The sequence below is a fragment of the Trachypithecus francoisi genome, unplaced genomic scaffold (assembly GCF_009764315.1).
Source record: "Trachypithecus francoisi isolate TF-2019V2 unplaced genomic scaffold, Tfra_2.0 Lachesis_group5, whole genome shotgun sequence".
NCBI classification, from domain to species: domain Eukaryota; kingdom Metazoa; phylum Chordata; class Mammalia; order Primates; family Cercopithecidae; genus Trachypithecus; species Trachypithecus francoisi.
Window position 1 is genome coordinate 62,635,092 of NW_022681470.1, and position 72,089 is coordinate 62,707,180.

General features: G+C 41.5%; 2 protein-coding genes, 1 long non-coding RNA gene and 1 other non-coding gene across 11 annotated transcripts in view; 1 reads left to right on the forward strand and 3 right to left on the reverse strand.

Annotated features, from left to right (window-relative positions):
- Positions 1-12,963: 12,963 nt before the first annotated feature.
- Positions 12,964-16,683, forward strand: LOC117076147. The gene is made up of 2 exons (XR_004434256.1): positions 12,964-13,328; positions 13,643-16,683. It is a non-coding gene; the product is annotated as an uncharacterized LOC117076147 (long non-coding RNA).
- On the reverse strand, positions 15,830-50,011 carry NUCKS1 (nuclear casein kinase and cyclin dependent kinase substrate 1). 2 transcript variants are annotated; one of them, XM_033199276.1, is made up of 7 exons: positions 49,698-50,011; positions 29,061-29,110; positions 27,215-27,320; positions 22,856-22,911; positions 19,331-19,483; positions 18,064-18,213; positions 15,830-17,028 (listed from the first exon to the last, which is right to left on the reverse strand). In XM_033199276.1, the coding sequence occupies exons 1-7, from the start codon at positions 49,712-49,714 to the stop codon at positions 16,829-16,831; spliced, it is 732 nt and encodes a 243-aa protein (XP_033055167.1). In that variant the 5' UTR covers positions 49,715-50,011; the 3' UTR covers positions 15,830-16,828. The 2 variants fall into 2 exon arrangements, with proteins under 2 accessions (XP_033055167.1, XP_033055168.1); XM_033199277.1 differs by having other exon boundaries at positions 16,067-17,028; positions 18,064-18,210.
- LOC117077027 lies at positions 30,711-30,842 on the reverse strand. The gene has a single exon (XR_004434621.1). It is a non-coding gene; the product is annotated as a small nucleolar RNA SNORA72 (small nucleolar RNA).
- An 18,986-nt stretch (positions 50,012-68,997) lies between the features above and the next one.
- RAB29 (RAB29, member RAS oncogene family) overlaps positions 68,998-72,089 on the reverse strand; it is a 7,792-nt gene continuing 4,700 nt past the window's right edge. For all 7 annotated transcript variants that reach the window (XM_033199943.1, XM_033199946.1, XM_033199944.1 and 4 more), the window contains 2 exons: positions 71,729-71,850; positions 68,998-71,446 (listed from right to left, as the gene is read on the reverse strand). In XM_033199943.1, the coding sequence (XP_033055834.1) occupies positions 71,335-71,446; positions 71,729-71,850 (234 nt within the window). In that variant the 3' untranslated portion in view covers positions 68,998-71,334. The remainder of the gene's footprint in view (positions 71,447-71,728; positions 71,851-72,089) is intronic.

A 72,089-nucleotide genomic window follows, 5' to 3' on the forward strand; every position in this document is an offset into this window, starting at 1 on the left:
TTGTGCGGTTCTAGAGGTGCTGTGCCTCCTTGTGATCCTTTTCTCTCTGCTTCTAGTCCAGGTCTGGGTTGCCAGATGGATTACAGTGGTCAAAGTGAAAAAGCAGAGCTTTCTTGGGGCTCCCTAAGCCAGGTAGGGCAAGTGGGGCCAAGGGTTGGGCTTTTTCCCCTGAAGCCAGCTTTGATCCTTGCTCTTTGATAAGACCCATAGAATGAAAAACTCAAGACCAAATCACTAGGGAAAAAATTGTAGGAAACATTTAGATCAGTAGTTCTCAGTTGGAGGCAATTTTGTTCCCCAGCGGACATGTGGCAGTGTCTGAACACTTTTCTTTTTATTTTTTTAATAACGACTAGGGAGGCCGGGTGCGATGGCTCACGGCTGTAATCCCAGCACTTTGGGAGGTCAAGGCAGGCGGATCACGAGGTCAGGAGTTTGAGACGAGCCTGGCCAACATGGTGAAACCCCATCTCTACTAAAATTACAAAAATTAGTGGGGTGTGGTGGCATGCGCCTGTAATCTCAGCTACTCCAGAGGCTGAGGCAGGAGAATTGCTTGAAACCAGAAGGCAGAGGTTGCAGTGAGCCTAGATCATGCCACTGCACTCCAGCCTGGGCAAAAGAGTGAGACTCCATCTCAAAAAACAAACAAAAAAATGACTAGGGAAGAGAATGCTATTGGCATCTGACAGGTAGAGGCCAGGGTTGCTGCTAAACATCCTATAATGCACAGGACAGCTCCCCCAAACAAAGACTTATCTGTCAATTTGTGCTAAGGTTAGGAAATCCTGATTTAGGTTAGGGGTGGTGGCTCACTCCATTGCACTCCAGCCTTGGTGACAAGAGTGAAATTCTGTCTCAAAAAAAAAAAAAAGAAAAAGAAATCCTGATTTAGATAATCCAACATTTCTCTGACTCCTTAGGATAAAAATGTCTCCTTCCTCCCCATCCCACAGGAAAAAAAAAAAAAAAAAAAACCCACAAAACTGTCCACTTAACAAGGTATCACTTCCTGATCACTTCAGGTCGATTTTTCTTCTCTCAAGAAAAAAAAAAAAAAAAAAATGAAAGCAAAGCTCCCCACTAACAAAAAATTTGTCCTCCATTTAGCTGGCAGATCAGCTTTCATCCCCTTCCACAGTGGCACATTTATAAAAAAAAAGAAAAAAAAGGAGAAACACAGCCAAATAATAAAACAATATCTCCGTAAGTAAAGAGTACAGCCTTGTTTACCTAGTCGCCACTGTTTATTCTGAAAGCCTACACTAAGCAAATAGTGAGCCTGACAGCTAGGTTGGAGGGAAGAGGTCTCTAGGCCATGAAGGTGCAAAGCCCTCTTTCAGATCACAGCCTCCACCATTTCCCTTCAGAATGCTGGGGGCAAGACCACCCCCAGCCATGGGCAACTTGAGTTCCTAGAGGGAGGTGTCCTTTTCTTCATGCTTCACACTTCTTGTTCACCTTCTATTCATCATCAGCTGTTCTCTACCTCCCAGCAAGACCAAGAGCCCGTAGTTCTAAAAAGCTGACAATGAGAGTCTATCCACCTATGTGTGGATGTGAATTCCAGGCCTCTCCACTACACTCTGACTCTGCTAAGCCCCTGTAGGGAGGCAGAGGCGAGCCAAAAGCTGACTGATGGGAAATACCCAGTGTGGCCTGTCTTCCTCTCTCCAAGGCTCAAATAAACTCAAGTCATGTGCACCAAGGGAGCAAGGGAAAAGGAACAAGAGAGCTGTGTGGGGTTATTCTGCATCTCAACAGCCCACCACTGGCCCCTCCCTCCTTTTTAGGAATCCACTGCAGCATTAGAGAGAGAGGCAAGAGCGAGCTCACAGTACTCCCAACCCACCCCACTGCCCAGCTCTTATTATTATGGTCCCATTTCCTAGGGTGGAGCTTTCACATTCAGTGTCTCACAGAGGGTACTAGTTACCTATCATTTCCATCATGCCTTCCACCCATCACCTAACCAGGGAGATCTGACCAGCCAAGAGAATGTTATGAGGCCAGCCTGGTTGGTGCCCTTCTGAAAGTTAGGGCATTCCAACAGAGACCTCTGTCTGGCTCCATCCGCAAGTATCAGAATGTACATAAGAAGCATGTTGTTTGCCAGATAGTTCACAGAACAAGTATAAATAAACAGATAGCGTCTGCAGCAAGGCAGCCAGGGAGGCACAGAGGGAGTCAGGAGCGCTGAGACATGGTGGACCGTAGGATTCCAACCCGCCCTCCCTTCCCCTTATTTACCCAGTTTGCACCATCATCCCATCCTTGAGAGAAAACATGGAAAAAGGGAACTTCCCTTGGCAGCAAGAATGAAAGGTACTGTGGCTCAGCAACCAAGGCTCCTCCTTGTTTCTGCTACTGATGTCCATTTAACTTCTTATCTCCCAGGGTGAAGATATTACAGCAAGGCCTTTTGCCAAGCAGTTTCATGTTTGATCCTTATGACAACCCTGAAAAGTAGATGTTACTGACCTGGTTAACAGTCTCAGAAACTGAGACTCAGAGAGATTGTGTTCCCAAAGACCTAGCTGGTTAGTGGAGAGCCAGAACTCAGACCTAGGTCCTTAACTTTCTGTCTAGAGTTTTTCCCACTCTATCTCTCTTTTCATCTATTTTTGGTCAATTCACTGCTCCCAGATGCTTCTGCTGGAGGCTCGATATTCTGGGAAGCAAGTGAAGGGAAGCAAAATACAGCTGATCAGTGCTGACCTTAGTCAACAAAAAGCTTGCAGAGAGTTGTGCTTGTCAGGCTTTGCTGCTTACCTATCTCTAGACCTCTGTTTCTTCCTCTGTAGATTGAGGACAGTAATATTACCTGTAACTCATGGGTCAGTGGTAAAGATTCAATGATAAAAGGCAGGATAAGTGCTCAAGATGATGCCTTGAACATAGTAAGCCCTCAATAAAGGGGAGCTGCGGTTATTACTAAGACAATGTTGGAGAAAGTACAAGAGCCACAGTTTCTCCAGGGTAAGACGTAGATTATTAAAGGCTGATACTGTATATGCTCTCTTGGCTCCTCTCTTGAACATGAACATCTGTGGTTTCTCAAAGACATTTTCAGGATCCAGTTTTCTTTTCAAAAAGAGGAAGGAAAAAAACCCCAAGGCCTGAATCTATAGGAAGTCCAAATACACCCAGGATTCTTTTTTTTTTTTTTTTTTGAGACAGAGTCTCGCCCTGTCGCCCAGGCTGGAGTGCAGTGGCCGGATCTCAGCTCACTGCAAGCTCCGCCTTCTGGGTTTACGCCATTCTCCTGCCTCAGCCTCCCGAGTAGCTGGGACCACAGGCGCCCGCCACCTCGCCCGGCTAGTTTTTTGTATTTTTTAGTAGAGACGGGGTTTCACCGTGTTAGCCAGGATGGTCTCGATCTCCTGACCTCGTGATCCGCCCGTCTCGGCCTCCCAAAGTGCTGGGATTACAGGCTTGCGCCACCGCGCCCGGTGCACCCAGGATTCTTAAGTCACAAGATAAAAAGTGGAGATGCTTGAAGAGGCATCTGACAGTGGAATTCATCGAAGAGGAAAAGGTCAGCTCTCTCTCTGGTGACTCCAACAGAGGAATGAAATCATCCAAGAATGAAGAAAATTATTTCCAGGAATGGCAAATGAGGATGGAACCATAGGATTTAGTTATTGTTGTTAAACCAAACCCAGAGGGTGCAATAATGGGTCTGTCTCAATAACATCACTCCGGCCAAGTTGCTTTTTCCAAGAAGGAAAGAATAAGGATTTAGTCCAGCTGATCCTTCGGCATGATTTAAACCAGCAGTGGTTGTCAAACCTTAGTGTGCCTCAGAACCAACTGGAGGGCTTGTTAAATCCAACTGCGAAGTCTCATCCCGAGTTTCTGATTTAATGGATTGCGGGTGGGACCCAGGATTTTGCATTTTGAACAAGCTAGCAGCTGATGCGGAGGCTGCTGGTCCATCCAGGGACCACATTTCGAGAACCACTGATTTAAAGCACATTTCTATGGGCAATCAAATAATATCAAATCGCAGAAATCTTTTTTTTTTTTTCTGAGACAGAGTCTGGCTCTGTCACCCAGGCTGGAGTGCAGTGGTGAGATCTCGGCTGTGTGCTAGCTCCACCTCCTGGGTTCACGCTATTTTCCCGCCTCAGCCTTCCGAGTAACTGGGACTACAGGCGCCCACCACCACGCCTGGCTAATTTTGTTTTTGTGTTTTTAGTAGAGACGGGGTTTCACTGTGTTAGCCAGGATGGTCTCGATCTCCTGACCTCATGATCTGCCCACCTCAGCCTCCCAAAGTGCTAGGATTACAGACGTGAGCCACTGCGCCCAGCCTCAAATTGTAGAATTCTTAATACCTTGATACTCAATATGTATAACAGTTGCATTTACTTATTAGCCTCTCTCCTCTCTTCATTCACATTGATTTGAAAATGATTATGTGTGTTCTTAATTAAGAATCTTATGGTAAAACAGGAAAAATCAAGAGCAAAAAACCCAAAACAAGAAACTTCCTTTGCAAGTCCGATTGACATAACAAGAACTAACTTGGCTTGTCAAGTAGGTAGACACGGGGGCTCCAGAAGCAGAGCTGCTTATTTCTCACTCTACTCCTTCACCACTGAGCGCCTTCAGACTGAGAATTGGCCTTGCGTATGTTTATCTCCAACTAAGTTAGTATTCTGACTCCACAAGAATGTTGTGAAAGCGAAGCCTCGGGAAAAAATGCTATCCCAGTTTTCAGTGAAGTTTTCTTAATACCATACTCTTAAGAGGGAACAAAATCCAGTTCTCACGACCTTAAATGCTGACACTTGTCCAAAAGACCTAATGAGGGGGAAGCATGCGTCATGCACATTAACAGAATTCAGTGATAGAAATTGTGTTAAGACAAGTGAAAATTTTACCAAAGCTAAATGACTAGTTCTATCTCCTTCAGCAAGATAACAAGACAAGAGGAACTTCAGACTTGTGAAAGTTATCTTATCTATCCAAGAAGCACACATGATGATCTTAGCAATCTGGAGGAAGTGGGTATTACAAGATAACAGGCTCCTGACCAAAATTTCAGTATTTATACAGTCTCTTACTCAACTTACATAAATCAAACATTTAAAAAAGGCCTCCTCACTATGTTGAAATTAGGTCTTCCCCAGAGATTGAAGAGAATTTGCAGGGGATGAGGGCGGTGTCTATCTTATAGCTTGTCCCTGGGGTTCCATTGCCAAAATGTTATCAGTCTATGTAAGGGTGTCATGATAGGGGCCATCCACAAAAAACATTCTAGTGAGGCTTCAGTATTGTGAGAACACAGGATGTCACATTTCATCAGTAAAACAGCCCAGCTGAGCCCCAGGGTTCTGTCCCCCAATCGTGGCTCCTATAAGTTTTGTGGCTTCCTTTCTGGTATTGAACTTGAAAGATCAAGGACACAAAAATAGGATGATTTCGTAGACTGAAAATATGCTATTGACAAGTATTTCTAATCAGGTTTCCAGTCCAAAATGAATGTTCTCTCACTTGTAATATATATCCCATAACTAGAAATACAGTTTGAAACCATTGGATAAAATGCTTTTTTTCCTATGAGAAGCTAAAGAAGCATTCAAGATCCAATCAATAATTCTGTGTATGCACACTGGGAAGAAACAAAACAAAACAAAACTTTTACTAGTGCAGGTGACTTGGAAGTTCCTGTCACTCTTCCCTCCCCTCTAAAACCATCCTATACTGTGAGTTGGTTCAAGTTTACCTTTCTGCAAGAGTGTTCTTACTAATAAATAACTCATTTATACTTCACAGACAAAGCTAAAAGGATTTCAGTTCTGTAGGAATGAGGTTTTCAGCCCCCATAAACCTTGCCTGGAGGTATATCGCTGCTTTTGTTTGAGGCTAGTTGGTCTACAATGCCAACAGCAACACATGTGCATAGACAGCCTGTGTTCCAGGCAGTGAGTACCTATGGCCTTACTCATTCTCATAATGTCCCTTTGTTTTTCTTTCTTTCTTTCTTTTTTTTTTTTAGACGGAGTCTTGCTCTGTCACCCAGGCTGGAGTGCAATGGCTCAATCTTGGCTCACTGCAAATTCCACCTCCTAGGTTCAAGCAATTCTCATGCCTCGGCCTCCCGAGTAGTTGGGATTACAGGCGCCTGCCATCATGCCCAGCTTTTTTGTATTTTTAGTAGAGACAGGGTTTCACCATCTTGGCCAGGCTGGTCTCGAACTCCTGATCTCAGGTGGTCTGCCCACCTTACTCTCCCAAAGTGCTGCAATTACAGGCATGAGCCACAGTGCCTGGCCCCATAATGTCCCTTTGAAGCAGAGGAGAATCAGTCCCTTATAATCCTCATTATATAAAAAGAAGCAGCGAGCAGAGTGGGAGGTAGGCGGGTAAGTTGACTTGCCCAAGATCACCCTGTCGACTGATCTGACTTCATCTGCAGCCAGCCACATAGCTTCTCCAAAGCAGGTCATCAGTTCAGATAAAACAAATGACTACTCATGCTATAGTTAGCACTATGTGCTGTTCTGCACTCTGTTGTGGAACACCTGTTGTACTTTTCATACTATTCACATGCATTACCTGGAATACTCCAGTGTTCAACATTGCCTGCTTCAGTTCCTTAAACCTTAGAAATATCCAGACATGCCAATATTATGAGACCAAACTATATCTTAAACTGTTTTTCCTGTTGAGGAGTATGAAAGAACTCTTCACTGTAGCACAGGTCCCAGTTTTTGGTTGGAATATAGTCACCATCATTTTCATTGCCAATAAATACTGCTGGCTAATTCAGAGGTGACCTGTGGACGCAACACGTGCTCTAAGAACTCCTGTTTCCACTGTCTGGCATTATTAGTGTGTCCTTACTTAGACTTAGCTCTTCCAGAGAGAGAGCCATCTGCTTCTCAGTGACTGCGCAATGGTGTTGACTTCTAGAGAAGAGTAGCCCAAGAGCCAAATATTAGAAGTCTTACTGCTTCCCTTAAGTGCATGGCAAGAGAAAGAGGGAAAGCAAGGTGATAAAAGGACTGACTTGCTTTGCCAATGGCCCAGCACTGGTCCATTTTATAAAGTCTAGCACAAAAACCACTCTTTTGAATTAGATACTGTGTATATCCTGTGTACTTCAAGTCATACCAGCATTCCCTACAATAGAGCTTAGGAATGCTATTTATCTTGTACTCAAGCCAACTGTGTGGCTGTCTACCAAACAGCTGGTTCCCCATCCACCTCTAGGGCTACCTAGTTCATGTATAAACAATATTTTTGCATCAACAACACTAACCCCATGGAAACTAATTGTTCATCTACACGCACACACACGTGCGCACGCACGCGCGCACGCACACATACACACACTCAAGAAGGAAAAGAAAGATGGGGAAAATTAGGTCAGAGGCAGGAGGAAAAGACAAAACAGGGGGAGCTTGGGGTTTGTAACTGAGATGTGGCATGCATTAGATTTGAAGTCAGGTTACTGGAGCCCCAGGTTATGTTCCTAGGTCTAAACAGAACGTCCTTTGAGTCTTTGGTTCCTAAAGACATTTAATGCCTTATAAAAGAGCTTTGCTATATCATTATTCCTAACTACCTCAGAAGTAAAACGATTATTTTTAAAGTGTGTAGTATTTGTATACCTCTAGGCTGAATTAGTAAACTACAAGAGACCCAATTTATAGCCACAAAATGAGGATCTAGTGTGGGTCACCGTCTACACACTTTTTAGTAAACACCAGTGTTTCACAATCTATTTTTTCTTAATTATTATTTTGTTAATCTTTTAAGAGACAGGGTCTCATTCTGTCACCCAGGCTGGAGTGCAGTGGTGCGATCATAGCTCACTGCAGCCTTGAGCTCCTGGGTTCAGGTGATTCTTCCTCCTAAGCCTCCCCAGTAGCTGGGATTACAGGTGCATGCCACTATACCCAGCTAATTTGTTTATTTTGTTTTTGTAGAGATGGGATCTCACTGTTTTCCAGGCTGGTCTGAACTCCTGGCCTCAAGCGATCCTCCTGCCTCAGCTTCTGAAAATGTTGGGATTACAGGTGTGAGCCATTGCACCTTATTTTTGGTTAATTATATTACTACATATGTTCAGTTCATTATAGATGAGACACTTCTTACCGGATATCTAACCACGTAGGGTTACCAAATTGGTAGTTATCATATCCTCAAATTTAGGCCATCATTTTTCTTGGATCAGTGACTTTCTATCTCCTTCAGAGCCTTACTTTACCCATCTACCCAATCTCTTATAATCAGGAGAGCTCTGACTACATATAGACTATGTATTTGTGTTTCTACCCAAGATGGAAAAAGTGTAACTATTAGACACATTGCATTGTACATCAGCCAAGGAGGTAGTCTTACACATTCTAATAAAAGGTTTGTGTATTCAACTTAATAGCTAAAACATTACCAATAATAATATATATGTGTACTCTTCCTTGATCAACCTATTCCTTAACGTTAGATTTTTAAACAAATCCCTTCTGGGTGCCAGCTTACTGCTAAATCAAGGCAAACAATTATTTCCAACATTTTGTTATCATATTTTAAAGTAATTATTTGCTTTATTAGGATGGGAACTCTGGCTGTACCCTCTTACTCCCTGACCCCAGAATTAACACAGCATTTATTTCACAATATTTGTGCAGGGCTTTATTGAACCAGCAGACACACCCATGAGTAACACTGATTTCTCGTGGTGGCGACCCAGCCGGAGCATGTCAAAATGAGTACCTATCTATTCTATTAAGATAATGGAGGAAAAGAGAAGCATGCCATCAAGATAAAGGAACACAAACTACCACATTACCTTGAAAACAAATCTGAGTATTTGTTGTGTGTGAACACATATCAGTGCTGCTTGTGCAAGAAACAAGGCTTTTGAGCTGATAGGCAATTTCAAAAGACAACACCTGTTTCAAAATAGGGCAAAGAGTTCACAGCTGCATTTTGAAATTTCAGTGTGCACTTTTATTTTGGGATGTTATCCACATAGGCTTAGGAGATGTAAAGACGGAAGAACACAAGAGGACAGATGTGCGTGAATCAAGAAATTCTATTTCCTATTTAAAATTCAGAAAAGATTGCTGCTACATACACTAGGTTGTTAACTGGGTACACTGATCACAGAGCTTCGATAACCCAAGTAAGTGGCAAGGTGTTGATACACTTGCAGAGTATCAACTGAGCCTAGCCAACAGTATCTAAAAATGTCCTAAGCCTAGCCCATAGTACCTAAAAATGAGATGGGAAGAGCAAGCATTCCACTATCTATGGAGGACAAACACTGCCCTCTACTGGCAGACTGTAACTGCTATATAGTCAATATGATGAACATTTTCCTCAAGTCACTATCATGAGACATAATCAGAAAACAAAAGCTTTTAAATAATTTGAGGTTTTGTATCTAGGGGTTACCAGGATTTTCAAGCAAACTGAAATATTCAATGAGAAATCTCCTTACTCAATGGTTTCCGATTTTTCCCATTAAATCTTTGATGGAACTCATTGCACTGGTTCAAGTATCACTGTTACTGGGAGATGTGAGAGAACAGCAAAATGCTCAAAAGCTCAATACCAGGAAGAAGGTTTAACGGACCCATTTATACCAAATGGAGCTGGCTTTAGAACGAACAACTGTGATAACTTAAAGCACACAGAACTGATTCAAACCCTTGTTGTACGACATTACTAGCTACATGAGGTGCCACATCAAACCTCAAACCGAACCAGATTATTTTTTACAATATTGGAAGAACAAACACTTGCTGATCTCACACTGTTGGAAAAATTAAATGTAATATGTGTTGCACAACTACACTGTAGTACTCTATACCAGTGTTCGTGGACAGGAGTCTAGGTAGCTCCAAGTTGTGTTTTACCTCTCTTTATCTGTTTATCCACTTGTTGATTTTTGAAATCCTTTAAATCAGACTGCATTTCTTCAGCACTGTCCTGAAACATAAAATTGTCTATGTCATCCATAAAATACCTAAGGATTATGAGGAAAAGTAGATGGTTAATGTTCATCCAAAGTCAACTTTAACCTCAGACAACTCATTATATTAAGAAATAAATGTATGTGGGTAGGGTGCTTGCACCTGTAATCTCAGCTACTCATAATCTGAGCTACTAGGGAAGCTGAAGCAGGAGGATACCTTGAGCCCAGGAATTTGAGACCAGCCCAGACAACATAGCAAGACTCTCATATCTCTAAAAAAGAAAAAAATGACTGGGAGGGGTGGCTAACGCCTATAATCCTAGAACTTTGGGAGGCCGAGGTGGGCAGATCACTTGAGGTCAGGAGTTCGAGAGCAGCCTGGCGAACATAGTGAAACCCCGTCTCTACTAAAAGTACAAAAATTAGCCAGGTGTGGTGGTATATGCCTGTAATCCCAGCTACTTGGGAGGCTGAGGCAGGAAAATTGCTTGAACCTGGGAGGTGGAGTTTGCAGTGAGCTGAGATTGCGCCATTGCACTCTAGCCTGGGTGACAGAGAGAGACTCCATTTCAAAAAAATATAAAAAATGAAAAATAAGGCCAGGTGCAGTGGCTCACATCTGCAATCCCAGCACTTTGGGAGGCCAGGAATTAGAGACCAGCCTGGCCAACATGGTGAAATCCCATCTCTACTAAAAATACAAGAATTAGCCGGGTGTGGTGGTGGGCGCCTGTAATCTCAGATACTCGGGAGGCTGAGGCAGAAGAATCGTTTGAACCTGGGAGGCGGAGGTTGCAGTGAGCTGAGATCATGCCATTGCACTCCAGCCTGGGCGACAAGAACAAGACTCCGTCTCAAAAAAAAAAAAAAAAAAAAGTAAAGTTAGCTAGTCACTGATGGATAACAGGATGCAAAAAGCATTTAATTTCAAAGCCAAATTTGCATTTAAATTATAGCATTTAGCTGACAAGGCAAGTATGTAAACAAGAGGAAAAGTTGAAAAGAAAAAAGCCCTAATAGCTACAGTATCAGCCCAGTTCTAAAGAGGGATCTTGTACCACATTCTCCACCTAAGGAGTAATCTTTAATTCAAAATTCAGTGTAGTTCTTATGGGTATTTGGAATTGAATCCAAGTGTGTTTTTGAGTATAAACATTATCTTTTATTATATATGATTGTTAAACTTCGCTTTCCACAACACTTCATAACCTTGAATGTAAACATAAGAAAAAACGCTAATTAAGAATCCTTATGCACCCAGTCCAGTGCTCCCTTAATCAATCAGAAACTGGTAAGTCCACTGCTTCTTGATTCCATCCTGAGGTATTGACTTTTGAACCAAGACATGCTTATCTTTTACCAACAACAGGGATGGTCACTGTTAAAGTTTCTAAATAATTTATTAGGGAAATAAGTTCCCCCAAAGTCAGGCTGGACTGGGAGCTGATTATCAAAGCTGTGTAAGTTAGTGTGTTTACTTTAAAGTATTACAAGAAGTACACAGAGCACACATCTGGGTTATAAAAGCCCTTTTATAAAGCCATTTTTAAACAAAACAAAAAAAAAGTTTACAAAAGAAAAGATACAGAAAAAGAATAACTTGCTTCATATGTCCCAAAAAGAGAAAAAAAAAAGGGGACTATGCCAACATGCTCAACAATAAAGGGTTCTTTTTCTTATTTTTTTAATACAAAATACAAGCAAAGGATACACATACTTAAAACAGAGCTCAGGAGCAGACACGCAGTCCTGGAAACCCTTCAATAAAAGCAAAGCAGGAGTTTGTTTTTTCTTTGTCTATGCAGATACATACAGAGACTGGGATATGTAAAAATTAAGGATCACAAAAGACCATCACACGATTCTACCAATGCATGTTGCATCTATAATTCACGAACATGGTCAACAAAATCATGTTCACTTCAACCTCATTTCATTTAAATTAAAGAAAAAAACCCTTTAAATAAAGTGGTTACATTCAAACTTTAACTTCCTTAGTACCATGCTGCAGATTTCAGCACTGTTAAGGTATTGCAAGAATGCCCAACCCTCTGGTATCTGATCATGTATCCAGCAACATTGCAGTATGAAGAAAAGAGATGCCCCGGTCTCAGCCCATGGACTAGTTAATACAGTGAAGCAGGTTCCTGTCTTTTACCCTTCCTGCTCAGAACATAAAAGATTAAGGACTAAAATCAAGCAACTGGGAGTTTTAGAGCTGGCAAAATGAAGTCTAAAAGATAAATCAAGGCAAACAATTACTGAGAACTTGGCTGTTGCTTAACCTGGCAAGTCTAAAAGTCTTTCTTTAACCTTGTAGGAATTAGATGCATAAGGTTTGCTGCAACATGTTCATGGTAAACAAACTAAGTAGAGCTCTTATTTACAAATCTTGTAACAAATACTTCTGGAGGAAAAAGAGAAAAGAATTCACTAAGTTCCAGAAGACAAAGCTTTAATTGCCAGACGTATACAAACACACACTCACACATACACACCCACACAATACTTCAGGAGTTTTTATACATGTTATTTTAGGGCATAAGCTGAGTACTATACCCCCACACCCCATCAAAAAAGGAACAACAAAAAATCCCAATTTTACCCTCCCCCAATAATCTAGAAAACCCTCCCTTCACCCCTGATGTACAAAGTGTATGCACAACGGTGGCATTCTACCAGCCACACAAAGCATGCTCAAACAGATGTCACCAGTTCAGTCACTCCATTGGCATGGCAACAGGCAGGTTTACGGGATTTTTCCCAATAGTGGTTATTACACAGTCAGCACCACTGTGAATTCTGTGAATTTGAAAAAAAAAAAAAAAAAAAGAAAAGTATAATTTACAAATTCAGGATTCAAAAAGAATAATTTGTATCGAATTTATCTCAAAGGGAAAACTGGTTGCAACTGAAACTTGGCTATAGTAAACCAACTCTCCATTTTCAAGTAAATCCAGCTTCATCCACAGAGAAAAAGACAATTTTCTAACCTCAAGAGCAACCAGCTTGTTACATTTTCCCTATCCTGTGGCAGGAAATGCATATTACTTCTGTTCTGTTTAAGTATCTCAGTCTAAATGCCATGAAGACCAGAGCCCAGGTTTCTTCCCTTTCAAATTCTTAAGGTGAAAGTTTTTTCTTTTCAGTGCAGCTACCAATGATGCAGGCAAAGATCTGTTCAACACTCATTCTTCAAAGCTGCAACAATGGCCACCATGATCTTTTATAAAGCTTTCCCTGTTGCTCCTGATATTTATTTCTGCTTTTGCCTAACACTCAAAGCATCTCGTAAAAGTTTAAAGAAAAGCACGATTCCCTTCCCCAACCAGTACTTGAAAATCCACTTATTTGAATGTTCACAGATAAAAACACCATTAAAAAAAAAAAAGTCGGCCGGGCGCGGTGGCTCAAGCCTGTAATCCCAGCACTTTGGGAGGCCGAGACGGGCGGATCACGAGGTCAGGAGATCGAGACCATCCTGGCTAACATGGTGAAACCCCGTCTCTACTAAAAATACAAAAAACTAGCCGGGCGAGGTGGCGGGCGCCTGTAGTCCCAGCTACTTGGGAGGCTGAGGCAGGAGAATGGCGTGAACCCGGGAGGCGGAGCTTGCAGTGAGCCAAGATTGCGCCACTGCACTCCAGTCTGGGCGACAGAGCGAGACTCCGCCTCAAAAAAAAAAAAAAAAAAAAAAAAAAAAAGTCAAGTTTAGTCTAGCTGACCATATTCACAAGTGTTAAAAACTTTACTGGTGTATAACCTCAAATTTCACTCTTGATTTGTTATCTATAAGAAAATGCTATTTGAGCCAGTACCAAATTAAGTATTAAACTGAGGATTGAACTGGGGCAAACAGGTTATTGTGAAAACAGTATGTAAGTTCCTTCAAGGGAAATCAACTACTATTCCTCAAGATTAAAAGATGTCCACACTCATTACATTACCTCCCTACAGGAGGAAACACCCTTTAATTTTCCCTTATGGAATCAACATGGAGTGAAAATATGAAATGGGGAGATGTTTTAGAAAGCAGGACAAATCTACCTACCATTACTGGAATTAAAATGTATCCTCTGGGCCCACTCTATTGATTCCGATCTGAGGTGAGGAGGACGAAAAGCAGCAGCAGGTTACAGAAGATTGAATAAGGTGTAAGCATGCTACGTATGTCTAGCTGGGGAAGGGGGGATCTGGAAAAAAAATCTTAAGAACTAGAATGTAGTGTCAGTCAGCATAGCTGCTGAAATCTATGTTGTAGAGGTAAACCTAGCAGAGCTAATACAAACAAGCACCTTCAAAGTTAACGTCCCACTTCCTGAGCACTGCAAAATACGACAGTGAATGCTATTGCCATTTCACCATAGGCACACTAGAGAAAAAGAGGAAGGTTAGTCAAGGGTGGTGCCAATGGCCAGTCAGTATCCGCTTACAGCTTGTAATGCATTCTGACATCACTATCAAGCCTGACTATTGAGCACCTGTATCCAGTTGAGTCACCACCACTGTCCTCCTATTTGCATGCATGATTTGAGGGGAAGACTTTTAAAGTGTTTCAAATCATCAATAAAAAGTGGAGAAAACAAAGGTTATTCAGAGCCTGTCTCACTTGGGGACACAGATCCTTCTGTCCAGTCTATCAGAAATATAGAGTACATTTTTCAATCTAATGAATTAATTTTAAAAGGGACTCTAAACAAGAAGCACAATCAAATGCACACAAGTAACCTAGAAGACATGATTACCTCTAAAATATGTGCATATATCACAGAGATGTTAGTGCAGATTAATATATTAAACAGACTGTTACACAAACAATTGAGGCTGAAGTTTTCAAAGCGCCCTCCCCCCGAATCTTCACGAAACATAACCTAAGAAAAGCCCACATGTTACTAGGAATGTAAGACTTAAAATTATAAACTCCTAAAAAATAGAAGTGCATGGTGGAAACACTGATCGGTCTTTTACTATATGAACACAAACCTCTTTGTTAAAAATGGATACCTGAACAAACCCATTTAGGCAAATAGATTAATCTTTAACACCCTCATTACAAAGTTCACAACTCTGAATTTAACCATCATGAAAGAGAATGATCCAACTGCTATTTATGTTCAAGTCCTGTATTTTTGGCCATGTACTGAAAACTCCTTATTCATTCTTTAACACACAGTGCAACAGCAAAATGACTCTGCCACTGTGTGTTTTTTAAAAAAAAATCAGAGTAAGCATGTTCCTAGTAAACCACAAAGCAGGATATTGAGGAAGCAAATCTAGATTAAAAGGCAGGAAAAAAAAGGCAGAAGTTAAATTTCACTAATTTTTCAATTTATTAGCATACCAGGACCCTTTAAACCTTGTTCCCATTAGCGCCTGGTATGAGATGTGAAGGATCAAACCTATGGAGCTATCTCCTGACTGCTTTTATAAGGCATGCAAAAAGTCTGTTATCAACTGCACACAGGCCTGCTAAAATGCCTGGTTTCTCTAGACCCTCCGCTTTAAGCAGCATAAGCAGTAAAGCAGGGGTTGGACCAACTAAAAAGACAAGAGCTAACTGAATTGTATGGGAGCAGCATTTAACATATTCCTAGTCAAGGACAGGATGGGAAGTAAGTGAAGAATAGGGCCAGGAAAATAGTGTCCTATAGCAGAGGTGGTTGGCACTCAGGGCACAGTGTGCAGTGGTGCCCTACGAAGCAGCAAGATCACAGGGATGTACTTCTTATCACATTTCTATGAAGAAATGGGAAGATCGGGGTATGAAAAAGAAAATGTTCTAGCCCCAAATAAAAGCAGAACATGGTTAATGGGACCTGAATGCACATTTATAGCATAAAAGAATGTCAATTCTATCTCATAAAGGAAAAATCTCAACTCTTTGTGACTGAGTTTCACATTAACTGGAACTTTATTTGCTTAAAACCCATTGTCAGTTTGAAAAGAAATCCACTGTGACGTGTAGACTGATCTTGTCGATTAAATTCTAGAGTATTTTTTTTTTTTTTTTGCTTCTTGGTAAAATTTTATCCAAAAAACAGGATACATATATATTTAGAGAAGGAAATATGAAATCAAGAGTGATTTCAGTTTTGGCGGCCCTTGCTTATTTATTTATTTATTTATTTAGCTCCCTAAAGACTGTAGCAGGATAAAAGGATCACTGGCTCCAAGTCTCTTTGAGATAACAAGTGATGAAATAAAAAAGAAAGCCCACACCCTCAAATAAAGTCAGGTAACCCCATTGCCCACCCTCCCCACAAGGTAAAAAAATGAGTACTTTTAGTAACAGTTCAGAATTCATCTTTATCTCCTACCTGCCTCATCAGTGGAAGTTTAAGGTCATGATTTTTTATAGATATTGATACCTGTGTCTATAGACAAATAAACTCTATTAGATGACAATTGATTTTTTAAAAGTCCAGGTAGAGAAAGGAGCAATCATTTTGAACTAAAATCTATGTTTTTTGATTACTATTCAACTTGCTATTTTTTAGCAAAAAGCAAAGTTTCAATAATGTTCATCTCAAATCTTATTGCTTTACAACTGTGGTACACCTTTCATTCAAAACAAAAAGATGAAGCAGTCAATCCAGTGATTAATTTGACATGGCTTTCATTGGGAAAGGGGAGGGCTGGCAAAGAGACCAATAGACAAAAAGGTGACTTAAACACTTAAACATACAATGGTTTGCTTTAAAAAAAAAAAAAAAAGAGAGAGAGAGAGAAATGTTACTTTCAACAAATGGAAAAAAGCACTGAAAGCCCATGAGTCAAGCCATAGCCAAAACCATGTTCTATCTTAAGTAGGTTCTTTTTTTTTCCTCCCTCTTTTTTCTTTTTTTTTTTTCTTTTTTTTTAATAAAATCTCTCCCCAGACCATCATCACTTCTAATCCTCCCCAGACGGGGCTTCATCTTCAGACCCTTCATCCCCAGATTTCTCGGGTGGGGGGCTTGTAGATGTTTTCTTTTCTGGCGGGCTTTCTGGTTCCTCATCTTCTTCTTTGGGAGAAGGAGTCTTTTCCTTTGATGCCTTTGAAGCTGTGGGGCGACCCACTTTCCCTTTGCCTTTCACTGGACTTGGCGTCACTGAAAATAAAAAAATAATTTGGGGAAGGGAAGAGAAAAAAATGTCTTTAATACAAGTCAGCTACAAAATAAAACAATCTGTAAGAATAAAATCTATAAAGACAATACACAACTTACTAAAAATCAAGGTGGGCACAAGGGAGCGCATATATCCCTAAGTAAATCTAGCTCAATTTCTAAACTGTTCATAAGTTACTATACTATGTTGCAGTATTTCCCATCAGTTTTTACCAACACTCTATGATGTTAACAGTAATACCTGTAATGAAGAAGCACGTGCACAACATCCTTAATTCCTTGGTAAACTAACAGTTGTTTATGCTAAAAGTTGTTTATAAAAAGCAGGTCAAAAAGAGGGAAGGAAAATATTAATCTGATCAGAAACTAAAGCTATCAAATAACGCTTGATAGTTCCATCATTCTTAACAGTAGGAAGTGATAAACAGAAGTTTAACAATGACTAGTTCTACCTAACAGAATAAAACCACCTACACAAAAAGCAAATTGATTTCTGATTTAGTTAACAAATTAGTTCCAACTAGGAGAACCCATTAGGGCGCAGAAAAAAATTAACTCATGTTATCAAGTGTGGTTTTATTCTGATAGCACAGAGGATGGGGTAGAGTTCAGAACATGGAACTTAAATGTATTACTCTAGGTTTGTGCATTTTCATAATTAAGTCTTTGCTGGCTGCTGAGACTGTGATACCAGTGAGGAAAAAAGAGCAGTAACAGGTATGATGATATAGCATTTCTACAACTGTGTCTGAAACAAATAGATTATTCTCTGAAATCTCGCTCAAGTACTGGCAATAGTTGAAGAACATGGCTAAGCCCACTAGACTCTTAAACAGGCTAGTGTCTTTATTAATAAGAGATACTTCCAGTTGCAGAATACAAGACCCTTTTAGATTTCTTGTATTCCTGCTAAACATCAGGTCAATGCCAAATCCTAATGAAGAATTTCTGTGTTGAAAATAATGTTTCTCAAAATTTTTAAAGCAGTTCATTTAATTTCACTTCTGCAGAACTTACCTGTAGCCTTTAGCCTGGGTTTGGGCATTTTCTTTTCTTTTCTTTCAGGTTTGGACTTCTTAACCATCTTTTTGTTTTTCTTTTTTGAACTGCCATAGTCACTATCATCATCATCTTCCATTAGGAAATCTTCATCGCTGCCGGAATCTTCTGAGAAGAAAGAAGAATTTCAACGTCTAACTTAATGTACGTATCCTTCCAAGTGAAAAACGAAGAGAGTACTAAGAATGACTAGAGGATGGGATGGGAGTCAAACACCCTTGGATTCTATTTGGAGCTGTAGCACCAATTTGACTGGAGTCATCACTGGCCTCAGTTGTCAAATGGATTTTGCATGCACCTTACATGAGAGAGTTACATGAGTGATGTGTTTGAAAAGTAGACTGAAAACAGGAAGAGTAAGAGCTAATCTGAATCAAAACTGAAACTATCAAATAACTTTTGGTAGTTCCATCACTTTCATGTAGTACTGGTTGAGACCAGGGAAACAAAACTGAACCAACAGGGCCTTTTTGGTCCAATTATGAATAAGTGAAACAAGAAAACCAAACATGAAACAAAAATACACAGAATTAACTAATCTGGGCTGGGCGCCGTGGCTCACGCCTGTAGTCCAAGCACTTTGGGAGGCCGAGGCGGGCGGATCATGAGGTCAGGAGACCACAATGAAATCCCTCTCTACTAAAAATACAAAAAAATTAGCCAGCGTGGTGGCGGGCACCTGTAGTCCCAGCTACTCGGGAGGCTGAAGCAGGAGAATGGTGTGAACCTGGGAGGCGGAGCTTGCAGTGAGCCAAGATAGCACCACTGCACTCCAGCCTGGGCGACAGAGCGAGACTCTGTCTCAAAAGAAAAAAAAAAAAAAAGAATGAACTAATATGACTAACCTGTGAAACACCTAACTTTTGTTATGAACATTTTTTTTTCTGTGAAAAGAGGTCTACAACCTCCTTCACCAGGGCAAAATACAAATCTCTATCACAGTGCCTAATGTGACTGTTACTTAAGCAACTGTTCATTCAGTGTTTGAACACAAACATCATTAAATAAAGAGTGCAACCATTACAAATGGTGGGCAATCGTGAGAATCTCTGAACCTTTAAAATATTAACAGGAACCAACACAGTCATCTCTTTTAACAGGGAGTATCTATCCAATTTAAGGGACTGGTTATAACATTTAGCATCCTAGAAAATGCCAAAGTAACCAAGGTCACAAACTACAATTATGACCAAATGACCAAAGTACACAAAACAACTTCACATACTCTCTTGGAACGGTGCCTCATCCTCCTCTTCTTGTTCTTCCTCACTGCCCACATCTTCCATGAGCATCTCCCTCTGTTTAGAAGCTGCTTTAGACGCTGCCTGCCGTTGCTGGCGCACATTTTTATGATCTTCTTTTTCGTCTTCACTATCCTCTGCAATATCAGAATTACCATGACATAATGATTAAAGAATTTTGTATTTGACAAGATCGTGCAAAAGATTAATAATTGACGAAAATGTAACTGACTGAAAAAGCCAACATAGTGGCCAATATAGGATATAATCTGCAGCTTTATTTCATTGTAAAAGGGAAAATTCTATCCTTCAACATTTCTGCAAAATGATGGAATCAACTCAAATGCCCATCAATGATAGACCAGATAAATAAAATGTGGTACATACACACCATGGAATACTATGCAGTCATAAAAAGGGAAGGAGATCATGTCCTTTGCAGGGACATGGATGGAGCTGGAGGCCATCATCCTCAGCAAACTAATGCAGGCACAAAAGACCAAACACTGCATGTTCTCACTTATAAGTGAGAGCTGAACAATGAGAACACATGGACACAGGGAGGGGAACAACACACACTGGAGCCTGTGGCGAGGGAGGGGGCAGGGTAGGGGGATGGAGAGGGAGAGCACTAAAAAATAGCTACTGCATGCTGGGCTTAATACCTAGGTGATGGGTTGATGGGTGCAGCAAATCACCATTGATGGGTTGATGGGTGCAGCAAATCACCATTGCACACATTTACCTATGTAACAAACCTGCACATCCTGCACATGTATCCCAGAACATAAAATAAAAATTAAAAAAAAATTCTACAAAATGTATAAAGGAGGACCTAAATTCACAAAGAATGAGCTTGGACAAGACTATGTACCCACTATTACATATAAAGTAACAAAGACATGTAATTTTAAGCAGTAGCTAAGCTGAATTAAAGCGTGAACACATAACTCCTATACTTTAAAGTTACATCATTGCTTTGCTCTAAAATTCTCAATTACATTCAAATCTATGTTCACTGTTTTTAAAAGCTAAAGTTAGAAAAATATCTTAACATAGTATGAGAGGGAAAGAATGTCTTCCAATAATCTTTATTCTAAGACATAAAACATGAAAACCCTAAAATAATGTCAAACTGTTATCCTTTATAATGAATGGCTTGTGACCATTTCAGTTTAGAGGGGACTGAGGAAAATCTTCTTTTTTTTTGAGACAGAGTTTTGCTCTTGTTACCCGGGCTGGAGTGCAATGGCGCAATCTCGCCTCACCGCAATCTCCACCTCCTGAGTTCAAGCGATTCTACTGCCTCAGCCTTCCGAGTAACTGGGATTACAGGTGCGTGCCACCATGCTCGGCTGATTTTGTATTTTTAGTAGAGACGGGGTTTCACCATGTTGGTCAGGCTGGTCTCAAACTCCTGACCTCAGGTAATCCACGCTCCTTGGCCTCCCAAAGAGCTAGGATTACAGGCGTGAGCTACTGTGCCTGGCTGGAAAATCTTTAAAATACATATTTAGATCAATTAGTGAAAGATGTTTGGAGAAGCCTATAAAAAATTTACTTTCACATATTCTTAGAGTCTATTAATTAAAAATATATATATTTTTAAATTTGGAGTCTCACTCTGTCGCCCAGATTGGAGTGCAGTGGCACAATCTTGGCTCACTGCAGCCTGTGCCTCCTGGGTTCAAGCTATTCTCCTGTCTCAGCCTCCCGAGTAGCTGGGACTACAGGCACTTGCTGCCATGCCTGGCTAATTTCTTGCTGTTATTGTTGTTTGTTTGTTTGTTTTTTAAGATGGAGTTTCACTCTTCTTGCTTAGGCTGGAGTACAATGGCGGGATCTTGGCTCACTGTAACCTCTGCCTCCCAGGTTCAAGTGATTCCCCTGCCTCAGCCTCCTGAGTAACTGGGATTACAGGCACCCGCCACCACGCCTGGCTAATTTTTAAAATTTTTAGTATAGGAGGAGTTTTGCCATGTTGGCCAGGCTGGTCTCGAACTCCTGACCTCAGGTGACCCACAGGCCTTGGCCTCCCAAGGTGCTGGGATTACAGATATGAGCCACTGGGCTCAGCCATATTTTTGTATTTTTGATAGAGACAAGAGTTTTGCCATGTTGGTCAGGCTGGTCTTGAACCCTTGACCTCAGGTGATCCACCTGCCTTGGCCTCCCAAAGTGCTGGGATGGCGGGCATGAGTCACCATGCTCAGCCTAAAAAAAACTTTTTTAACACACAGTTGTGTTTGTGAATAAATTTGGTTAAAGGGTAGGCTGCCAGCCTATTGCCTCTAGAGTAAACCATATTTGCATTAGTCTCTACCTACAGCCCTTCTCCTGAAGTTTTAGGCTCCCTTATTCTGTCAAGGTTAAGTGGTCACTCTTTGGAAAACACTTCTAGTCCTATGAGCCTTGCCATGGTCAGTGTTCAAGTCATCTCTTTCACTTTTAAAAATCTCATCCAGAGACAAACAAAATAAAGCTGACATGGCAGACCCAAAACTAAACCCACTTGGTAGAAGCTCAGCTTAATACTAGTACAGAGTTATTTATCCAGAAGTGCTCAATAAACTAGCAAGTGTAAGAGATTCAAATTAGGATTTACAAGGCAGATGAGTGAAAGCATGTACTGTATTATCACAGGATCACCAGATAATGCAAAATTGATTAATACAGTTTCTTTTCAACTTAGGTAGCCAGATAGCATACTTGAACAGACGGGAAAGCAAAACAGCTAAGCAGAGTGAATTTAGCCGAACTTTGTCTCTCCCCTTTGTATTAGCTAAACAGCAGTCTCATTTAAAGGGAGATCCAGGGAGACAACAGCAAGGGAATGTAAGTCAAAACTTACATTGGAAGGAACATGGCTGGAAGTAATATGGATTAAAAATCTCAATTCTTACAAGATTAAATTTAAAAATAAATACCAACAGCAAGTAGAATCATCAGGACTGAACATTTTATTTGGCCATGGAAACTCCCCATTAATTCATATTAATTCTTTTAAGTTAAAATTTTTACAAAAAAAGCTTTCTCTATGGCTATTGTTTCAAAAGACTATGTCTCCACTAAAAACAGTGGAATGAAACTTTCATTTGCTTTTCCACCCAGAGTCCACCACTCCCCCTTTTTAATGCCTCTATTTTACCAAGTTTTATATTTATATATTATTCTATTTAGTTTGATGTCTTTTGTTTATGTAAATGATTTCTAATATTGACCATGCATAATAATGTGTAGATACTTAAAGAAAACCAAGCCCCAACATCCTGAGATCTATTTAATCGGAAATTTTGGGACAGGACCCAGAATATGCATTTTTAAAAAGATTCATAGATGACTGTAATAAGCCACCAGGACTGAGAATCATTAGGAGCTCTTTGAAGATGGAAACGTCTTTGTAATCCCAGATTTGCAACAGTATCTGGCATACAAATCGCTTATTAAAACATCTAATAAAATAATATATAAATAGAATTATACCTCTTACATTTAAAATAGTTTACTACCTGCTGAGTGAGAATCATCCTTCTTGGTCTTCACATCTTTGTCTTCTGAGTCCTCACTATAAAGGGAGGCAAAAAAGCAAATGCATGTAAGTCTTAGCTCAAAGTCTAAGTGAACACAGATCTCTGATTTCTGACTTGACAAGAAGTGAAAAATACCTCTTCTATATAAAATGTTCAAACAAATGCTAAGGAGTACTTTATTTCCTTACTTTACAGGGATGCTGGTGAATAAGCACAATTTTATCTACGTTACAAAATACTGCTTCCAAAGACTCAAAGGAAAAAAAGAAGGTGTCTCAACACAGGCTGGAATTTTTTCACCTACGGACAAAGCTTGGTTCACAAGAATATTTAATAAGAAAAATATTCTTGAATAGAGGCAGAGTATAAAATAGTAAAATACTAAAAGATCACTAACTATACATGTGAAAAACTGCTAAAATATCTAAAATTATTAAAAGGAATTGTAGTCCGGGCGTGGTGGCTCATGCCTGTAATCTCAGCAGTTTGGGTGGCTGAGGTAGGCAGATCGCTTGAGGCCAGGAGTTCAAGACCAGCCTGGGCAACATGGTGAAACCTTGTCTCTACTAAAAATACAAGTATTAGCTGGGTGTGGTGGTACATGGTTGTAATCTCAGCTACTCAGGAGGCTGAGGGAGGAGAATCACTTGAACTCGGAAGGTGGAGGTTGCAGTGAGCTGAGATCACACCATTGCACTCCAGCCTGGGCAACAGAGCGAGACTCCATCTCAAAAAAAAACCAAAAAAACAAAAAACAGGAATTGTAGTTCAGTTATCTAACTTACAATATGCTAAAAATTTACCTAAAACAAAATGGAAAATAAATTGATTGAATTATCATCCCCTATTAGTATTTCCTTCCAATATTTCTTTGCATCAGAAATATCAACATATAGTCCTGCCTGGTGGTACCATGGAGAAAACAAAAGTGAGCTCAAAATCACTCTGCAAAGTAAAATAAGATGTTAAGGAGCTTCAAAGCTCAATGGGAAGTTTTTAAAAACAATTTTTAGTCACAACCAACACATTATGTCTTCATAAGTCTTAACTCCAGAATCTGGATTCTAGTATCCTATCTCTCTTTGTTAATTTACATATTTTTAAAAATAGAGATGGGGTTTCACCATGTTGCCCAGGCTGGTGTCGAACTCCTGAGCTCAAGTGATCCACCTGTCCTGGCCTCCCAAAGTGCTGGGATTATAAGCGTGAGCCACCATACCCAGCCCCTAGTAGTCTATCTCTTTGTCATTAGTTAGTTGTATGATCTTAGGCAAATCACTTGGTATTCTTCAATGCTACAATTTTATGATTCCATGCAAAATTCTGAAGAACAAAAACCAAAAACTCGCACATAAAAACTGCCTTCAAAGTTTTCCTTTCTCAAATAGCAGGTCTTATAAATCACTTTTGGTATTCCCCATAATCTAGACCACACTCAAATGAGAAAATACTGAATCCATGATTCCTAAGCAAAGAGAATGACCAAACATATTCTTTTTTTTTTTTTTTTTTGAGACGGAGTCTCACTCTGTTGCCGGGGCTGGAGTGCAGTGGCCGGATCTCAGCTCACTGCAAGCTCTGCCTCCCGGGTTCCCGCCATTCTCCTGCCTCAGCCTCCCGAGTAGCTGGGACTACAGGCGCCCGCCACCTCGCCCGGCTAGTTTTTTGTATTTTTTAGTAGAGACGGGGTTTCACCGTGTTAGCCAGGATGGTCTCAATCTCCTGACCTCGTGATCCGCCCGTCTCGGCCTCCCAAAGTGCTGGGATTACAGGCTTGAGCCACCGCGTCCGGCCACATATTCTTTTACTAAGCAACTTGAATCCAAGACACTTTATAATTCTGAAATCTGTGACTGTTCTGTATAAATGTTTTTTATGCAAAATAAGCACCAAATTCATAATTCTAACACAATGATGAATTATATTATTTTTTCTACCTCTTTTATTGAGTTTATAGACTGCATTAATCTTTGAGCACCACTACAGCAAAGTTAAGTGAAGGCTGAACTTTGAAAACAGAAAAATCAACAGAGCACTGGTCTGAGAATAAATACACAAGGCATACAGATAGGAATAAAACCTGTATTTATTTCAATCCTTCCAGCACTTAGAATAATAAAATCAAATGACTGCAACAAGAAAAACTGTAAACTAGAAGTTAATTATGTAAATGAGACATTATAACATGCCACAAAGCAGGTCTTTCCTAGGAGAAATAAGATAATGAACATAATGAAAAATAGTTCTGAGTTGGGCTGACATATAAAACTGTTTGGCCAGGTGGGGTGGCTCATGCCTGGAATCCAGCACTTTGGGAGGCTGAGGTGGGCAGATCATGAGGTCAGGAGTTCAAGACCAGCCTGGCCAACACTGTGAAACCTCGTCTCTACTAAAAATACAAAAACTAGCTGGGTGTGGTGGCAGACGCCTGTAATCCCAGCTACTTGGGAGGCTGAGGCAGGAGAATCACTTGAACCCAGGAGGCGGAGGTTGCAGTGAGCCGAGACCATACCACTGCACTCCAGCCTGGGTGACAGAGTGAGACTGTCTCAAAACACAAACAAACAAAAAACTGTTTTAGGCTAGGCATGGTGGCTCACACTTGTAATCCCTGCACTTTGGGACGCTGAGATGGGAGCATCGCTTGAGCCCAGGAGTTTGAGACCAGCCTGGGCAACATGGCCAGAGCCCATCTCTATTAAAAACAAACAACAACTATGTTAGACATATACCAAGAAGCTCTAGATGGCTTGTTTCCCAACCGTATAATTCTGTATTATTTTTCCTTAAAAGCACATTTCTGAAAAGTTCCAGCAAAAAAAAAAATTAGAGGTTGTCAACATAAATAAAACTACTAAGTAAATATATGAATTTAATAATGATTTTGGTGCTCCAAGATTCTTAGGAGAACTAGTGAGAAATATTTCATTTATTTGAACTGCTCATTTGTAATAGTATTATTTGGAAGCGGTATAGAGCTCTAATGGTTAAAAAATGTACTTTGGAGTCCAACAGACATGGTTTCAAAACCTGTTTGTCCATTTGCTGGATAACTTTGGTTAAATCACAGAACCCCTCTAAGTTAATATTTACCCAAATAGAGATGTTGTGAGAATTAAATGATAGTGTATGTAAAACACATAATAGAGATTGTCACATAATAAACAGTAGCCATCATCATCACTATAATCACCATTATCACCAAGAAGGTCTTAAAGTTACGTTATACCGAGTGTGTGTGTGTGTATACCTTTACTAAGAGGGCAGAAATTACAATATCCTGGTTTTTTTTTTTTCCCCCAAGACAGTCTTGGCTCTGTCACCTGGGCTGGAGTGCAGTGGTACAATCATAGCTCACTGCAGCCTTGAACTCCTGGGCTCAAAGGATCCTCCTGCCTCAGACTCCTGAGTAGCTGGGGCTACAGGCAAATGCCACCATTCCCAGACAAATTTTATATTTTTGTGTAGAGACGTGGTCTCCTTATATTGCCCAGGCTAGTCTCAAACTCAAACTCCTGGCCTCAAGTGATCCTGCTACCTAGGCCTTTCAAAGTCCTGGGATTACAAGCATGAGCCACCGTGTCCTCCTAATATCCTGGTCTTATGAGGCAAAATCATAGTTAAAATCACAACTCATTTGTAAAACAAAGGGAAAAGAAACTCTCCAAAATGGTTAAATTATTTAAACAAAGGAGAATTGATTATGAGACAGCAAAATGCAGCAGGCTATACAACTTAAGATTCTCCAAGCTGGCCGGGCGCAGTGGCTCAAGCCTGTAATCCCAGCACTTTGGGAGGCCGAGACGGGCGGATCACGAGGTCAGGAGATCGAGACCATACTGGCTAACATGGTGAAACTCCGTCTCTACTAAAAAATACAAAAAACTAGCCGGGCGACGTGGCGGGCACCTGTAGTCCCAGCTACACGGGAGGCTGAGGCAGGAGAATGGCGTAAAACCCGGGAGGCAGAGCTTGCAGTGAGCTGAGATCCGGCCACTGCACTCCAGCCTGGGCGACAGAGCGAGACTCCGTCTCAAAAGAAAAAAAAAAAAAAAAAGATTCTACAAGCTTTAGTTATAATTGTGCCAGTGATTTGTGACTGAACGGGATATATCACTTATTTTTTGTTATCACTACAATGAAAGTGTCAATATCAACCTTAGATAACAAATTACATACTCAAGCACAGCCTGAGATAATATGAAATATGCAAAATATTAAGTGGATAATAAGTACTTTTCAAAAGTATATGAGATTCCAACAATTTAGAGATCAGAGACTACTCTCCTCTCAGAGTGGTGACAATGTAAGCGGGAACAGAAAAACAATGCCTCTTACCTATCTTCCTGTGAATTCTTTCCAGATCGCCTCTTATTTTTAGCTTCTCGGGGAGATGATCGAATTTTCTTAGTGGGAGGGCCCGAATCTCTTCCATAATCTTCATCTAAACAGTGTTTTTCAAACTTAATTAACTATGATTTTTGCATGTTAAAATCACCACTATATTTACTGACATAATTATCTCTCATGCTGTTTAAATGGTGAGAGGAGCAGGATTTCCCAAATAGTTTCTTTCAGTTTTAAAACACTAAATTATTTCCAAACCCAGTCCTATCACCTTAACTTCATTTTTGCATATTACCCTCTAGTCCTTATGATATATATTTCATCTATTTTTAGCTAAGCCTCTCTTATCATTTTATACCCTCCCCTTTTGATTTCAACACGTTCACACTTATTTGAAAATTATCGTAATATGGTTATATTACCAACATTTCAGGAAGTAAACACAATTACTATTAATAAGCAAATTACTTTTAAACTAAAGTATTAAATACAACATAATCTTGCATTTGAAGAAAGTATTTCCAATTTCAAAAGCCCTATAAAACTAACAAAAATGACTCTACCTTAAAAGGAAATTATTTCCAAAACTGTTCACTGCACCATTCACACTCACACACACACGATGGCGAGATGCTGGAAGTAGTCCGGAGCATCAGCAATTATTAAGTGGTCAGAAACATTATAAATTCCATTATGGGATATTATATAACCATTGATAGGAATTTTCCAAATACCTTTTAATAACATAAAATACTCAAAATAAAAATAATAGTATATCACATATTAACAAGATTATTCTAAGTAAATATGAAATACAAATATTTGAAACAATTCCTGACATGTAGCAAGTATTTAATAAATATTAGTGCTACACATTACTTTTTTTACTCTTCTTTGTATCTTTCAGTATTTTCTAAGTCTTCCCAAAGGGCACATATTATCTTTATAAATAAAAGTTAGAATAAGAAGAAAGAAAAAAGAATAGTAAACATATCTGGAAAGTAGTGAGATTAAGGAGACAACTCTGAAAAAACCTCTTACGGCTAAGGCTTAGTTACAACACTCATTCTGTGATGAATTAGTTCACAAATCAAAGCTGTTTCACAAAACAGACTCTCAGTTGCTTTATTATGTAAAAACATAATACAAGGCACAAGTTTTATTGTAATAACAGCAGGAGCTTTTTTCCCCCCTGCAAAGTGCTGGGATTATAGGCGTGAGTCACTGTGCCTGGCTTGTAGAATATTTTTTTTTTTTTTTCAGACAGGGTCTCTCTGTTGCCCAGGCCTGAGTGCAGTGTGCCATCTCCTCTCACTGCAACCTCTGCCTCCTGAGTTCAAGCGATTCTCCTGCTTCAGCCTCCAGAGTAGCTGGGATTACAGGCACATGCCACCACTCCCGGCTAATTTCTGTATTTTTAGCAGAGATGGGGTTTCACCATGTTGGCCAGGATGGTCTGGAACTCCTGACCTCAACTAGTCCACCCACCTTGGCCTCCCAAAGTGCTGGAATTACAGGCGTGAGCCATGGTGCCTGGCTGACAGCAGGAGATATTTTAAGTAATGAACACTATATCAGAATTACTGGACATTTAAACTTTGGACTCCAAAACCAAATAAGAAAAAAATTGTTTAGTGTTTATTATAAATGATTTACCATGGAAAAGTTAAAATCCATGTAAGTTCAACTTTTGCTTTGGTTGACACAGATCATGACATAGTTTCGGTAAATACTCTAAAATAAAAAAGTAAAACTTATTCCAAAAGCATAATAAAAGTATATAAGCTGGTAACCTCCACTGGTCCAACTTACAATTTGTTGAAACCATAAAACTTACCTGCATCATCAGATTCCTGAAACTGTGAGTAATCAACAACCTTCCTATTTCTGTAGAAAGAAGAGACTCCAATTAAAATCATAAAACTGTAGGATTTTTCTAAGACATCAGAACACACATTTCTCTTTCATAAACAGAACTGAAGTAGCTCTTTGGAAACTATTTAATTGCCGGGCATGGTGGCTCACACCTGTAATCCCAGCACTTTGGGAGGCCAAGGTGGGCGAATCACCTGAGGTCGGGAGTTCGAAATGAGCCTGATCAACACAGAGAAACCTCGTCTCTACTAAAAACACAAAATTAGCCAAGCGTGGTGGCACATGCCTGTAATGCCAGCTACTTGGGAGGTTGAGGCAGGAGAATCGCTTGAACCCAGGGGGCGGAGGTTGTGGTGAGCTGAGATAGCTCCACTGCACTCCAGCCTGGGCAACAAGAGTGAAACTCCGTCTCAAAAAAAAAAAAAAAGAAAAGAAAATTATTTAATTAATTTTTTGAGACAGGGTGTCACTCTGTTGCCTAGGCTGGAGAGCAGTGGCAGAATCATGGCTCACGGCAGCCCTGACCTACTGGGCCCAAGTAATCCGCCTGCCTCAGCCTCCTGAGTAGCTGGGATTACAGACGCGTGCTGGCTAATTTTTTTCATTTTTTGTAGACAGGGTCTCCCTGCGTTGCCCAGGCTGGTCTCAAACTCCTAAGCTCAGGCAGTCATCCTGCCTCAGCTCCCAAAGTGCTGGGATTACAGGCACGAGCCACTGCACCCAGGCAAAAAGTATTTTTTAAGGGCCCCCACTTCTCAAGCCAAAATACTTAACATTTTGTTACAAGAAAGCATAGTGTAAACCACACAAGTATGTCAAGCTACAATTCTCATACTGCTCATCTCAGTGATAATTCCAATACCATTCTTTTCTTCTCTTTTTTTTTTTTTGAGATGAAGTCTTGCCCTGTCGCATAGGCTGGAGTGCAATGGCGAGATCTCAGCTCATGGCAACCTCCGCCTCCCAAGTTCAAGCGATTCTCCTGTCTGTCTCAGTCTCTCGAGTAGCTGAGATTACAGTTAACCGCCACCACGCCCGGCTAATTTTTTGTATCTTTAGTAGAGATAGGGTTTCACCATGTTGGCCAGGCTGGTCTTGAACCCCTGATCTCGTGATCTGCCTGCGTTGGCCTCCCAAAGTGCTGGGATTATAGGCATGAGCCATCGCGCCTGGCCTCAAATACCATTCTTTTCTACAAAACAATCTCCCATCTCTCCAAACAAATATACATAAAACAGCAAAATGAACCAAATCACCATGTACCTATATATTCATTATATACAAAGATACCATATTTATAAGCTAACATTGTAAATGATATCTTACTCTTACTGCTACACACACATATATGTATACTTGATAAACAAGGTTATTACTAAGCTTTTCAAGGCAAAGGCAATTTTTAGGTATAGTACAGTTACATTATAATGCACAAAAATTATGGTAATGTTAAGCCTTATACATAAGGGGAAGGCAACAAATTAATTGGTCCAATCAAAAGATGCTTTATTTAAAAAACTATGAAAGCCTCACAAATTTATGTATATCTATGTATTTGACTTTATTCTTTTGTTTCTAAACTTTTTTCTCCTTTTCCAATTTTACAGACCTGGTTTATCAGCAGCATTTATAAAACTAGACCTAGGGAAAGAACTAGTTCTGGGGATATATGCATGGTCTTAGTGAAGCGAATGGTTAGCCTGTCCAGACTATTATAAAATCAAAACAGTGAGAATATTTGCACAATCTATTTGACTCTAAATGATTTTAAGTACTCCCTAGCAAGTAAGGTACCTTTAACATCTCAAACAAAGCTTCACTTCTATTTTTGTACTTTGCATTCTAAATCTAAAAGTTTAATACACCTTCTCTAGAGAGAGAGAGATATATGCTTCCATGTTAGTACCCAAACAGCCTACCTGGCAAAAGAGCCTTAGATTAAAAAATGCACTTTTACTGTAGGCCTAAATCGATCAAGTGAACTTAAAAAATTAAGAGAAATATATGCTACCACCTATACTTAAACCTGAACAGAGGGATATTCTTGGTTGTATAGATTAAGACATCGCTTAAATTCAAAGACAGGATGGTCAGAATGCAAACACTGGTCCACCTTCTAGTATAGTATGTGGAGATGATATGGGTGGAGGTGAATTCTGGAAAAAAAGGCTTGGGCTTATATGTAGAGGAAGATATAGTTCCGTACTCAGCATTAGAAAGAGAGAAAAACAAGGCTCTTACGGAGTTCCACCTTCTGTTTTTCTTTAGTTTATTGCAACCATTAAATATACTCCAACTATATATTTCATTGTAAGAAGCTGAGTTTATATTACCAAAGATACCATATTATTAGGGAAGCTAACTTTAAATATGACCATTAATTCCATATACATGAGGGACCTAGAGTAGATGAATTCACAGAGACACAAAGTAGAGTGGTGGTTGCCAGAGGCTAGAAGAGTGGGGATGAGGAGCTATTGTTTAGTGGGTTTAGTTTCAGTTTTGCGTTAAGAGTTCTTTACAACAATGTCAAATACTTAACAGTACCGAACTATACACTTAAAAACGGTTAAGATGGGCCAGGCGCGGTGGCTGGTGCCTGTAATCCCAGCACTTTGGGAGGCCAAGGTAGGTGGACCACAAGGTCAAAAGATCGAGACCATCCTGGCCAACATGGTGAAAATCCGTTTCTACTAAAAATACAAAAATTAGCTGGGTGTGGTGGTGCGTGCCTGTAGTGCCATCTACTCAGGAGCCTGACGCAGAAGAATTGCTTGAACCCGGGAGGCAGAGGTTGCAGTGAGCAGGGATCGCGCCACTGCACTCCAGTCTGGCAACAGAGTGAGACTCTGTCTCAAAAAAAAAAAAAAAAAAAAAAAAAGGTTAAGATGGTAAATTTTCTGCTAAGCATATTTTATTACAATAAAAATATATTTTCGTTCTTAAAAACATGACTATGAAAAAATCTAATATTTTTGGGCTAATATGGAAATGCCTGCCATGTTCTGGCAAAACTGATTTTTAATGACAAATACCATGAAAAATAGCATGATGATAATGCAAACACGACCATTTTCTGTATTATTTAGGATTAAAAAAAAAGGAGGGTCATGGAACCAGGGGAAGGAAGGTATCTAGAAGAGGAACTCTTTTTTTTTTTTTTGAGAAGGAGTCTTGCTCTGTTGCCCAGGCTGGAATGCAGTGGCGCGATCTCGGCTCACTGCAAGCTCCACCTCCCAGGTTCACGCCATTCTCCTGGCTCAGCCTCCGGAGTAGCTGGGACTACAGGCACCCGCCACCTCGCCCGGCTAGTTTTTTGTATTTTTTTAGTAGAGACGGGGTTTCACCGTGTTACCCAGGATGGTCTCGATCTCCTGACCTCGTGATCCACCTGTCTCGGCCTCCCAAAGTGCTGGGATTACAGGCTTGAGCCACCGCGCCCGGCCTAGAAGAGGAACTCTTACATCTTATCCTCTAATAATTAAAATACAGGTTCTGAACTTGTAGGTATAATTCTAGCTTATCCCGTGCTTGTGGGGTGGCAACTAACATTATTACCCAGTTTCCGGGTATGACGTAGCAATGGATATATCCTATGAAACTATATAAGAATGGACAATCAGAATGGTAAATGATATATGAAGAACAAATGAATAAACTGAGAATATTTAACTTGTAAAATGGGAAACATGTTAGCTACTTTAGGGCTTTGATGTGAAAGGAGTAGAGGTACAGCTGAGCTTCAGCAATCCACATTAAGTGTAGGTTCGACATAAAGAGCTTTAACTGTTAGCTAACAATGGCTACTTCCTTACTCTATCACTAGAAACACTCAAGAAAGGTACAGAATCTTTGTACTAGGAATCCTGGGTTCTGGTTCCAGAATGTCAAGAACATCATGTAATTCCTCTGGGCCTTACTTAGTTCTTCCTCTGTTGGAACTGATAATCTAAGTTGCTTGACAAATTTAAAAGATATTCTATATAATTAAATCGGTTTAAATAATAAATTAAATAATAAATATTAAATTAATAAATATAACGGCTGGCATTATAGTAAAATATAATACAGAAAACGGTCATTGCAAATGATCATATTGCATTATGATCACAATACTGTTTTTCATAGTATCTGTCATTAAAAATTAACTGCCCTTCACAACAGAAAACTTAATCTCCTCTTCTCTATCTATCTATCTATCTATCTATCTATCTATCTACCTATCTATCTATCTAGACAGACCTACCTACCTATCTTCCATCCATCCATCCATCCATCCATCCATCCATCCATCCATCCATTGAGACAGGGTCTTGTTCTGTCACCCAGGCTGGAGTGCAGTGGCACAATCATAGCTCACTGTAGCCTCCAACTCCTGAGCTCAAGTGATCCTCCCCACCTCAGCTTCTGGAACTACAGAAAGGCACACAGCCACCATGTCTGGCTAATTTAAAAACAATTTTTTTTGTAGAGACGGGGCCTTTCTATGTTTCCCAGGCTGGTCTCAAACTCCTGGCCTCAAGCAATCATCTCGCCTTAATCTCCCAAAATGCTGGGATTACAGCTGTGAGGCCTGGCCTGTAACTCGTTACTTTAAACCTAAGACATTAAAAAGGATACTTCTTATTTAGTACATTTTTTTCTATCCTACTTTTCAACAAACAGAACTACAGAAATGCCATGTAGACTATATTGGCATTATATAAAAAATTAAATTTCAAAATTAAATTGAAAGACTATCCCCCTTCCATTGAAACACAAAATATTTTAACTTTCAATGATCTGAAAACAGCCAGAATTATCTCATACAATGCCATTTATCACAAAAACCATAAAATCAGTGTAAAGCAAATTATGAATATAGAAGCAATTCTGCCTTATTAAGGACAAATATAGTCATCCATAAATGCTAAAGAGGGAAAAGATAAAATAACTTAAATAAATAAAAGATCTGTGATAACAAGGGCCATTCACGATGACTCATAATGACTCATAATAATTTGGTTCAGGCCGGGCTCGGTGGCTCACGCCTGTAATCCCAGCACTTTGGGAGGCCGAGGCGGGTGGATCACCTGAGGTCAGGAGTTCAAGACCAGCCTGACTAACATGGAGAAACCCCATCTCTACTAAAAATACAAAAAATTAGCCAGGTGTGGTGGCGGTCGCCTGTAATCCCAGCTACTTGGGAAGCTGAGGCACGAGAATCGCTTGAACCTGGGAGGTGGAGGTTACAGTGTGCCAAGATTGTGCCACTGCACTCCAGCCTGGGTGATACAGTGAGACTCCATCTCAAAAACAAAAAAAAACAATAAAAAGTTTCATTTCCCAAACAATGTCCTGTCTTCTAAAAATGCTTATTCAAAGTAATATAAATAACATATTATTTCCACCATTTAGAGGCTTGCTTTGTCTAGGGTTGAAATGTATTTTTGATGAATTTTTTCCTAATGAGAGGATAGGACAGAAATCCAGCACTTAAGAATTTCATAAGTCCCAGGGCATGAGAGGTTCTGTTTCTAGGTGAAAACAAAGAAACATTCTAATTTCATCAATACAATCATGTGCTGCATGACATTATGGTGAACTGCATACATGACAACAGTCTCATAAGATTATTATTCCATATTTTACTGTACTTTTTCTATGTTTAGATATATACATACCTACCACTGTGTTACAATTGCCTGCAGTATTCAGTACAGTAACATGCTATACACGTTTATAGTCTAGGAGCAGTAGGCTATACCATACAGCCTAGGTGTGCAGGAGACTATACAATTTGGTTTTGTGGAAATACATGCAAATCGCCTAAAAATGCAGTTCTCAGAATGTATCGCTGGTGCTATATGACACACGACTGTATTAAGTTAAATGTATTAAGTTAAATCAAGCTAAACTAACTCTTCAATGTAAAATGAGTATCAATAACTAGAACTGGAGGATAGCATAAAATTTCAATATAGCATAGAGGTTAAAAACACAGATTCTTGAATTTACGTCCTGACTCTTACTAGTTGTATATCCTCAAGCAAGTTACTTCCCCTCACTGAACTTCAGTCTCCTCATCTGTAAAACAGGAATAACACTACCTGTTATAGGAATAACAAGAGTGTTGAGAACATTTCAGAACATTTACGCAAGGTATATAAATATCAATAATAGCTATTATTACTTATAAGTATTAACTCATTCCACCCAGAATACCACTGTAATTTTGGACACATAACTAACTCTTATTTGGATATGATGATGAATCATTTTGTTGAAAAATATTTAAGTTTTAAAAGTATCGGTTCTAGTATCATTCAGAAAGATTGTCTTTGTTTTCCTGTTCATTTCACTAAAATGTAATACCAAAATATCCTTTTTTTTTTTTTTTTTTTTGGAGACAGGGTCTGCTCTGTCATCCAGGCTGGAGTGCATGAAGTGCAGTGGTGTGATCATAGCTCACGACAGCCTCAAACTCCTGGATTCAAGCAATTCTCCCAAATCAGCCTCCTGGGGAGTTGAGATTACAGGTGTGTGTCACAACGGCCAGTTAATTAAAAAATTTTTTTTGTAGAGACCAAGTTTTGCTGTTTCCCAGGCTGGTGGTCTTGAACTCCTGGCCTCAAGTGATCCTCCCTCCTTGGCCTCTCAAAGTGCTAGGATTACAAGCATGAGCCACCACATCCAGCCTTCTCTATTTCTATTTCTGACTTCATGGCAAAGTTCAGGTTACCATTTAGACTAAAAATTTTTAAATCATTTTTTAAGTGTAAAGCATTCATAAAGCCTATCAAAGCTTGATGGTAATGGGGTGGGAGACATGGTGGTGCCGAGAGTATTATATGTAGTAGAGCTCCTGGACAATCTAATTCAACCTTTAGCTTGTATCCTGTTAACAAATATCCCTAGAAGGGAATGACTGAGAACCTCTCATGATCTCCAAGGCAGCCTATGCTAAGAAAATTCCAATAATTGCCGGGCGTAGTGGCTCACCCCTGTAATTCCAGCACTTTGAGAGGTCGAGGTGTGTGGATCACCTGAGGTCGGGAGTTCAAGACCAGCCTGGCCAACATGAGGAAACCCCATCTCTACTAAAAAAAAAAAAGTTAAAAAATTAGGCCGGGCGCGGTGGCTCAAGCCTGTAATCCCAGCACTTTGGGAGGCCGAGACGGGCGGATCACAAGGTCAGGAGATCGAGACCATCCTGGCTAACACGGTGAAACCCCGTCTCTACTAAAAACAACTACAAAAAACTAGCCGGGCGAGGTGGCGGCGCCTGTAGTCCCAGCTACCCGGGAGGCTGAGGCAGGAGAATGGCGTGAACCTGGCAGGCAGAGCTTGCAGTGAGCTGAGATCCGGCCACAGCACTCCAGCCTGGGTGACAGAGCGAGACTCCGTCTCAAAAAAAAAAAAAAAAATTAGCCAGGCGTGCTTGTGGGCACCTGTAATCCCAAGTACTTGGGAGACTGAGGCAGGAGAATAGCTTGAACCCAGGGGACAGAGGTTGCAGTGAGCAGAGATTGCACCACTGCACTCCAGCCTGGGCAACAGAGCAAAACTCTTATCTCAAAAAAAAGAAAGAAAATTCCAATAATTAAATAGCTCTTTACAATGAGATGAATCTGCCTCTAGTGTCCACTCACTGGTTCTATCTAGTTCCACCTCCTGGGATTAGCATGGTCTAAATCTAACCCCTCTTCTTCAGAGCATTCCTTAAATTTATATGACTATTCCCACTTTTTCTTTGAAGCTAAATACTAGGGTTCCTTTTTAACACTTCCTCATATTTCAAGTACTCTCTTCATGCTCTAGCTGCTTTCCTCCATACCACCTTGGATTTAGTAAATATTAAAGCAGCGCCCAGGATGAAACATAATATGGTTATAAAAAGATGGGGAATGGGGAGCAGATCAGGATTATGACCCTCCTCCTCCTATTCTACTCTATACTTAAATGCAATCCAAGATTTCAGTTCCCTTTTGGACTGTTCCATCATTCAGTGGACTACATATTGTAATTCCGATGACTAAAACTTCCTTTTCCGTAATCTAAGACCATTTGATATCCTGATCCTGCTATTTCAGCATATTATTTATCTTCCCCAACTTCTTATCAACTGCAAATTTAATCAGCACACCATCAGTGTCCTCATCAATATCATTAATTATAAGCTATGCCAAGAATAGAACCCTTTCAGGCATCAGTGGAAACAGTCTTCCAGGGTAACCATCTATTTATTTGCCAGCTCTCTCTGGGTAAGGCTGCTCAAAGTCCCTCACACTGAACTATCATTCTGCCTATATTTCTCCATCTTACAAGGACCTTATGTGAAGCTGTCAAAATCTTTGTTGAAATAAAACCACGGTATTTTCACAGAATTCTTTTGCTCTAATAATTTTTTTAAAAAGGAAATTAGTTCATTTAACTCAGTGACAGTTAAACTTTTGAGCAGTAAACACTTTTTGTTTGAACAAAATCTTCCCAGGAATCATAAAATCGAACACAGCTAATCAAAAGTATTTTAAAAGTATACATTTGTCTTCTAGTATCATATTTGACAAATTATCTCATTACAGAATTGCCCAACCTGTGTTCTGCCAAAATAGGTTTTCTAAGAATTTACTGGTAATTATCAATTAGATATTATCAATATTACCTCCCCAATAAACATTCAAAATGAATTTTAATGTGAAAAACTTTGAAAGTTCCACATTAAAGAAAACTGCTAAACTTTACTTCCAAAATTGTATTTATCTATTTTTTTTTATTTTTTGAGACGGAGTGATCTCGGCTCACTGCAACCTCCGCCTCCCAGGTTCAAGCAATTCTCCTGCCTCAGCCTCCCCAGTAGCTGAGATTACTGGTGCCCGCCATCATGCCCGGCTAACTTTTTTGTATTTTCAGTAGAGACAGGGTTCCCTCATGTTTGCCAGGCTGGTTTCAAACTCCTGACCTGAAGTGATCCGCCCGCCTCGGCCTCCCAAAGTGCTAGGATTACAAGCATGAGCCACCATGCTCAGCCTATTTATTTTTAAAAGACAGGCTTTCACTGTCACCCAGGCTGGACTGTTGTGGCTCACTGTAGCCTCCAGAGTACCTAGGACTACAGGTGGACACTACCATGACCAGCTAATTTTTTTTTTTTGTAGAGACAGGTTGCCCAGGCTGGTCTCCAACTCCTGGGCTTATGCAATCCTCCCACCATGCTGAGATTACAGGCGGGAACCACTACGCCTGGCCCAAAATTATACTTACAATTTGAGCCAGGCGTGGTCACTGCGGTAGCACATATACTAAAATCTGAGCCAGGTGTGGTGGTCCCCAGCCCACACCTGTAATCCCAGCACTGTGGGAGGCCGAGGTGGGTGGATTGCTTCAGCCCATAAATTCGAGATCAGAGATCAGCCTAGGTATCATGAAGAAACTTCATCTCTACAAAAATAAATAAAAATAAATTAGCTGGGTGTGGTGGCATGCACCTGTGAAGTCCCAGCCATTCCAGGGGCTGAGGTGGCAGAATAGCTTGAGCCCGGGAGGCTGGAGGTTGCAGTGTGAGCTGAGATCACCACACTGCACTCTGGCCTGGGTGACAGAGGGAGAACCTGTCTCAAATAAACAACTACATAAAATTTGAATCAAATGTTTAAGATACCTCCAAAAGCAAACATTATGAAGACTACTGATCTATAAAATATTCTTTTTGTGTGTGAATCCATGGTGACTTTTAGTAATAATTATAACAGCAGTTACTTCAGATATTTGAAATATACTAGTTACTTTGCTTAAATTCTCATTTAATTCTCACCCTAATGTCACAAGAGGAGCTAATTAACTGAGGAAACTAATGCTCAAAAGGCCAAGCAACTTTACTGCAAGCCATTAAGTGGTAAAAGCAATTTTCCAACCCAAGTCCTTCCAAACCTATAATCCACACATGCCACTGTTGATGCAGCTTCTCAACCCTTCCTTTCCTAAGTCTTTGCAAATCTAACTCTTCCAAATAACTGATGCAATTAAAGTTGCTGCACACCAAGTACTGCTGCCTTCCCTTTAAAATTTGGAAGATTTACCTCTTTCCACTCTTCCCACCTCAAAGATGATTAAGAAATCTCACATGCAAGATTTTCTCAGCATGTAAAAACATTTGAGGGCAGAATGCCTGAACACAACTCAAACTTTTTTTTTTTTTTTTTTGAGACAAGGTCTCACTCTGCAATGACAGCTAACAGCAGCCTGGACCTCCTGGGCTCAAGCGATCTTCCCACCTCACCCCCTACTCCAGTAGCTGGGACTACAAACACTGGCTAATTTTTTTGTAGAGATGGAGTTTCCGCATATTGCCAGGTTAGTCTCAAACTCGTGAGCTCAAGCAATCCTCCTGCCTCAGCATCTTAAGTAGCTGGGACTACAGTTGTGCCACGCCATGTCTGGCTGATTTTGTTTATTTTTTTTTTTGAGAGATGAGGTCTCCCTATCGCTCAGGTTGGTCTCGAATTCCTTGACTCAAGCGATCTGCCCTCCTTGGCCTCCCAAAGTGTTGGGATTATAGGTGTGAGCCACCGCACTGGCCACCTCCAGGTAATTTCTTACAATAGCTTCACTTATCTTGACCTTCAAGTTCCTTTTGGCCTAAAATACATTGTTTTGACTGTATTTTACATCATCCTATTATTTACTTTAGGTTTTTTTTTTTTTTTTGAGAGAGTGTCTCCCTCTGTTGTCCAGGCTGGATGCAGTGCAGTGGCATGATGATGGCTCATTGCAACCTCTGCCTCCCAAGTAGCTGGCATTACAGTTGTGCACCACCACAGACGGCTAATTTTTTTTTTTTTTTTATGTTTAGTAGAGACGGGGTTTCACCATGTTGGCCAGGCTGCCCTCAAACTCCAGGACTCAAGCAATCAACCCACTTCGGCCTCCCAAACTGCTGGGATTATAGGCGTAAACCACCACACCTGGCCCATCCTATTCACAATTGAAAATATCAAATTCCCTCCGGTTGTGGTAGCTCACACCTGTAATCGCAGCACTCTGGAAGGCGGACACCGCAGGATTGCTCAAGTACCAGGAGTTCGAGACCAGCCTGAACCACACGGCAATACCCTGTCTTTTCTAAAAACAAACAAACAAAAATCAGCCAGTCGTGATGGCACGCGCCTGTAGTCCCAGCTACTTGGGAGACTGAGGTGGGAGGATCGCTTGAGCCCAGGAAGCTGATGTTGCAATGAGATCAGGCCACCGCACTCCAGTCTGAGCGACAGACTGAGACCCCGTCTTAAAAAAAATAAACAAATCTAAAATTCACAACAAAGCCACAAGATATGAGAAAGCAAAAATAAAAACAAAATCCCCAATAGTATTATAGAAAAGAGTTCCTAATGTTTTCAAATCGGATGTTTCTAATTTCTGCAGAAAACGGAGTTGGGTAAAGGTGTTCTGAACGACTAGGCCAGACACATTTACTAGATCACAATTTCCTACTAAGTATATATATATATTTTACCAGCTTGTTAATGGGTTAGCCCTATGAATAAGTATTAACTCTTATAAGGCACTCCTTATTCCCAAGACTCCAGTTACTTTATTTCACAACTTACCATGTTCAGTTTCACCGTATAGGAAAATGTTTTCTTTTAAAGTCACACACTGCTGGGCGCGGTGGCTCACGCCTGTAATCCTGCCTTCGGAGGCCGAGGCGGGCGGATCACTCGAGGTCAGGAGATCGAGGCCATCCTGGCTAACACGGTGAAACCCTGTCTCTACTAAAAATACAAAAAATTAGCCGGGCATGGTGGCGGGCACCTGTGGTCCCAGCTACTCGGCAGGCTGAGGCAGGAGAATGGCGTGAACCTGGGAAGTGAGCCTGCAGTGAGCCAAGATCGCACCACTGCACTTCAGCCTGGGTGACAGAGCGAGACTCGTCTCAAAAAAAAAAAAAAAAGTCACACACAAATTTCAATGAGAGTAAGATAAAGTATTTGATAAATAAAGTCAGCTAGGTTAGATTTTTCCTAATGGTAGTGTAAAACCTATGCAACTGGAGACAGAGAAACCTCCAATGTGTGAGACTGAAGGGGTCTCAGATGTGCAATTACTGAGTAGAGTCCCATCATCTTGGAAACCTTGGTGGTATCTTCCAAACTGTCTAACTCAAACGCTAGGGACAAACCTGTAGCCTGACAAAGTTAGGTTTACTGACTGAATACGATGAAGGACAAGCACATCAGAGAAGTGTGGAGCATCTCACATAACAGAAAAAGTTACAGAATTTTGGAGAAGTGTAGAACTAAGATAAATGAAGCAGTATCTTGATAGACTATAAGCACAGAACTGTGTTAAAGGGATCAATATCAGGTCTGGACTGCAGAGTGGAACTAGGGTCCTATTTCCTGGGAAAGAAGTTAGGGTAGATGCAGAATGTTACCCAAAGCTCTGAAGTTGTAAATCAAAGCTAGTTCTCTGTGTCAAAATGACTTAGATCTTCCTGACAAAGTGTGATGTTTCATTTTTACTGATATAATTCCAAACAGTAAAGTTTCTGATAGTCTCTGATTTCACAGAACCAAGTTTCTCTGTAAGAAAGCAGTAGTCACTCAAGGAAGAGGGGTTGTTATGAATCTCTAGACCTGCAGCAAGTCCTTGGAAGACAAGCAGCTGTATGTTATCCCAGCGTAAGCGATAGCAGGACCGACTTTTACTCTTTTACTCATGACCTAATATTTAGTTTCTTCAGTAGTTCATTTCCTAAGTTGTTTTGTTGTCACCTAGAACACTCCAATCAAAGGTAGCTGGAAAGGAAATCTCCCTGAAGATCGCCTTGCTTAGCACAGAACTGAACAGATACACAATTCAAATAATAGATAATACCTAAGAAGCACCTGAAAACTGCAATACCTAGTTGAAACACTCTTAAGCAGCCTGTGACCTCTTCATCTAAAGTGTTTCAAAGACCTATAATTAAGACCTTGATTTAGTTGTTTATTTTTTATTTTATTTTATTTTATTTTACAACATGGCAGTATAACTGTATAACAATTAGTTTCACTTCCTAGAATCTACACAGCAATAATTTTTTCCCAACAAAACAAAGGGATGCCCAGTTTGACCAAAGTGGTCTTGTGCTAAAAAATAAAAGGTTTCCTCCTGGGGCCGGGCGTGGTGGCTCAGCCTGTAATTCCAGCACTTTGGGAGGCCGAGGTGGGCAGATCATGAGGTCAGGAGATCGAGACCATCCTGGCTAACACGGTGAAACCCCGTCTCTACTAAAAATACAAAAAAATTAGCTGGGCGTGGTGGTGGGCACCTGTAGTTCCAGCTACTCAGGAGGCTGAGGCTGGAGAATGGCGTGAACCCGGGAGGCGGAGCTTGCAGTGAGCTGAGATCGCACCACTGCACTCCAGCCTGGGCAACAGAGCAAGACTCCGTCTCAAAAAATAAAATAAAATAAAATAAAAAATAAACAACTAAATCAAGGTTTCCTCCTATTGTCCACAACACGCGAGTCTCCTAGGTGCAGTCTCCAGTCTCAACAATTCAAATAGCTACTTCTGAATTTAGAGTAATACAGTCACTTTCCTTTTACAGCTAAGAATTGTTTTAAAAATGCAAATTAAACACTTTTCAGCATGCTCAATACTTTTTAAGTTCAAAGTTTCCAAAGTAACCCATTTGGCTATGCAGATTGTAAATCATACAACTCTAGAGGGACAACATTCACGTAGATTATAACAGGCGCAGTATCCCAGAGTGACACAGTATGGTGACTATTACATTTTTTGGGGAAAATAGGCCAAAAAACCCCCCAAAGCAAAAACCTTTATTCAAAATTAGCTTTATTTAACTAATGGTGTTTTCTTGGGCTAGAAGAAACCAGTGAGAAAAAGCTTTGAAAATTGTAAAATGCTTTATAACTGCAAAATACTATTACTCCAATGGAGTTCAACATCTCCATTTGCATTAAGTTTTACAATAGGCATTACACCTTTTTCAAATGCAATGGTTTTTCCTTTAGTCTTTCAATATGTTGACTCACAGAAACAGATTGTTTTGTTCTTGGGACAAACCCCACTTGGTCACATATATTTTTAATACAGTTAAGTTCTCACTTAATGTCACTGACAGGCTCTTGGAAACTGGGGCCTTAAGCGAAATGTTGCACAAGAACGTTCTTTCTCATCAACCTTGTAACAAAACATTATTCAAGAACCTGCCTACTGTATATTGTTTTGCTTAAAGTTAGAAGTTTCCAAGAGCCTACTGATGACAGTGAGTTACTGTACTCGTTGGTTTCAGTCAGCTAATAGTCTGTTTAGCATTTTTGCATCCATATTTTTATGTAAAATGAGTCCCTCATTTCCTTTTTGTCCTTTAGGTGGCTTTGGAATCACCTAGTCCAGGGGAAATGCCCTCATCTTTTGAAATGTATAAACTTCAAACAATGCTACCTAACATTTTCTCGGCAAAGGCTCACACTCAACATTCCACTGGTTTTTCCTCCTGTCAGGTATATCTCCCATTAATCTCTTCACATTTTCTCCTCTTCCTCCCTAGAAAATTAGGCCTCTCCACAAAAGTTCTATTATGAACTGTAACTTGCTCCAAAGAAGACAAAATGTGCTAACACCGTGAAAAAGTGTACCCTGTGACAATGTCACACTGAAATGATCACGAACTGGCTTTGAGTTGTTCACAGGATTCAAATTCCTGCTTCATCTCTCAATAGTTAGGTGAACTGTCAGTTACTTTATTTATCCTAGCCTCAGGCCTAACATATGAAATGAGGATAACATATGCCTTGAAGAGTTGTGCATGATTTTGAAATATGTATAAAGTATCTGGTGGAATTATTTGGCACCTAAGAGTTGCTCAGTAATTGACAATTCTATTAAGTGAGGAACTGATTTTTTTTTTAGCTCATGCTGTTCAATGTCCTCAATCACCAACCCACAATTTCGAAATCCAAAAAGTTCTGAAAATTAAGTATTTTCATAACTTACATGGTGGCAAAACATGACGACCTAAATGTGAGGCCTTTCATATCTGTGTGAAAATTCCCAAATTCACTAGTTTTTTTGAGATGGAGCTCTTGTGGCCCAGGCTCCAGTGCAATGGTGCGATCTCGGCTCACTGCAACCTCCGCCTCCCAGGTTCAAGCAATTTTCCTGCCTCAGCCTCCCAAGTAGCTGGGATTACAGGCGCCCGCCACCACGCCAGACTCATTTTGTATTTTTAGTAGAGACAGGGTTTCTCCATGTTGGTCAGGCTGGTCTCAAATTCCTCAGGTGATCCGCCCGCCTCAGCCTCCCAAAGTTCTGGAATTACAGGCATGAGCCACTGCGCCCGGCCCTCACTAGAGATATTAATGTGATTGTTTATAGGAGTACTATTCTAAACTAGTGATGGTACGTTACTATACAGTACACGCATCCTATTACCTTTTTGGAATTCCAAATTTTTCAATAATTTAAAACCACATATGGCCCCAATGGTTTCAAACTAGGAATGTGGATTTCTAATACATTCTCTGTAAAATCAAATACTGTAGGGCTGGGCGCGGTGGCTCAAGCCTGTAATCCCAGCACTTTGGGAGGCCGAGACGGGTGGATCACGAGGTCAGGAGATCGAGACCATCCTGGCTAACATGGTGAAACCCCATCTCTACTAAAAAAAAATACAAAAATCTAGCCGGGCGAGGTGGCGGGCGCCTGTAGTCCCAGCTACTCAGGAGGCTGAGGCAGGAGAATAGCGGGAACCCGGGAGGAGCTGAGATCCGGCCACTGCACTCCAGCTCCGGCGACAGAGCGAGACTCCGTCTCCAAAAAAAAAAAAAAAAAAAAAATCAAATACTGTAAATACAAAGAGTAAAAAGGAGATTTATGCCATCTAAATCTGGCCTATTATCTCTACACTAACTCCTTGGGTTCAAAGTCATCACTAGTAAACTGAAGGAACTGGACTTAAGTTCTTTCTAGCTTATTTATTTTTTTAATTTAGTACTTTTAATTCTCTCTCTCAGCCTGGGCAACATGGTGAAACCCTGTCTACAAAAAACTAGCCAGGCATAGTGGGCCACACCTATAGTCCCAGCTACCGGAAAGTCTGAGGTGGGAGGATGCAGTGAGCCTGTGATCACACCACAGCACTACTGCCTGGGCGACAGTGAGACCCTGTCTCAAAAAGAAAAAAAAAAGTATCTCTGAAAATTATTTTAAATATTGAGTTGAGTAAAAACGCTCATGTTAAACATTTTGGCTGTTTTTCCTAAAATGTTTTATACAGAGAGCTAAAAATCAATGTATATAGAATGTATTCACCATTGAGGAGATACTAAAAACTTGACCATCTTCACACTGAATACTAGGCAAGAAAGATTAGTACCATGGAAAAAAATGCTAGTTTTGTATTTGGATCTGGGCTCAAACCTTAGCTCTGCTATTATAGCGCTATAACTGTAACATATTCTTTGAGCTTGTTTTGTCATGTTACATGGTGATAAAGAAAAATACTTGTTACAGGGTTGTAGTAAGGATAAATAAAACAAAGTGAAAACCTCTAGCACAGTTCCTGACTCTGTACTTTTTCTCAATGTTTGTTAAGTTACTCTGAAAACATTTTAAACATTGTAATTTTCAGATAATTAATTACATGTATGTTCAGCAAAAGTGAATACTTTTCTTATAAAATTAACTTCCCGGCTGGGCCGGTGCTGTAGCTCACACCTATAATCCCAGAACTTTGGGAGGCTGAGGTGGGTGGATCACTTGAGGTCAGGAGTTCGAAACCAGCCTGGCCAACATGGTGAAACCCCGTCTCTCCTAAAAATAACAAAAATTAGCTGAGTGTGGTAGTGGGTGCCTGTAATCCCAGCTACTCTGTAGGCTGAGGCAGGAGAATCACTTGAACCTGGGAGATGGAGGCTGCAGGGAGCCGAAATCGCACCATTACAGTCCAGCCTGGGCATCAAGAGGGAAATCTCATCTCAAATAAATAAATAACTCCCCCATTATTCAGGTGTTGTAAATTATGTAAGGTATCTTTGAGGGCGTGTCTTTGAAGGAATTATGTCTTTTTAGAGGAAAAGTGACATGTAATTTTAAAAAGTATAGATCCAAGGTTAATAAACTCACACTTCACACACACACACACACACACAAACTACAGAAGAGAATGAGCCAGTCTCATCTACAACCATATTAAACTTGTGTCTTCGTGTGCACATTTGATAACACATTTTGAATTATCTTGAATTTTCAAGTTTCTAGTTTTTCTCTTTAGCTGAGGACTTCTTGAAACTAACTGTTTTGGGGGACAGAATATTAATTTTTAGAATCCAGGCATGGCCCAAACAATTCTCTCTGAATAGAAAGTGAACTGGAATCCTGGCAAAGCAGTTAATTCTCAACATTACTTGTAAACATGACAAACAATAAAATAAATTTTATAACAACTTGTAAGAACTTATGTTTTCATACCTAAATTTTCAATGGTAAGGTTCCTTACAATCTCAAGTGTTAAAAGACAAGGTATCAAGCACACTCAGATTACAAGGAGAAGCAAAAAGATTGATTTGAGCAACCTGGATCACTTTCAATAAGGGAGGAGGATCTCTGGAGAATGTAACAAAGCTGAATTTCAAGATATCTGGTTTCTAGTTTGGGCAAGTCAGTAAATCTGAGCTTTCTTTCTTACCCCCTTACAAGTAACAGCATTTTCCTTCCTTCCTCACAAAGCTGACTCATGAAAGTACTTTAAAGTTAAAAATGTTATATACTATGTTCTTTAATCAGCACTAATAACATTAATATTGATCGGGCAGAAGGTACAGTGATCATGCAGGTGGGGACCAGCAGAACTGGGAGTTGGGAAATCTAGGTTCTCGGTCCAACATTTGCACCTGCTAGTTCGTGATGCAAGGCACCTCACTTATCCAGGTCCCCATTAAACTAGATTTAATAAAGTGACTTTGCCTAAACCTCTTCCTAGCTCCAAGACGAATTTTAAGGTATTAATTTGAATCCAAGGTCTAAAATATTTGAGCTCTCATTTAGAAGTCAGCCACTGCAAAGGGTAAAGACAGCAATCTTGTATGAACAAAGTTAACGTGCTAGACAGAGGTCTGTACTAAGCCATGTAGTAGCCAACAGGTCCACCATACCACCCTTCATTTGGAAACGGATGTTAAGGTGCCACTGGTACATTTCCAAATGCTCTTAAAATGTTTAGGTTCATATTAAAATAAAAATGAAAATAAAAATGGATATTGTAAAAGGAGAACCAGAAAAGCTCCAAAATTATACACAGTCCTAAGGGCAGAAATACCCCAAAAGACTACACAGTGACAATATTTTCCAACTTTTGCTTTTTTGTTTTTAAAACAAAGCTGATGATTCTGAAATCAGGTCAAGTCTATCACTTTTTTTGTTAATGTTAAATGCACTAATACAGATTCTTCAATTATACTTTGAAACAACAGCATTTCCCTAAATCAGGACTTTTTTATTGCAAAATTTAACAAACCACCAAACTCAAGTTTAATTATTTCTCCTTTATTATTGGTCATGAATAAAGACTTCTTTTAAAAAATAATTACAAAGAGAATTTATGACTAAAATATACTCGGTAACCAACGTGCTCTGAAATAATAATTTGAAAATGGCAAAAAAAAAAAAAAAAAAGCCCACACATATTAACTTCACTTTTCAATTAGGGGCAATAAACAAGGTCAAAAGTGGTTTAAACAACATACTGAGTAAGAAAAAAGTTGTGAAGTCCCAATGCCTCCAAAAAACTGATACAATGTGCTTAATATATGTATCCCCACATGGTAACATAAAAAAATCCAAGTTTTCCAGTAAAAATGTTCTGTTCATGTTCCAATACCTAAATCTGGGAAAACAAATTCAGGCAGATGAGATAAGAATGTCACCACAATAAAATAAAGTCATCAAAACTCAGTGAACTAAAGTTTAAAAGGTAGAGAAAAATAACCTAATTTGACCACACAGTAATTACTTCCAGAAGACAAAGATTCAATCCAGGTAAAATAAATCTTTATTTTATTGTATATTTTACCTGATCCTAAAGAAAATATTCTACGTGAGTTGATGAGATACATCGGTCAAGTTTTATGCCAAAAAATTATGCATACTATAACTCTGAAAGAGCTATCTAGACTCCTTACCAAAAGGCCAGCATAACTTTCAGAGTACAGATCGTGAGTTACCACAGATGCTGATTGAAACAGCGCTAACAGCAGCTCTTTCTCCTCATTCCCACCCCGTGTGTAGGAGTATGCAGTCCCATGCCACCACCAGTTGGAGGATGATTTAGTCTGGAGACAGAACGGTGTAGAACAAAACCCTTTCCGCGGTCCCAAACCTCTCTTTAGAACTCTAATTAAAGATACTTCCGTTTCTCACACAACTTGGAATGAAGAGGAAGCAACAACTGTTAAAACATTTAAAAACTAAGCCTTTATCTATTTATTTAGAAAACACACTATGCAAACAAGCCAATTCCTTACATTAAAAATATTTATTTGCAACAGCTCTCCTTTTCAAGGCCTCAACAGATTGGACTAAACCACACCCCTCCATAAATGGCACATTCCATACAATAGCCTGGAGGATGGCATAGGACGATTCCACCGACCGCTGGGGGAATAGCAAACTTGTTGAAATTCCGAGAATGAAGTCTGATGGTTACCCGAACCTAGCCTTTTTATTACTAAAGTCACTCGGGGACAAAAGGGTTACAAAAATATCCCGAGACGCGTACGCGGGTGAGAGTGAACGAGAACCACACGGGATTTGGGCTGTACTGTTAACCCGCACCTCCCTGAGTACGGACATTTCCCTGAGGAAGGACATTTCTAGTCGGAGAGAAAGAGCGAACTTTGGGGTTAACTCTCTCAAAACTCCGAGGTGGGGAGAGAGGCAGCAGCCCATTATTTTCCAGGATCCAGTCCCGAACTCTCACTTTTGCCCGGGGGGGAAAAAACGGGTTCCGCCCACGCTCGGCCCGATCCGGGAGGCGGGGCCTGCAGCGACCCCGAAGGACAGACGCGGGGCCGGTTGGGTGTGCTGCCCCTCCCCCTTTGCCTGGAACACCCCCGTCCGCTAGAGAAAAAGGGCTCAGGGCCCCCACCCCCGAGCCAGTCGCGGGGGGAAGGGGCAATACGGATGCCTCCGCCCATCCTCGCCGAAAGTGGGGAGTGGAGCTCGAGTCCGCCCGCCTCCCAGCGCTGGCTCCAAGGGGACGGCCCCGAGGAGGTGGGGCCTCTTGGGGGCGCTGACTTCACACCCCTCCCCCTCCGGCCGCTGGCGGTTCAGGGACACCCCGCCCGCTCCAGTGCGGTGGGTGGGGGAGGCAGCTGAGCAGACCGGAGCCCTGCAGCGGCGCGGGGCGGGGAGGGGCGCGCGCACGGGCGCGCAGCCGCCACCCCCGCGCGCCAGCAGGGCCCCCCACGCGCAAGGGTGCGCGCGGGCCCCGAAAGGGAGGAGGCCGCGCGTGGCACCCGGGATGACCGACTCTAGTCTTCTGTCCCCCACTCTTTTCACCACTCGCCCCCAGCCCCCTCCAACCCGCTCCAGGCCTCAGACTCCGCACTGACCTGACAGGCCGCGACATGTTCGCTGTCGAAACAGGACCGAGTCGAGAAGCCAAAGACCAGGACCCCCCCCACCCCGCGCGCTCGGCGCCCCACCCCCCCCGAACTTCAGCCGATGGAACCGCTGCTGCCGAACCCCGAGCTGCTGGCTCCTCAAACTCCGCTGCTCTTTGGTTCAGGGCTCCTGGAACAGACGAGCCCCCCGCTCCCCGTCTCTTCAAAATGGATGAATCAAACCAGCCGAAAATGCGCCAAAGCCGCCGTGCAACCAAACCCACTAGGGTTTGTGCGCTCCTCCCCAACACGCCTGCTCATTGGCGACTTCTGCCAGATGCGCCCAGATCATTAGTCCGTTTGAATCATCACGTCTTCCAGGCCCCGCCCTACTCTCTGACAGGCTCCACCTTCACCGTGGGGTCCTGTTAGTCAAGATGCTCTGAGAGCGCACGGCCGCAAAACAAAAATGGTCGCTGCTTAGCCCGCCCCCTGGCTTCCACTCCAGAGTTGCAGATTCGTCTGGGGTCGTATCTTAGAAAGACTAGAAAAAAAGATTTGTATAGAGTTCAGCGTTGCTCAGTGTTAGTTTAATGGTGTTTCATCTCGTCTGCCTTGATAACCTAGAAAATCCTCTAATAGCAAAACCTGTGGGATAGGTAGCAGATTCGTCACTAAGGGGCTGCTACAGAATTGGAGGGAAATTCCTTAGGTTCAAAAAATTTGACCTTAAACCTGCAAGCCCCTTACCCTGGCTTCAGCATTAGCCCTCAGGGACCTAATCAAAGGACCTAATCCCTCAGGACCTGGAGTAAAGAGGGAGGATCATAGTCAAGGAATATCTTCACCCCCAATTTCCATTCTCCATTCTGGACCTTGAGATCCACTTCAGGGTCATTAAAGTCCCAGTCTGGTACATTACTATTTTAAGAAAAGAGTCAGGTGTACAATAACTAAAAGCATGAGCTCAGGGGCTACAAGGTATTTCAGTTGGAATCTCAGGTCCATTACTTAATAGTGGTATAACTTTCCTTCTCTGTGCCTCAGTTTCCTCATCTGTAAAATGTGAAACAAGGGTGCCTAACCGCATAGGCTTATTAGTATTAAATGAGTTGACATATCTATCAAAAGCCTTTAGGATAGTGTCTGGCTCACAGTAAGTGCTATGTAACTGTTAAATTCAAGTTTTAAAAGATGATTCCATCCCTGGGTAGAGATGGGTGGAGCTGGCCCAAGACCCTTTCAGTTCTATTGATTTACCCTTGTACTTTGAAAAGCAAAACAAAACAAAGACTCTTCGAAGTCATATAACTGAAAGTAACGCACATCATTTCACTTAAATCCGTGAGCATTTGTTGGATGCCTAACACTCTCAAAGGTAGAGCTCAGGATTCCTATGTGAATGGCTAAGACTGAGTCTGCCATCGAAAATAGACGTCAATCCCTGCCACAGTCAAACCTACCATTTTTGCTTTGTAACCATGCGCTCTCAGAGCATCTTGACTAACAGGACCCCACGGTGAAGTTGGAGCCTATCAGAGCGCAGGGCGGGGCCTGGAAGACGTGATGATTCAAACGGACTGACCTGGGCGCATCTGGCAGAAGTCTCCAATGAGTAGTCAGTTAATAACCATCTGAAGATACACTTTCCAAACAACAAAAAAACACACCACATCTGCCTCCTGAAAGTCTCCCTTTGTAAAATCTGGCTTCGCACTTTGGGAGGCCGAGACGGGCGGATCACGAGGTCAGGAGATCGAGACCATCCTGGCTAACATGGTGAAACCCTGTCTCTACTAAAAATACAAAAAACTAGCTGGGCGACGTGGCGGGCGCCTGTAGTCCCAGCTACTCGGGAGGCTGAGGCAGGAGAATGGCGTGAACCCGGAAGGCGGAGCTTGCAGTGAGCTGAGATCCGGCCACTGCACTCCAGCCTGGGTGACAGAGCGAAACTCCGTCTCAAAAAAAAAAAAAAAAAAAAAGAGAATAGCACAGTCCACTAGTGAAGTATTAAACAAGTTAATATCTTTTGTCTCTTCCATGTCATTCCACCCTCTGTCCCCCATATTTTAAATTTTTTTTTTTTTTTTTGAGATGGAGTGTAACTCACTGTGCTGCCCAGGCTGGATTGCAGTGGCACAATCTCTGCACACTGAAACTTCCACCTCCCGGGTTCAAGCGATTCTCCTGCCGCAGCCTCCCAATTAGCTGCAATTACAGGTGTGTGCCACGATGCCCAGCTAGTTTGTGTATTTTTTTGTGAAGACTGGATTTCACCATGTTGGCCAGGCTGGTCTCGAACTCTTGACCTTGAGTGATCTGCCTGCCTCAGCCTCCCAAAGTGCTGGGATTTACAGGCATGAGCCACCACACCCGTCCCCCACATTTTTTTTAAATTGTGGTAAAAAAAAATACATAATACATAATATAAATGTGCCATTTTAACTGTCTCTAAGTGTACAGTTAAGTGGCATTAAGTACATTCACATTGTTATGCAACCATCACCACGATTCAACACCAGAACTTTCTCATTTTCCCAGACTGAAACTCTGTACCCATTAAACACTAACTCCCCACTTTCCCCTTTCCCCACGACCCCTGGCAGCCACCATTTTACTTTCTGTATGTATGAACCTGACTGCTCTCAGAATCTCATGTTAGTGTAATCATACAGTATTAGTCCTATTGTGATTGGCGTATTTCACTTAGCATAATGGCATCCAGGTTTATCCATGTTGTAGCAAGCGTCAAAATTTCCTTTCTCTTAAAGGTCAAATAATATTCCATTGTATGTATATACCACATTTTGGTTATCCATTCATGCATCAATGGACACTTGGGTTGCTTCCACCTTGTGGCTATTGTGAATGATGCTGCTGGGCAAGTGGGGGTACAGGTGTGTTTGAGTACCTGCTTTCCTTTCTGGATATATATCCAGAAAGGAAATTGCTAGATCATACGGTGATTCTGTTTAATTTTAAAGAACTGCCATATGGATTCCCTATCAGCTGTATCATTTTACACACCTACCAGCAATGCACAAGTGTTCCAATTTCCCTATGTCCTTGTCAACATTATTATAGCCATCCTAATGAGTGTCCATATATGGTTTTTGTTTTTTTTTTTTAGATAGAGTCTAGCTCTCTCACCCAGTCTGAGTGGCACGATCTTGGCTCACTGCAGCCTCCACCCCCTGGGTTCAAGCAATTCTCCTGCCTTAGCCTCCAGAGTAGTTGGGATTACAGGCATGCGCCACCACACCTGGCTTTTTGTATTTTTAGTAGAGATGGAGTTTCACTATGTTTCCCAAGCTGGTCTTGAACTCCTGACCTCAAGTGATCCACCCACCTCAGCCTCCCAAAGTGCTGGGATTACAGGCGTGAGCCACCGTGCCCGGCTCCATATATGTTTTGACTAAGTGTATTATCATTCCTACTATTGTCAGAATGCCAGGGCAGAAACTTGGGTGACAGAGTGATCACCAAGTGGCTTTGTTGGAGGCTCTTTTATTAGGCCAAATTGTTATTATTTTAGTAAACACCATTATTTGGTATTGTGAGATGGGGCAGAATAATTCTTGTTACTCATTTATTAGGTAGTGGACAGAAATGACCATAGTCAACATTTGCAGGCAGGTGGAACGTTCAGAATAGGTCTTCAGGGTGTTGGCCTGACAGTGTAGTGCAAGGCCAATATACAAATGGCTACTGAATGAAGACTCTCCCCCTTCCAAGATCAGGCTCATATCCTACCTTTCTCTTCACTGCAGCTTCAGCTAACATCTTCCTTCCATTTGCTCATGTATTCACTTAGTATTTCAATCAACATCGTCTCTCAGGGAGGAAATAAGACTTGAATTTCGAGTTTACTTTTTAGTGGACAAGTACAGAACTATGGCCAGTAGTGCCAAAAGAATGTGGAATGCGGTCTCCAAGGTCATTTCCCTCTAACCTGTACCCTAGTGATCTGCCCTGTGTACCTGTCTTAACCATCACCACTTTGCTGGAAACTGAAGAAGGACGCTGATCATAGGATAGGTCAGGTTTTAGAAGCACTATCTGATAACCCTGAAGGGATAATACATGTAAAAACTAGGAGAAACTATGAAAACAGAAAAGCCTCAGGAGACAGAAAAGGCAGAGTTACTCCTTTTCCCTGGAAATGAAATCTCATGGCCTTTTAAACACAGTGCTTAATTTCCCCCTATGATTTTAGTTGTTTTGAGAAGTACCATTTTCCTTCTCCTTCACATATGTTAGACGGTAAGAACAGGCAGTGCTGGGATGGCAAGACTGATGAGTTTTCCATATACCCAGCAAAACCCCATTTCCATCAAGGGCTACACTATAGCAGCTGAGAGCTTCATAAAAATGTTTCAGCATTGTGTGCTGGGCATTTCCAGTTCTGTGAACTCATGAAAGTCAACCAACCAGGTCTAAAGACAGACACTGCTTCCACTGAGCACAGGACCACAGAAGAATACCACTCTTTGGAGATGCTGCCAGGAAGTTAAAGAAAGCTTCTCCAAGTCTTATTTTTTTAAAATTTTTTATTTTTAAATCTTCTACCTCCAACCTGCTGGCTCTCTCTGTACTACCACTCTAGAAGACAGGATGGGATAGAAGAACTGTGTGTATTAGGTCAGTTTCTCTACAACCCCAGAGGCTGAGCAGCCTGCTTGGAGATAGACCCATGATTAAAGAGGAAATTTTCCCTTGTCTTCATTTTCTCAAGTGTATATTTCTTTGCTCCAGATTCCCATCTTCCTCTCTACTTTGAATATTAAGAGCTAAGCTTAGGTGAATTTGCACTACTAAAACAATAAAGATATACAACTAGATGTCCAGTTTAAATTGAAGAAAAATACCACAATAATAACTTACTGTTTTACTGGACACAAATAAAATCCATAGAAAACTTGCCATTGTAACACTGAGGGAGAGACAGCTTTATTATCTATGTAAACCACTGACAAATATTCTGAGGTGAACACTGCTGAAAAGGAAGGCCTCAAGGTAGAACAAAAACAGCACTGAACTTGTAATCACGATTATCTGTCTCTGAGCTCTATAATTTACTACCTATGACCTTTAGCAAATTTCAAACTCCCTGTGCCTCAGCTCCTTCATCTGTGAAATGGGGATAATTATACTGGTCCTTACCTACTTCACAAGGTTAGCATGATAACAAGAAAAAAAAATGGGATCACTTGGGAAAGTAGTTTGTAGACTGTGAAGCACTGTGAGAGGTAGAATGGGATCACCTTCTCTTCACCAAAGGAAAACCCCAAATTCCAATAGCTGACTTATTCCTCCAACAGCATACAACCATCCCTGAATACTGGTAACAGTTAAAAACTGCTCAGCAGGGCGCAGTGGTTTATGCCTGCAATCCCAGCACTTTGGGAGACCAAGGTAGGCGGATCACGAGGTCAGGAGTTCGAGACCAGCCTGGCTAACATGGTGAAATCCCGTCTCTACTAAAAATATAAAAATTAGCTGGGTGTGGTGGTGCACACCTGTAATCCCAGCTACTGGGGAGGCTGAGGCAGGAGAATGACTTGAACCCAGGAGGTGGAGGTTGCAGTGAGCCGAGATGGTGCTACTGTACTCCAGGCTGGGTGTCAGAGCAAGACTCCATCTCAAAACAAACAAACAAACAAACAAACAAAAACAAAAAACTGCTCACAGCTTCCAGATGAGATGAAGAAAAGGTGCAGTAATGAGCAGTGATGACCATCAGCTTGCAGCACTGCAATGTACTTTCTGTTTCATACAGAGAGACAATGACATTCTCTACCTCCTAACTATTCCTAGGAGAATTAATCTGCTCCAACCATGACCATATAGGCATGATTTCACCAACTAGTGCCAGCCTTTCTACCCTGTATGGGTTCCAGCTCGGTATCCCTAACTGCCTAACAGGTATTTCCACTTGGATGTCCACAAGCTCAACTTATTTACGTCAAAAAAAATCATCTTTCCCACACACGTTATTTTCCTGATTCCATTCCTGTCCTCTGTATCATTTTCCCCTGTCAGTTTTATTGAGGTATAATTAACAAATAAAAATTGTATATATTTAAGTTGTACATTGTGATGTTTTGATACATTATGAAATGATTACCACAATCAAGCTAATTAACATGTCCATGGCCTCAGTTATCTTTTTTTTTGGTGTAGTGAGAATACTTAAGATCTACTCTCCTAGCAAATTTCAAGTATATAAAATATTAACTGTAGTCACCATGCTGTACATTAGGTCTCCAAAACTTGTTCATCTTATGACTGCAAGTTTGTTTGTGCCCTTTGACCATCATCTCCCCATTCTCCCCACCCTCTGACCCCGGTAGCCATCCTCCACTCTCTTTTTCTATGAGATCCACTTTTCTGATATTCCACACACTGGATAAACGAGATCATGCAGTATTTGTCTTTCTATGCCTGGTTTATTTCACTTAGTGTAATGTCTTCCAGGTCCATCCATGTTGTTGCAAATAGCAGAATTTCCTTTAAGGCTGAATAATATTCTGTCGTGTGTATGTGTATGTATATAAACACACGTATCACATTTTCTTTATACATTCATCCACTGACAATCTGATTCCATATCGTGGCTATTGCAAATAATGCTGTGATGAACATGGGCATGCAGATACCTCTTTGAGGTATTTCATTTTCTTTGGATATATATCCAGAAGTGGGACTGCTGGATCATATGGTAGTTCTACTTTTAAATTTTTTGAGGAATCTCTATACTGTTCTCCACAATGGCTGTACCAATTTATATTCCCACTAACAATGGATAAGGGTTCCCTTTTTTCCACCTCCTCACCTACACTTGTTACATTTGACTTTTTGAGAATAGCCATCCTACTAGGCGTGAGGTGGTATCTCATTGTGGTTTTTTCTTTTTGTTTTTGTTTTTGTTTTTTTTTGAGACGGAGTCTCGCTGTGTCGCCCAGGCTGGAGTGCAGTGGCGCGATCTCGGCTCACTACAAGCTCCGCCTCCCGGGTTCATGCCATTCTCCTGCCTCAGCCTCCGACTAGCTGGGACTACAGGCACCCGCCACCTCGCCCGGCTAATTATTCGTATTTTTAGTAGAGACGGGGTTTCACCGTGTTAGCCAGGATGGTCTTGATCTCCTGACCTCGTGATCCGCCCGCCTCGGCCTCCCAAAGTGCTGGGATTACAGGCTTGAGCCACCGCGCCCGGCCTGTTTGTTTGTTTTTTGAGGTGGAGTTTCGCTCTTGTCCCTCAGGCTGGAGTGCAACGGTGCAATCTCAGCTCACTGCAACCTCCATCTCCCAGGTTCAAGCAATTCTCCTGCCTCAGCCTCCCAAGTAGCTGAGATTACAGGTGCGCACCACCACACCTGACTAATTTTTGTATTTTTAGTAGAGACGGGTTTCATTACGTTGACCAGGCTGGTCTCAAACTCCTGACCTCAGGTGATTCACCCACCTTGGCTTCCCAAAGTGTTGGGATTACAGGCGTGAGCCATGGTGCCCAGCTCATTGTGGTTTTGATTTGTATTTCCCTAATGACTGTGATGTTGAGCACCTTTTCATACACCTGCTGGGTGTTTGTATGTCTTCTTTGGAAAAATGTCTATTTAGGTCCTTTGTCCATTTTTAAATCGGGTTATTTGGTTTTGTGTGTGTGGGGGGGGGGGTTGTGCTATTGAGCTGTATGTGTTCCTTATATATTTTGCATATTAATGCCTTACTGAAAACATGGTTTGCAAATATTTTCTCCCATTCTGTAGGCTGCCTTTTCATTTTGTAGACTGTTTTCTTTGCTGTACGTTATCACCTTCCTCTTAGCTATCTGTGTTCAAATCTTGGTACTACTGACTCCGTCTTATGCCTCACTGTTAGTCATCAATGTAGAAACTTCTTGATTCCTTCTTTTTTTTTTTTTTTTTTTTTTTTTTTTTTGAGACGGAGTCTCGCGCTGTCACCCAGGCTGGAGTGCTGTGGCCGGATCTCAGCTCACTGCAAGCTCCGCCTCCCGGGTTCACGCCATTCTCCTGCCTCAGCCTCCCGAGTAGCTGGGACTACAGGCGCCGCCACCTCGCCCGGCTAGTTTTTTGTAGTTTTTAGTAGAGACGGGGTTTCACCGTGTTAGTCAGGATGGTCTCGATCTCCTGACCTCGTGATCCGCCCGTCTCGGCCTCCCAAAGTGCTAGGATTACAGGCTTGAGCCACCGCGCCCGGCCTTTGATTCCTTCTTCATTGCATTTCTCAAATTCATTTTTCACTTGCCATCTATACTGTCACCATTCATGCTTAAACTACTAGAACAGTCTTTCTTCTCTCCTTTTTCTGTAATCTGTAGTAGATATAACAGGCAATACTACCTTCCTAAACCACAGTACTCATATCATTCTCATACTTAATTTTTCAATAAGTCCATACAGCTTCCACAATAAAGGCTAAACTGTACTAGCATTTAAGCTACCACCAGAGAGATTTCTCAAGGCCAAATCTAATATTACTCTACTCAAAATACCTCCACAGGCCAGGCACAATGGCTCACGCCTGTAATCCCAGCACTTTGGGAGGCTGAGGCAAGCAGATTACTTGCGATCAGGAGTTCGAGACCAGCCTGACCAACAGGGTGAAACCCCGTCTCTACTAAAAATACAAAAAAAAAAAAAAAAAAAAAATTAGCTGGGCATGGTGGTGTGCGCCTGTAATCCCAGCTACTGTGGAGGCTGAGGCACGAGAATCAAATCGCTTGAACCCTGGAGGTGGAGGCTGCAGTGAGCTGAGATGGCGCCACTGCACTCCAGCCTGTGAGACAGAGCGAGACTCCGTTTCAATAAAAAATAAATAAAATCCCTCCATGAACTGGGGAAAATATTTGCAATATGTGTGACAAAAGGTTAATGTTCACAATATAAAAAGAGGTTTTTCAAAGTCACAAGACAAAATGAAAACAGACATAGGACACAAATAGGTGACTCATACAATAAAAATGACTAATACATTTAAAAATATGATCACTTGTAACAAAAAACGAATTAAAAAATTTTTCTAGCATGCACACTGCAGGATTAGAAAAGGTACATTATTTTAAGAAAATTTAAAAAGTATTTCATTTCTTAGATTGGTAAAGGTTGAAAACTGTCTTATTAAGGATATGGGGAAACTGGCCTCTCAGACCCTACTGGTGGGAGTTTATATCAAAGTGCGTATACTCTGACCCATTTCTAGGAGTTCCTAAAGAAGTTTCACATAAATTTATAAATATGTAATTATATTAGTTTGTAGCACTCTTTATAATAGAGGAAAAAGGAATACTTCAAATATCCATCAATAGATAATTGGCAAAGGCCAGGCCCGGTGGCTCACGCCTGTAATCCCAGCACTTTAGGAGGCCGAGGTGGATGGATCACCTGCAGGAGTTCGAGACCAGCCTGGCCAACATAGTGAAACCCCATCTCTACTAAAAATACAAAAAATTAGCCGGGCTCCTGGTGGCAAGTGCCTGTAATCCCAGCTACTGCAGAGGCTGAGGCAGAATTGCTTAAACCCGGAAGGTGGAAGTTGCAGTGAGCTGAGATCATGCCACTGTACTCCAACCTGGGCAACAGAGTGAGACTCTGTCTCAAAAAAAAAAAAAAAAAAGATAACTGGCAACATAAATTATTAATATATCCATAGAGTCCTGTGCAACAATGAAAAGGAATGAGCTAGAACTGTATGTTCTTACATGGGAACATAGCCAAGATACATTAAAAAGAAAAAAGCAAACTATAGAAAGCCAAATATGAGCCTATTTATTCTTTTTTTTTTTCTTTTTTTAAGGGGAATGGTTTGCAGCTAGTACTGTACATGTAGAGAAAAACCTGAAAGGATACTCAAACTCTTTTTTTTTTTTTTTTTTTTGAGACAGAGTCTCACTCTGTCGCCCAGGCTGGAGTGCAGTGGCCGCATCTCAGCTCACTGCAAGCTCCGCCTCCGGGTTTATGCCATTCTCCTGCCTCAGCCTCCCAAGTAGCTGGGACTACAGGTGCCCGCCACCGCGCCCGGCTAGTTTTTTGTATTTTTTAGTAGAGACAGGGTTTCGCCAGGTTAGCCAGGATGGTCTCGATCTCCTGACCTTGTGATCCGCCTGTCTCGGCCTCCCAAAGCGCTGGGATTACAGGCTTGAGCCACCGCGCCCGGCTCAAACTCTTAATTGAGTTATCTTTCAGTGATGAAATAAGAGGAAATTTCTCTCTCTTTCTTATCTGTTTGTTTGTTTGTTTGGAGATAGAGTCTTGCTTTGTTGTCCATGCTGGAGGGCAGTAGCCCGATCTTGGCTCACTGCAACCTCTGCCTTCTGGGTTCAAGCAATTCTCCAGCCTCAGTCTCCCCAGTAGCTGGGACTACAGGCATGCGCCACCAAGCCCAGCTAATTTTGGTATTTTTAGTAGAGACAGGGTTTCACCATGTTGGCCGGGATGGTCTTGATCTCTTGACCTCATGATCCACCCGCCTTGGCCTCCCAAAGTGCTGGGATTATAGGCGTGAGCCACCGCACCCGGCTTACTTTTTATTTTTATTTTTTGAGACAGAGTCTTGCTCTGTTGCCCAGGATGGAGTGCTGTGGCACGATCTTGGCTCACTGCAACCTCCACCTCCTGGGTTCAAGCAATTCTCTTGCCTCAGCCTCCCTAGTAGCTGGGATTACAGGCATGCACTGCCAAGCCTGGCTAATTTTTGTATTTTTAGTAGAGACAGGGTTTCGCCATGTTGGCCTGGCTAGTCTTGAACTCCTGACCTCAAATGATCCACCCACCTTGACCTCCCAAAGTTCTGGGATTACAGGTGTGAGTCACTGTGCCTGGCTCCTTTTTAAAAATGTCTATAATTTGAATTTTAAAAAACAGTGCTTATTCTTGGCCCTACTACCAACTAGCTGTGTGACCTCGGGCAAGTTCCTTAACCCTTTTACTACTCGGTTTTCCCATCTTTGGTAGGCACAATAATGACTACCCCAAAATGTCCATGTCCTAATTCCTGGAATCCGTGACTATGTGAGCAGGGAGTAATGTTGCTAATCAGCTGATCTTGAGGTGGGATAATTAACCTCGATTATTGCAGTGGGCCCAATGTAATCACAAGGGTCCTTAAAAGTGGAAGAGGAATGAGGCATGGTGGCTCATGCCTGTGATCTTAGCACTTTGGGAGGCCGAGGCGGGTGGATTGCTTGAGGCCAGATGTTTGAGACCAGCCTGGCCAAATGGCAAAACCCTATCTACTAAAAACAAAAAAATTAGCTGGGTGTGGTGACGCATGCCTGTAATCCCAGCTACTCAGGAGGCTGAGGCATGAGAATTCCTTGAACCCGGGAGGCGGAGATTGCAGTAGGCCAAGTAGTGCCACTGCACTCCAAACTGGGTGATAGAACAAGGCTATTTCCCGCACCGCCCCTTGCCAAAACAAAACAAAACAACAACAACAAAAAAACGAAAGTGGAAGAGGAACAGACAGACATGATGGCTCATGCCTGTAATTCCAGCATTTTGGGAGGCTAAGGCAGGAGGATAGTTTGGGCCCAGGAGTTTGAGACCCGCCTGGGTAACATAGCATCCTCTGCCTTGGCCCCCCAAAGTGCCTATCTCTACAAAAAATTAGGAAAAAATAGATTAGTCATGTGTGTTGGTGTGGGCCTGTGATCCTAGCTACTAAGGACGCTGAGGTGGGAGGATTGTTTGAGCTTGGGAAGTCCAGGCTGCAGTGAGCTGTGGTCGTGCCACTGCACTCCATCCTGAGCAACAGACTAAGACCCTGTCTCAAAAGCAAAATAAAACAAACAAACAAGTGGAAGTGGGAGGCAGAAAAGGTCAGAGTGATGAGATATAGGAAAGGTTTCATCAGCTATAGCTGGCTTTTGAAGATGAAGAAAGGGAGCCATGAGCCAAGGAATGTGGGCAGCCTCTAGAAGCCAGAAAAAGCAAGAAAAATGATTCTTCCCTAAAATAGCTACTAGAGAGGAATGCAGCCCTGCCAACACCAATTTTACCCCAGAGAGACCCATTTTGGACTTCTGACCTCTAGAGCTGTAAGATACATTAATTTGTGTTGTTTTAAGCCACTTATAAAAGAAGTAATGTTTATGTTTTTCAGTAAGAAAAAAAAAAAGATTAAAAATGCCCTTTCAATAGTTCTCTGCTACAGGTGAAATCCAGGCCAGATGTGGTGGCTCACATTTGTAATCCCAGCACTTTGGGAGGCCAAGGTTAGAGGATAGCTTGAAGCCAGGAGTTTGAGGCTGCACTGAGCTATGACCACATTACTACATCCCAGCCTGGGTAACAGAGCAAGACCCTGACTTAAAAAAAAAAAAAAAAAAGATGAAGCCTAAACACTTCAGCATGGCATACAAACTCTCATTAATTTGACCCAAACTCCAATCTCATTTTCTCACCTCTGCCTTTGCTATGGTCTGTATGTTTTGTGTCCTTCCAAAATTCATTTCTGTTTTTTTGAGGTAGGGTCTTGCTCTGTTGCCTAGGCTGGAGTGTAGTGGTCCAATCATAGCGTACTGCAGCCTCAAACTCCTAGGCTCAAGCCATGTTCTGTCTTGTCCTCCTAAAGTGCTGGGATTACAGGCATGAGCCACCGCATCTGGCCTCATTTTTGTATTTTTTGTAGAGATAGGGTCTCACTTTGTTGCCCAGGCTGGTCTCAAACTCCTAGCTTCAGGCAGTCCTCCTACCTCTGCCACCCAGGGTGCTGGGATTAGAAATGTGAGTCATTATGCCCAGCCTAAAAATTCATATGTTAAAATCTATTTCCCAGCCAAGCACGGTGGCTCACGCATGTAATCCCAGCACTTTGGGAGGCCAAGGTGGGTGGATCACTTGAAGTCAGGCATTCGAGACCAGCCTAGCCAACATAGTGAAACCCCATCTCTCTGAAAAATACAAAAATTAGCCAGCCATGGTGGCATGTGCCTGTAATCCCAGCTACTTGGGAGACTGAGGAAGGAGAATTGCTTGAACCCGGGAGGCGGAGGTTGCAATGAGCCAAGATTGCACCAGTACACTCTAACCTGGGCAGTAAGAGCGAAACTCTATTTCAAAAAAACAAAAAAGAAAAAACAAAAACCATCTATTTCCCAGTGTGTTGGTAGTAGGAGATGGGGCCTTTGGGAGGTGACTAGGTCATGAAGGTGGAAGGCTCCTGAGTGGGATTACTGCCTTAGGAAAGAGGGCACAGGGAACTTGTTTGCCCCTTCTGCCATGTGAGGAAGCAGCAAGAAGGTGCCACCTATGAACAGGAGTGCCCTCCCCAGACACAAAATCTGCTGGCACATTGATCTTGGACTTTCAGCCTCCAGAATTGTGAGCAATACATTTCTGTTGTTTATAGATTACCCAAATCTAAGGCATTTTGTTATAGCAGCCTAAACAAAGAGAATGCTACAGTCCTCCTGCCAGCTCCAGCTATAGTGAATATCCACTATTCTCCAAATTTCCTGTAGTCTTCCATTTGGCAACCTCTTACCCAGCTTGAGCACCCTTTCTTTTACAAGGCTTTCCCTGACCTCATCCTTGCCCTCCATCACTACAAGAAGTAAAGACTTGGTGCTCTCTGCACTGAGACACAATTCTTTACACATGTCCATCTGCTTTCTGGACTGCCCTTCCTAGACAGGAACCTTCTTTTCCCCAGCCCTGCATCCTACATACCCAATGAAGTACCTGGCACATGGTAGGTACACCATTATTGCTTAAATTAATGACCTAAACAATCTGCCAATAATCTAAGCTTATTTCCCACTGCTGTAAACATAAATGCTGGGTTCTACTGGCTACTTCCCAAACCTGCATAAGAATTCTAAACTTTTGTCCCAACCTGAAATCCTATCTCACCTCTTGATTTTTATCCATCTTAAATGCTACTTCAAAAACTCTTTCTTGACCTCCTTCTTCTTTGGACTTCAATAGCATGGGCCTTTATATCCCCTATAACTCCTCCCGTAATCATGGACACATAAAAGGTGTGTAATAAAAAATATTTTGTTTAGGCTAGGTGCAGTGGCTCATGTCTGTAATCCCAACATTTTGGGATGCCGAGGTGAGAGGATTGTTTGAGGCTAGGAGCTTGAGACCAGCCTAGGTAACATAGCAAGCCCCTGTCTCTACCAAAAAAAAAAAAAAAGTTTTGTTTAAATATGAATACAATTATGTGAAAAAATATTTGCATAAAAGTTGATTGAAAGCAAATTTATTGAAATGGAAATAGAGGTTCTGTTTGGGTTGCTGGGCCCTAGGAGGTTTGGATTTTTTTTTTTTTTTTGAGATGGAGTTTCACTCTTGTTGCCCAGGCTGGTGTGCCATGGCGCAATCCAACTCATTGCAACCTCTGCCTCCCGGGTTCAAGCAATTCTCCTGCCTCAGCCTCCTGAGTAGCTGGGATTACAGGCCTGTGCCACCACGCCTGACTAATTTTGTATTTTTAGTAGAGATGGGGTTTCTCCATGTTGGTCGGGCTGATCTCGAACTCCTGACCTCAGGTAATCCGCCCGCCTTGGCCTCCCAAAGTGCTGGAATTACAGGCATGAGCCACTGTGCCTGGCCTATTTTCTTTAATGAGTAGGTTTTTCATATTTCATTACAAAAGTATTGGAAAAATTATATACCCCTTTAATACCTTACGGTTTCCACCATATTGAACACTTGTTAAATGGAAAAACTTCAAGGAAGCCGTGTAGTACAGTACAGGGCCCAGTTTCTGGAGCAACACCACTTAAGGTTAAAAAAAAAATCACAGTTTTGCCACTTGTTGGCTGTTTAATCTTTGAGCAAAGTCTAAATTTTTTGTTCCTCAGTTTCCTTACATATTTATCTCATAGGGTCATTGTGAAAATAAAAATAATCCATGTGAAGTACTTAGGTGAGAACTTGGTTTATACCAAACACTCGGATGAACATGGCCGCAACAGTTGAAGCTGGAATGGTTGTCAAAATCTCTGCACTTGCAAACAAAAAGGGGATATTCAAAATTAAATGACAGTCACTGAGGTGACATATCTTAGTAAGTGGAACTTGTCAATTAAACAGCTTGGGATATGTCTGCACTACATGCTATTCTAACTGCACCTAATTTGGCCCCAAATTTAATTACATGCATGTATCTATTTAACACATGAGCATGTTCTCAAAAGATATCTAACACAAACCAAGAGTTTCAAACCCCAAAGGGCTCAGTTCTGTTTCTCTAAATGTCTGGGCTTATTTTCTAAAATAGGTTTTTCAGGCCAAATGTTTCCCAGAAACCTACATGACAGAATGGAGACAGAGAATGAGAAGACTTGCAGTTATGCCTTGGCTGTATTACAAATTCAACCAGCTGCCTTTCAGTCAAATTTCAAGACATTTGTTCCCTGAAACACAGAATGGGAGGAATTGCTTACTTTCTTATTTCAAAGATAGTGTAAGAGGCATATACAACTCACAGATCTGAGGGAAGAATTCTATATGAAATAAATCATAAAATATCTCTTTCCTCTTCCTGTCTGCTTTTTCCCCATTAACATATAATTCATTCTTAATCAGATGAACTTTAACTTGATTGCAAATTAAATTAGACTATAAAAAAGGAATCAAAACAGTACCTATCATGATATGATGGTTAATTTTATGTGTCAACTTGACTGGACCACAGGGTGCCCAAATACTTGGCCAGACATTATTTTGGGTATTTCTGTGAGGGTGTTTTGGACGAGATTAACATTTAAATTGGCAGACAGAGTAAAGCAGATTGCTCTTCTCAATGTAGGTGGGCCTCATCCAATCAGTTGAAGGTCTGAGTAGAACAAAATACTACCTTTCCCCAAGTAAAAGAGAATTCTCCTTCCTGACAGGCTTTGAACTGGATCATTGGCTCTTCCAGCCCGCTGAACATCAGCTCTGCAGATTTATTTTTTTTTTTGAGACAGTGTCTTACTTTGTCACCCAGACTGGAGTGCAGTGGCATGATTTTGGCTCACTGAAACCTCCGCCTCCCATGTTCAAGCAATTCTCCTGCCTCAGCCTCCTGAATAGCTGGGACTACAGGTGCCCACCACCATGCCTGGCTAATTTTTGTATTTTCTAGTAGAGACGGGGTTTCATCATGTTGGCCAGGGTTATCTTGAACTCCCAACCTCAAAGGATCCGCTCACCTCAGTCTCCCAAAGGGTTGGGACTACAGGCGTGAGCCACTGCCCCCAGCCAATCTCTGCAGATTTTGGATTTGCCAGCCTCCATAATTGTGTAAGCCAACTCCTTGTAATAAACACACATAAATTTAGGTATCTATATCTCCCTATATGTTTATTTCTATATATCTTTTACTTACAATATTTACCAATCTCTCTTATTGGTTCTATTTCCCTGGAGAACTCTAATATAGAACAATAAATAACATTATACCAAAACTGCAGCTAAAACTTCAGAGAATTCAGGTCATGCTGGAAAACTAAAGGCAGGCAGGGGTTTTCTAACAACAAAGGTCACTGGCCGGGTGTGGTGGCTCAAGTCTGTAATCCCAGCACTTTGGGAGGCCCAGACGGGCGGATCACGAGGTCGGGAGATCGAGACCATCCTGGCTAACACGGTGAAACCCCCGTCTCTACTAAAAAATACAAAAAACTAGCCAGGCGACGTGGCGGGTGCCTGTAGTCCCAGCTACTCCAGAGGCTGAGGCAGGAGAATGGCGTAAACCCGGGAGGCGGAGCTTGCAGTGAACTGAGATCCGGCCACTGCACTCCAGCCTGGGCAACAGAACAAGGCTCTGTCTCAAAAAAAAAAAAAAAAAAAAGGTCATATATTCTGACTATATCCTGAAGTCTCTGGTATGTATGGCAGAATAAAAAAAAAAAAGTAGAAATATGGCAAAACCCTGTCTCTACAAAAAATACAAAAATCAGCTGGGTGCAGGGGCATGAGCCTGTAGTCTTAATTACTCATGAGGCCGAGGTGGGGAGGTTAGAAGATTGCTTGAGTCCAGGAGGTTGAGGCTGTAGCAAGCCAAGATCGCACCACTACACTCCAGCCGGGGTGACAGAGTGAGACCCTATCTCAAAAAAAAAAAAAAAAGACATAATGCGAGGCTGGGTGTGCGATGGCTCATGTCTCCTATAATCCCAGCACTGTGGGAGGCAGAGGCAGGCAGATCACCTGAGCTCAGGAGTTCAAGACTAGCCTGGGCAAAATGGTGAAACCCTGTCTTTACAAAAATACAAAAATTGGCCAGGTGTGGTGGCATGCTGGGACGTATAGTCCCAGCTACTCGAGGTTGAGGTGGGAGGATGGCTTGCATCCAGGAGGTCAAGGCTGCAGTAAGCTGAGATTGTGCCACTGCACTCCAGCTTCAGTGACAGAGTGAGACCCTGTCTCAAAACAAACAAAAAAAGCCCAACTATATATATATATATCATATATATAATTACATGTAGAGTTCTTTCCAGAATACCTCATTTTCTAGTGACTTCCTGCCTATTCTAACCTGCAGCTTTGGGGGTTATTTGGCTTTAACAGATGAGTCACTTACACAGCTGAGGAAATCTTCCTATACACAGTGAACCAAGAAGGGTGGAGGGGAAAAGTGCATTGAGTTTTGTTTCCTTGAGCAATCTGGTTACTAGATTTTACAGAATTCTATGGAAATTTTTACATCCTCTAACCACAGCCTTAGCCACTGCCTACAAAAGTATCAGGCTCAAGAAAGGCCTCACGTTAGATGAGATAGTATCCTGAGGACCGAAGAGAGACCACCTACAGAAAAAGTTAAATCTGGAGATAATAGGAAACAGTGAGGGACCCCAGCTGGAGAAAGTGAATCAGGGAAACATCGTGGGGTAATTCTGGCTCAATAGCAGCGATAAAGCAGCAAACCATTCTTTACTGCTAAAGGGCCTTCCCTGACCTACAATCTCCTCTGCCCCGCTTATGTGGTCACTCAGCTAAGTGACCAAATTTCTTCTATTCAAAGAAGAAAGCCAGGGCAGACACTACCCCACAGCTGTGTTCTCAGCCCTCCCTTAGGGTTTCTGAGAACACTCTTGGGGAACTATGTTTTCTTTTCGGCCAAAAGCCACCTCAGTGGTTGGAGAGGCATCTTGTCTCAAATATAGGTCCGTTTCTAGGGAGGGGCTACAATATCTATGTTCCAAACAATTTTGGACGCTACCCCTTTTGAATGCACCAAAGAGGTAGCATCTGAATGATAAGACCTAATTATTTTTAGTAGCATCACATTTCCATTCATGTAAATATTTTATTTTCCTAATCATAATTGCTTTTCTTTTATGGATAGGGGCATGAAGAAGAATTAGTTACATTTCAGTTCCTTCTTTTTTTTTTTTTTTTTTTTGAGACGGAGTCTTGCTCTGTCACCCAGGCTGGAGTGCAGTGGCCAGGTCTCAGCTCACTGCATGCTCTGCCTCCCGGGTTTACGCCCTTCTCCTACCTCAGCCTCCCAAGTAGCTGGGACTACAGGCGCCCGCCACCTCGCCCGGCTAGTTTTTTGTAGTTTTCAGTAGAGACGGGGTTTCACCGTGTTAGCCAGGATAGTCTTGATCTTCTGACCTCGTGATCCGCCCGTCTCGGCCTCCCAAAGTGCTGGGATTACAGGCTTGAGCCACCGCGCCCGGCCAGTTCCTTCTTTAATTAGTTTCAGGCCTGTAATGTTCACCAGTTGGGAGAGAATATCCAGAAGGGCTGGCTGGCCGGCCAACCTCTAGCAATGCTTGAAAAGGCAGGTAAATCCTGAGTCAGCAAATGGGAAAAGAAAGCACATTCAGTTTTTCAACAAGGTCACATTTTCAAGCAGTATTTGGCGTGTTACATCAAGTACTGAATTGGTACCAGGCAGATGGATCTAAGCAATTGGTATTAGTAAGTTAACAGGTAAACAGAATAATATTTACCTTCATTTTAAAAGAAGGTATTTAACCGCATTTCTCACTTGTAAGTGGGAGGTAAACATTGGACACACACATAAAGATGAGAACAACAGACACTGGGGACCCCCAAAAGTGGGGAGAGAGAACTCCCAAGAGTTGAGAAACTGCCTACTGGATGCTATGTTCACTAACTGGGAGACAGGCTAAGCAGAAACCCAAGCTTTAGCATCACACAATATATCTATGTAACAAACTTGCCCACGTAACCTTTGAATCGAAAATTTAAAAAATGAAAAGGTATTTAAAAAATAAACAGGTATTTAAAAAATAAAGTCTCCAGTTCCGCAATCCTCTTGAGCTATCAGTATAAAACAGCACTTTGACAAACTCACATTAAAGGCCAATAACTACCATGAATACAAGACTTAGTTCTCATTTATTTGTGATTTTGCAGGTGTTCAAACCAATGAATGAAAATCAATGATCTCTTCATATCAATGAAATTTGCTACTCCACTATTATCTTCAGAATCATAGTAATCAAAATGCTACCTGAAAATGGTAATACAAAAGAGAACTATTAATACAAGGTTTCAGAAGACTGTGCAAGTTAAAATAATTGGCATTCAAAAAACACACAACAAACCACCAAAGGGTGTGGCCCCTTTTCTCTCTCTGATATGTGGCCTCTGATCTCTTAGGGCAGTGGTTTTCAACGTCTGTGTAGCAGAATCACCCGAAAAGCTAACAGAACATATAGAAACCCAGGATTTGCATTTAAATGTAAATACAAAAGGCCTGGGTCTCTGTATCTTTACCAAGTTCTCCAGGAATGGTTTTCAAACCAGGCTAATCACAATCACCAGGGAAGCTTTGAAAACAACACATTCCTAGGCTTCATCCCTAGAAATTCTGATTCAGTAGGTTTGAGGTTGGGACCCAAAAATCTTTTTTTTTTTTTTTTTGAGATGGAGTTTCACTCTTGTTGCCCAGGCTGGAGTGTAATGGTGCGATCTCAGCTCACTGCAACCTCTACCTCCCGGGTTCAAGCAATTCTCCTGCCTCAGTCACCCAAGTAGCTGGGATTACAGGCGCCCGCCACCATGCCCAGCTAATTTTTTGTATTTTTAGTAGAGACGGGGTTTCAGTATGTTGGCCAGGTTGGTCTTGAACTCCTGACCTCAGGCAATCTGCCTGCCTCAGCCTCCCAAAGTGCTGGGATTACAGGCGTGAGTCGCCACATGCAGCTCAGGACCCAAAAATCTTAAAACATTTAAACAATTTTAACAAACTTCCCAGGTATTCCTGATCAGCCAGATTTGGGAACTACTGACTTAGCAAACTTATTTCAGGTCTATCAAAGAACTTCAGGCCTCTGAGTTTACTAAGAATATCGATAACTTTGGTTAGGTTATAAACCACCATCCTAGAGAGAATTTAACAAATTAAACAGTCTAGTAGTGATTTGATACTAAAAAGCCCTGCCCAATTTAGTACTTAAATTACCTAATGATTTTCTGTCTATCCACCTTCCTCCCCCAGGCTAGGGCCTGCATGTAATATGTTTCCTATGACTAAGTGCCTATGTGCTCACAAAGTTGCCCCAGTGGAGGCTGTTAACTTCTCCCTTTTCTTCTTCCATTTAGATTCCCAAAGCTGTGAGGAGCAGACCTATTTTGAAGCATCACAGCCAACTGATGTCACTTGCAGTATTATGCATTAAGACATCAACCCAGAAACCTGCAAATTGGAGACACTAGACAACCCTATCATGAGGATTAAGCTCTTTGTGGAAGAAAATGCTCTCATTGCATGAAATAGGTAGTTTAAAAATGACTTTTTTTTGTTTTTTTGTTTTTTGAGATGGAGTCTTGCTCTGTCACCCAGGCTGAAGTATAGTGGCATGATCTCGGTTCACTGCAACCTCTGTCTCCCAGTCTCAAACGATTCTCCCACCTCAGTCTCCAGAGTAGCCACAGGGATTACAGACATGTGCCATCACGCCTAGCTAATTTTTGTACTTTTAGTAGAGATGGGGTTTTGCCATGCTGGCCAGGTTGGTCTCAAACTTCTGGACTCAAGTGATCTGTCTGTCTTGGCTTCCCCAAATGCTGGGATTACAGGCATGAGCCACCATGCCCGGCCAAAAAACTTGACTATTCTTGATGCCAAGACAAGAGAAACTTAATTATGACTTTAGAAGTTTCAAAAATACAGTGACTTCTGGGTCACTTCTAATAGCCAAAAATCCGTAGATGTCCAGACCCCCTCCTTCTGCATTCCAGAATCAGATGTTTACATTCCAAGACAGAAAGAATCTGAAACAATGGCCTACAAGAAATTTGGGGAATGACATTTGATCTCATTTTCCTCTCAATTGGAGGTCATGATATCAATGAATATCAAATGGAAAACTAAGCTCAAAAGTAGGTGAGAATCATGATCTCTAAAACGCAGGTGCTGATTTCTAATCCTTCTCACAAAATTCCGAATCACAAATCGAGGGCTGATGAGATGATCTTACACAGAAGGCACTAACTGGCACTAACATGAGCCAGCAACACGTCCAAGACTAATCCAGGAGATGCAGAAATGCACACAGGCCCCAGGTGTCTTTTCTAAATGACAACGGGCCTCCTTACTGGACAGTAGTCAGGAGACAATTCAAATGTACTTAAAACTGTCAAGTGGGCAACCAAAGGGAAGAGACTTAAAAGACCTCCCAGAACTGGGATGGAAAACAAGCCAAACACTACTAGCAGCAGGACCAGCTGGAGGACTTGGTTTGTAGATTGATGTAGTCTCCTTGGGTAGACAAAGACATGATATCTTCTCTGGAATTTCTCATCATCTTTTCAATGAGGACTCTAAAAAACAAAAAATAAGCCTGAGAAGCTTATTTTGGAGGAAAAGTAGAAATGGCAGATGTAGTCTGGTTTATCATCAGAGACTATTTGGTAAAGCCAGAAGGTTTACATGCCCCTTTGTCCCCAGTTATCTCAGGAGAGAAGACAGTATCCCTGACCTTTAGGGACTGGCATTCCAGTGGCTCAGTCTGTCACTGTCGGCTCAGAAACAAGAAAAGAGGGTCCATAGGGCCACGGTGGAAGATGGATACCTCTGCATGCCTATCAGCATGAGCTACTTACCTCATAGCCTCATTAATATTTTTGTTCTCCTTGACTGATGTTTCTGTCCAACCTGTGAAACCATTCTCTTTACTGAAACGGTCAATCTGGTCCCGGCTCACTGCCCAAGGGGACAGATCACACTGGTAAAGAGAAAAAAATAAAAGGCAATATCATAAACTTCCTGGGAATAAGAATATGGCTCAGATACTGTGGATTTTAAATATTTGTTTTCACCAATGGATAAGAACACCAGCATTGGAAATTTACAGTTGACATTCTTCCCAAAGAAAGTCTCACCCTTGGCTGGGCGCGGTGGCTCACGCCTGTAATCCCAGCACTTTGGGAGGCCGAGGCGGGCAGATCATGAGGTCAGGAGATT

What these genes read in the sequence shown, in the direction of transcription:
- NUCKS1 (XM_033199276.1), bottom strand. An exon ending in TCAGGAATCTGATGATGCAG is followed by an intron (nt 27,321 to 29,060) that starts GTAAGTTTTATG and finishes AACACTGTTTAG; the next exon opens with ATGAAGATTATGGAAGAGAT. An exon ending in ACCCAGGCTAAAGGCTACAG is followed by an intron (nt 17,029 to 18,063) that starts GTAAGTTCTGCA and finishes TTTTATTTTCAG; the next exon opens with TGACGCCAAGTCCAGTGAAA.